Source organism: Enhydra lutris, unplaced genomic scaffold (genome assembly GCF_002288905.1).
Source record: "Enhydra lutris kenyoni isolate GAN:26980312 unplaced genomic scaffold, ASM228890v2 scaffoldscaffold43, whole genome shotgun sequence".
In the NCBI taxonomy this organism is placed as follows: Eukaryota; Metazoa; Chordata; class Mammalia; order Carnivora; family Mustelidae; genus Enhydra; species Enhydra lutris.
Genome location: NW_019154127.1, coordinates 10,219,793 through 10,291,881, shown reverse-complemented (window position 1 = coordinate 10,291,881; position 72,089 = coordinate 10,219,793). Strand labels below are relative to the sequence as shown.

The 72,089-nt window shown below is 44.9% G+C and overlaps 1 protein-coding gene across 1 annotated transcript; it reads right to left on the bottom strand.

The window, feature by feature from the left end:
* Positions 1-19,318: 19,318 nt before the first annotated feature.
* LOC111155830 (immunoglobulin superfamily member 5) lies at positions 19,319-57,970 on the bottom strand. Its single transcript, XM_022516246.1, has 9 exons — positions 57,740-57,970; positions 54,426-54,504; positions 48,164-48,481; positions 43,083-43,382; positions 33,002-33,145; positions 30,171-30,195; positions 26,644-26,744; positions 25,296-25,369; positions 19,319-20,137 (listed from the first exon to the last, which is right to left on the bottom strand). The coding sequence occupies exons 2-9, from the start codon at positions 54,481-54,483 to the stop codon at positions 20,042-20,044; spliced, it is 1,116 nt and encodes a 371-aa protein (XP_022371954.1). The 5' UTR covers positions 54,484-54,504; positions 57,740-57,970; the 3' UTR covers positions 19,319-20,041.
* Between the last annotated feature and the right edge of the window lie 14,119 nt (positions 57,971-72,089).

Below are 72,089 nucleotides of genomic sequence, written 5' to 3'. Positions count from 1 at the left end.
GAAATCAAACAAGGACAATGTTTCAGTGCAAACAATAGAGTGTGCTGGCTAATGGGAATGATCCAGGAGAAAAGGAAAAGCCAACGATACAGGGAAGCCAGCTAGTATGGCCAACGGAGACAGGATCTGGGACACACTGGAGAAGTCGACATAGCTACAGCAGGCCCTTTACCACAAGAGAGGAGGCAGAATATGAGAGTCAGACTGAGGCTGGTGTTGGACTCACGAGTTGGTGGAGGAAAAGTAAGATGGTTGTCTTTTGATTATTCAGTAAAATAAAACAAGATCATCGACTGGAGAGTAGAATTTTCCACCCCATTGAGGTGGGTCTTGGCCTTGTGACTCAATTTGGCCAATGGAATGTAAGTGAATATGAGGCAAACAGAGAAAGAAAATGACCTTGTCCACCTGGTCCTGACCCCTTTGCTTCAGCCACTGTCATGAGAAGAATGTGGCCCTGGCCACCAGCTGCTACCAGGATAATGAAGGACACATGGAACAAACAACCTGGGTGGTACATAGACCTACAGGTATGTTCACAAATGCCTACTGGGATTTCATACTTGTTTGTTACAGAGCAAAACTGACTGATTCAGAAGGGTATGAGCAATTTCAAGAAGAGAGGAGAAAGGATAAAATAATTATCTCTGTGTATGTGAGAAAGAATTGACCAGAGAAAGTAGCAGGATGGGTGGGCAGTGCTAAAGAACTATGTGAGATTGTGTGATGAATTCAAAACAGGAACAGCTGGCATCACGTGCTGCCATGAGAAGCAAGTACGAAATAGAAAATTTACTGTAGTGAAGGCTGGAGTTTTTCTAAGCAATGTCAAGAAGGGCAAAGGAGCTGAGCATATGCACAAGGGAGTGGTTGTATTTAGAGACCATGAGCTCTAAAATGGATGGAAAAAGGAGTGATGAAGAATGAAGAAGGATTGCTAATAAACTGGTGGCCCCAATTCAGAGTAAGTATGGGAGCATAAGGACAACAGTAAGTGAAGATAAGAGGGGCACCTGGGTGGCTCAGTCAATTAAGCATCCAACTCTTGGTTTCAGCTCAGGTCATGATTTCAGGGTCATGAGGTCAAGCCCCATGTCAGACTCCACACCCTACAGAGAGTCTGCTTGAGATATTCTCTCTCTCTCTCTTTCTCTCCCTCTGCCCCTCCCTCATTCTCCTAGGAAGGAAGGATGAAAGAAAGGAAGGAGAAAATGAAAAAGAAAAATAAGTGGGGAGTCTGAGTGGAATATATTTAGAGTTTAAGTTTTGGAGGTCTAAGAAGTTATCAAAGCAGTGGGTAGGGACTGGAGTAGAGAAAAAAACGTGCGTGCATGGTGAGGAAATGAAGGACCCAAGAAGCCTGAGTGTGGTGGTTTGACATGAGTGTTCAGTCACCAAGAACACTGGAGCAGTGCTGAGGGCAATGTTCTGTGTGCAGTATCCATAGCTGTTAGCATTCAGTTGAAGCTGCTGTGAGTTTCCAGAATAAGGACAGATTAATTATTACCTCTAATAACCACCCTCCTTCCTTGCACCCTGATTCTTGCCCCTGAGGTAATACAATGAGATGCAATTAGAGCTGCTTCAGATGTCCCCCTACACACACTGTGGCCCACAAAATACATACATATATATAAATCTGGGTGGTGATATAGGATGGCTTGTGTCATAGTCCTCCTCCTGTTCTGAAAAAGGAAAATAGAACTTATTTCTTGTCTAAGAAAAACCAGAGTTGGACAGTAGGTTAAGTGGTAAAAACAGATTTTATTCAGAACAATTAAAATAGGGGAAAATAGATTTGACTATAGGCCAGGCTCAACCCTGATACAGCATAAGCAAGTAGAAATTATGGCCAAAGAGCACGTGTGAGACAGTGGATAAAATATTTCTAAGAAGAGGCCCCAGGGCTAAGAGGGATTCTGGCAAAACTGACCTAATGGGATTCTTTCTGAAGGCAGGCCAGGTGATCAGACCCCACCTGGGGCAGGAGAGGAGGATGAGCAACCTGACCAGACGTCCAGGGTGGGGGCCTCTGGTTAAACTGTCTGGGCAGTGTCCTTGATCAAACTAGATTTTACAAGGAAGCATGCAGACAGGTCCAGGAGAAGGTTCAGGAGCCTGACTAAAGTTTGGTCAAACAAAGAATCTTTGTCACTCCCTAGTGTAAATAAATTCTCCTTGGAAAGGATCCTGGGTTCTCACCCTTTGGAATGTAAATAAATGACTCCAAGAGGAAGAGATTAGTGTCTCCGGCTTCAGAACCCAGGGATGGTCCTGCGTCTCATCCCCACCTTGAACTGTAAACATACGCTTCCAGGGAGGCAAATCTCTCTGGAAAGTTCTCCCTGTCTAATCACACTTCAAATTCCCAGGCTTGCTCTTTCAGCCCAGGCCTCAAGTTTAATAAAACGTGCTCAGAACACTCTAACTGTACAGAAACATAAAAATATTTTCTCTACGGTTCCCCAGAGAACAATGATAGGGATGAAGGGTCCAACTTTTCCACAAACACGTGGAAGTGACCAGGAGGACAGTGACACGACAGTATGGTATGATGCCTGACTGTACGTGTCATGGGGCACCCCAATATTCGTCTAACCCTTACTCTGGATGTGTCTGTGAGGAAGTCTTTGCAGGAGACTCGCGTCTGGATCAGTGGGCTGAGTAGAGTGGAGTGCCCTCTCCCATTAGGGTGAGCCTCTCCCAATCCACTGGGTGTTCAGATAGAATAAAAGGCGGAGTAAGAATCTTTTCTCTCTCCTCACTGTCTTTGAGCTGGGACATTGGTCTTCTCCTGCCTCCAGACTCAGATTCGGACAGGATCTTACACACAAATTCACTCTCCTGGTTCTCAAGCCTTTGAACTCAGACTAGAACTAGACCCTTAGCTCTCCTGGGTCTTCACTTGCCAATTACAGATCTTGGATTCCTCCATAATCATGGGATCCAGTTCCTTAACATCAATATACACACAGTACATCCTATATATATACATAATATTAAAATATAACATAATAATGTTTTCTATTAGAGGAGACTGCCCCTGTTTCTCTGGAGAACCCAGATGAATACATACGGTAATGGTAGCTATCCGACAAGGCCAGAATTTTTGAGGAAAGTAGGAAGGAAATGGTGGGGAAGAGGCCATGAGAAGCAGAAAGGATGTTCACTCCCTTCCCAGGCCTGTGCTCCATGGGAATGAGAGAAGAATACTCAAGAGGCTTACGGTGCCCTTGGGGGAGAGCAGACCCCATTCTGAGAAAGAAGGAAACTTTCTGAGAAAAACTTGAAGCTCCAGGGGATTTTGCTGGTGACAGACCAGATTGCAGAGGACACAGTAGAATGTTTTGAGTGGTAGGGAAGAGGCAGGAGACAGAGTCCTCTTAAGGAATACAAAGGATCTGGGCACCTGGTTGGCTCAGTTGGTTAAGCGACTGCTTTTGGTTCAGGTCATGATACTGGAGTCCTAGGATCAAGTCCCACATCAGGCTCCCCGCTCAGCGGGAAGTCTGCTTCTCCCTCTGACCCTCCCCCTTCTCAAGCTCTCTCTCTCGCTCTTTGTCTCTCAAATAAATAAATAAAATCTCTCTCTTTTTTTTTAAGGGAATATAAAGAACCTTAAGAGGCACAAATCAGGATGGGAAAAGATCACCTAAAAGACTTGGTTCTCTAGTGGAGACTGACCTAAAAAGAGATATGCATACAGAGCAATAGAATTATTCCTGATGGTCGTTTAGAGAAAGTAGGTAAATAGCTCTCATCTCATCCTCAGACAGGAAGGCTGGGGGAGGCGAGGTCTTGTCAGGATTGCCTCTCCTGTGTGGTCCTCCCCGCTTAAATGCTGCAATGAGATTCATGCCACAGACAGGTAGTGTCACTTGTAGAAATCGGTGGCTGAGCACTTGGCCACTGCTAAGGGGCTCCTACCAGGCAGCCCATTTCTGTACAGACTCACCTCAAGTCACCAGCAACCATCAAGAGAACGAGAGGTAAAATTCAGCACTTTGGTTATATAATGGAAAATGATTCATGGTTAAAGTCCTCCAAAGAGAATCTGGCCATTCAGAACATCTCCCTCAGAAGATCCTCAGGAACCCATCACACACAAATTATGGAAGACCCAGCCAAGGGTAGGTCCTGCCTTATGTTTCCCACCTTCCCCACTCTGGGTTTCACTCCTCACTGACACCTGTTCCTCACTAGACCAGTGAGGTCTGCTGCTTAGACTTCCCCTGGGCTGTCCTCTGACCCCTGGTAATGTTTCTTTCTCTTCTGGTGACTTCTCTCCCCTTGGTGCACTTCCTCCCTTGAACAGTAAATTGGCACAAAACCCACCACCTCACCATTGTCTTCCAGCCTTCCCTTGGGCTTATGCACATCACACACCATGTCTCTTTAGCCATTCCTCCAACATTACTAAGAGCCCACCTTACAACAAACTCTTTCAAGTTGCCAAAATGTGTGTTCTTCTCTAGAAATGCACTCATTGTAGTGTTTGCCATAGTTCCATCTCCAGGTCATCCCAGGAGTCCCACTCTAGCCATGGATGATCTCTCTTATCATCACCTCTTCCTAAATAGAAGCAGTCCTTGAAACCCATTTCTCCCAAAGAACTCTCCACTACAGGAAAACAACAGCAAAATCTCCCAAGCACCCTCCCCAAAACATGAACTCATAAGCACACTCACAACCTTGCCACTTCGTAATGAGGCCAATAGCTCACTTTTTTAAACATTCATTTAACTGTTTTCTTGACTAACTCTACATTATTTAGCCTCTCCCCTAGTGGTGTGTTCTATATCTTAAGCTTTTAAGAAGGCAGAAATTACATCTTTATACTATGTAGTACCACATTCAGACAGACGTTAGTATTTTTATCTTGATGATGAAATAAAAAGTCAAGGGTATATTGGTGCTACCCTAAAACATGGCCAACTGTAGCCATACAGTTGTGCTCCACCACAGTTAGCCATTGGTCTTGAAACCCAGAGTTTGCATTTTCCAGAGAACAGACCTAAATTTTGCATTTTGCAGATTGCAAGTAATTGTACTTGCCCTTGTTTGCCCTGAAAAGATATATAAGTTTAAAGCATGTTGTTCTGGTTAATTTTTAAGTCTATTTGGTCCTATAGGTCTTTAAGAGAACCACTTGCATATCTGTGACAATGGAAGAATGCTCGTCAGTACCCCAATGGTTCTCCGTTAATTTGTTTCCTTATAATTATCATGATCTAAGTGCAGCTGCAAGTATTTCACACTTTCTCAGCAGTTTGCTGAAAAAGCAAGACTTAGACTGTTCAAGTCTTAATATCAGAAGCTTGAATCCTCCCTCTATCCTCTCCTGATCTTCCTTTGTTTGGTTGCAGGGTCAGATAGGAAAAGGAAGGGGGAGACAAAGTCACTGAGGCCAATGCTGCTGGTACCCCAAGTCCCATCTCCCCAGCGCACTGTCACAGATGTGGTGAAGAGTTCCCAGTGTGCTCAGACTAATCCTGGACTCTTCAATATCCCACCTCAGGCAGCCCCTGAGCCTCCCCGATTTGTACTCCAGCATCTTCTCGGTAGTTGGGAGAAAGGGAGGAGGACAGTAATGTCCCCAGTCCGTGGGAATGAGCAGATGAATAAACCTGCTGTCCTTCAGGTTTGCCATGCTTCTTGCAGGAGCAGCCCCAGCCTGAGCCCTCACTGTCACAGCTGCAAGTCCTGTTGGCTTATGCGTATTAGAGATAACATCCATACCTGCTCTCTTCCTCCTCCCCACCTCACTTTCCTACTCCCTAACTCCTGCTTCCCGGAGTCACCTTCTTCAGAGTTGAACTAAAGCCTCCCCCACCCCCATCAATTTTGCTGTGTGTGTAAGTCAGGAAATTGAACGAGGGGGTAACTGGATGGATGAGCCCATTTTAACATTAAGTGACAATCTGGAATCATCTGAAAATTTCCCTCAAAAAGTCCTGATCTATACATTGGCTGCAATATAAACAGTCTTTAAGGAAATGTAAAGCAGACAGTCCTGAGAAGCAGAGATGACGTGTCTCTCTTTCAGATGATATAACTCATGTGAAAACCAGGGCAGGTCCCCAAGGTACCATTGTGAGCAGCAGTCAGCTTTAGAATAGCACTTTGACAAAACCAATGACTCAAAATGTCCATACAGGCAATATCTTATTCTTTGCCTCCTAAGAAACCTTGAAAAATCAATAAATGTTCATTGACTGACTCCTTAGCTTCAATTGAAGACAGCAAAACAAAGGCTATGAAACAAAATTTGACCCTCCATCCACGTGATACTCCCGTGGTCCCAGAGAACCCACATACCAGGGGGAACAAAATGTTTGGATGATCAGAGAATTCAGATCATCCAGCGATGGCCCACCTTTCCTTGACTACTCATTTTTAATTTTTACATGATCTCACTCCCAGTATTTGCTGACACACATGACAGAAGAGTGTTTCATCGAAGTTTTCCTGTGTCTTAAACTAACATAAATCATATTAAAGCAACATGTATTCAGATAATACTCTTGTGTATGAAGATACAAAAAATATATACTTTGGGAAAATGGCTATGATAAAATATCTATAAAGCTTATGCATGAATTTCTTTAACTCCAGGGGCTTTTCAATTTGGGGGGTTTGGGGCTTTATTGGGTTTGGTTTAGTTTTGGTCATTTGGCCATATGTATATTTCCCGGTACATGAAAGGGCTGATCTAAAAATAAATTAAAAAATGTTGGAATTAGTGTACTGCTTTGTTATTGATAAGCTTAAAGACACAAAATTCATGACTTTCAGTTGTGAGATATCAGTGCCTGGATCTGACATATATCTGCATAAATTATTTAAATGAGGAAATGCATTTGAATGTCTTAAGTTTATAGAAGTTTATAGAAGTCATTTAGAGGGGGTCACACAGAGAACTTTATGTAAATGGCCAGAAGAAAACGTAGATGACTTTACTGGGGGAAAGTAATGCACGTGTAACGTGTCAAAGAGGTTGTGGTAGTCTGCTCTGTGTGCTCACATGGCCTTTCTTCTGTAGGCACACACTAGGGGTGAGGTGTGGGGAAGGGGCACTGGTGCCTCCTCCTCCTCTTACAGGAACACCAGTCTCATCAGATTAGGGACCCAGCCTCATGATGTCATTTATCCTTTATTACCCCCCAAAGGCCCCACCTTTAAATACCATTATAATGGGAGCTGGGGCTCAATACATGAATTTGCAGGGGACACAATTCACCACATGAAGAGTCATCCCCTTCCACACACTAATTTCTCTTTTTAGAATCTACCCTAACACACTATTCCGAACTATGGAAAATAGGTGCATAAAAATTTTTCCTTGCAAAAAAAAAAAAAGGAACTAACCTAAAATGCACAACAGTAGGAAAGAACACAGGAACGACAAATCCACTGAAAGAAATATTATCTAGCCTTTAATCATGGCAACCATAGTGACTACAGCAATATGGAAACACTAATAATAGGATGACAAGTTATTTTTTTTAAGTGTTGAGGCTTGAGTAAATTAGTTAGGATGGAACTGGGTTTGTGTTGTTTTAGTTATTGGTATCATTATGGATTGAGCTGTTTCCCCCCAAAGCCATATATGTTGAAGCCCTACCCCCAGTACTTCAGAATGTGACTATCTTTGGCAATGGGGTCTTTACAGAAGTGATAAAGGCAATATAAGGTCATAAGGGGTGGACTCTAATCCAATCTGACTGGTGTCCTTATAAGAAGAGGAAGAGACCAAGAATGCATATGCATAGAGACACAACCACGTGAGGACACAGGGAGAAGGTGACTGACCGCAACCCAACAAGGCTCTCTCCAGCCTCCCACCCTGGTCTTTCTGGAGAGTTCCTGATGGAGGTGCAAGGAACAGAGTCTGTGAGTGAGTGTGAACCCTTTTGTGTCTGCTGCTCCCAGGAACTCTCTGCTGGCATGCTACTCCACCCCAGCCTAGGAGCAATCACTTAAAATTTTAGCTGATGTCTTTGAAACACTTGTATAGTACAGGGGACTTCCTCCAATGTTCTGTCCCACTGCTAATGTCCTGCCTTTCCTAGGGGAAGGGCTCTGTCTCTTTGGATTTCAGGCTATTCTATTGCCCTGTGATCTTAGATCTCTGACTTCTACAGCTTCAAGAAAAGCCACAATTTTTTACTTTCTCCAGCATTTTCTCATTGAAGTCTGACTGACTGTTTTTTCCAGCTGTCTCTACCCTGAGCAAAATTAGAGTCCCTATCCAATGTTAAGCAGCCAGATTGCTGCATGTAAATGCTGAATTCAGCACAAGAAGAAATGTATCCTGCAAACAGACAAATGGCAAGCATAGTGCTAGAAAGCTCTCCAACGGGGCTCTGATGTCACTGGTAATTCTCCATCACTCAAATATTTTCAAGGAATTACATGTAAACACATAGGTAAGGGGAACAATAGATTGAAAGAGAAGAAATCCATACCCAACCATGGTAACATGGAGGGTTCCCCTTCTTACCCTTTGCCAAAGCTCCTCAGGAAGTCAAATGTGATGCTGTGGGGATGGGAGAGATGCAGTGATGCCATGAAGCTAGAAGGACATTGACAGGTAGTCTGAAGGCTCTTATCCTTTTGAATGTAACACCATTTTGAATAACAATGATTTTGTAGGGCACCTGGGTGGTTCAGTCAGTTAAGCATCTGCTTTCAGCTCAAGTCATGATTCCAGGATCCTGGGATCGAGCCCTGCATCATGCTCCCTGCTCAGTGGGGAGTCTGCTTCTCTCTCTCCCACTCTCTCAGCTTGTGCTCACTCTCTCTGTGTCAAATAAATAAAATCTTTTAAAAGAAAACAATTATTTTGCAATGACTGTTCTACTATTCTGAAATTAAATTCATAGACAACATAACTTCCTTAGATGCCTAAGTTTCAAGATAAAAAAAAAAAAACCTCCAACATAATGCCCTGTATATGGTATAAAGGAGATTTAACAGGGAAGCTGTTTATAAGAGAGCAAAGGCAATGCTCCGTGGAACTCCATCCAGGACACAGGAAGCCGTCCAGTCCCAGCCTCCACACTGAGAATCACCAGGAACGCCGCAGCTCTGATTCTGGCTCCATCCCTGTGTCTCCTGAGAGCAACTCAGAGACCACAGGTGGTGGTGCTGTTGATGATGCCACTTGACAAAACGGCAAATCACCCTGGATGAAGCCCTTCCCAAAACCAACTGCAATCTTTCCAAGCCACTGAATTCATGGAAAATTTGGTGCCCTCCATGCACAATAGACACATTTTATGTTTTTATTTACTGTGAAATATTTACAGTAAAACATAAGCTCATATAAACAGGTCTCTCACTATCCATCATTTGAGAGTTTTGCAGTCTTCTTCCAAGGAAACCTGCCCTCAACTGAAAGCCACTGGCACCTGTCAGTCATTAAGAACTTCAAGCACCCACCCATACTCACACATTTTCCCAGTGCAATATGGCTCACATGAGTCAGGTGACATCCCCAAGGTCACCTGGACAGCAAGCCCCATTGCTTCTCTACAGCTCTTTCCCCTGTGTCATGCTGGTGGGGTCCTCCAGACCTCCAAGAGGGAAAATGCAACTCAACAAGGACCCCCTGACCAAAACACTCATGGTGATGACCTTAACGGTGTTGTCTTTTAACAGCAGGTGGGAGCTTGTGGCCCCTTCGTTTCTGGCACCAGGTGAGCCAATGAGTGGAAAGTGGCCACTAAAGGGCATTAGCCCATGGATCTTGACAGCCTAGAGGTGGCCGAAAACAATGTGAGCAATTGCCTGAAAACAAAATCAGTGTTCACATGCTCTCGGCATAAATCATTCATTGTACAAGTATGTACTGAGCACACCCCAGGCTACACAGGGAACAAGGCATCCATGGAGATGCCCACCTTCACAGAGTTGAAAGGGGAAGAAGGCATTCAGTAACTTGACATACAAATAATTGTGTCTCTAGGTAGCACAATGTAGAAGTCTAAGGCGATATGTTAACGTAGTCAAGGCATTAACCCAACAGGGAGTAGGTTTGTTACAGTTCCATCAGGGGAGCAGAACGCTCCCAGTGACATAAGGGGTGAGTAAGGGGTTCATTATAGCGACTCAGCCTCACACAATCATAGGAGATGCCGGGGAAATACAGGCCCAGAAGGGGGAGGTGAGAGGATCGGGGAGTCTCTCACCAGGGACTGTGAAGGGAAGCCCATGAGAAGTCCACGGCGAGTTCCTGCCTCTACGTCCAGGATGGGCCTGTTGTCACTGCCATTAGCTAGAAGAGCGGGACAGCAGGGATGCAAACTTGGACCTGGGAAGAAAAACTGGGACCCCTGGTTTTCTCCCAGCTCCCCTGACCCCCATGACATAGGCACCCTGCAGAAGGCAGCCCCCTGCCCCTTAGGGCCTGCATATACCCCTGCCCAGGACCCAGAAGAGCAGAAGGAGGTCAGGAGGTCCAGGGGGCTGGAGGGCCAACATGTGTTAGCTTCAAGGGCATCTGAGCATCATCCATAATCAGAAGAGCATGTAGTCACTGGGCCTTCATATTTACCTTCCACATCTTGGACACATTCCTCTGCTGCCAACTCCCACCCAGAAACATAGTGAGAAGAATAACAAGTGGACCCAGCACAAAACCATGCAGATGGCTTCACCAAGGACAGGTGGAGGTAGACAAATAAAGAGGGAGGAAGTGAATATTCCAGGCATGTGCAAAGGCCCTGAGGTGGGCAGCACCATGGACCCCTGTGGAATCTCTTGCTCTAGAGTGTGACTTGGAGAGAGTGGCAAATGGCCAAGGAGAGTTGGGGTAGAGCCAGCTGGGCCTCAGGGCATGATAGGATTTTAGATTTTATCCTTAGAGTGCTGGAGATCCAGGGGAAGATATCACCCAGCATGGAGAGAAGACAGAGAACCAGTTTTGGAATCAGAAAGACCTGGGATCAGAAGACAGGCATGTCACTCTGGGAACATATCATACGACTTCACTTTGCTCATTGGTACAATGGAGACAAAAGCACACCACAGGATTAAGTAAGGATTAAGTGAACTAACCCATGAAATTGCCCGTGTGCAGAAGACCACACTTTCTGCAAAGGGCCACACAGCCATTACTTCACGCTCTGTGGGCCACACAGCCTCTGCTCCATGCCTCTGCCCTGCAGCCTGCAAGGAGCCACAGACAATCCGTAAACACTGGCGGCATCTCAACAAAACTACTACAGACACTGAAATTTAGATTCCATATAATATTCACACATAATGAAATATTATCCTTCTTTTGATTCTTTTCAACCATTTAAAAATTAAAAACCATCCTTAGTGTGTGGGCCATACAAATATAAGCAGCAGAGGGAATTTGACTCATGGGCTTTAGTTTGCCAGCTCCTGTAGTTCACACTGAACAATTACCTCTCGCCTGTCCTTGCTCCTTACACACACACATGCTTGCACTCCACACATGCACATCACACACTGAACACCACACACAGGCATACACACACATACACAGAGACACAGGCACATGCATGTACACACATGCACATCATGCAATGAACACCACACACATGGGCACACACAGGCATACACACATGCACATGCGTGCAAACACATACTACACAGAGACACAGGCACATGCATGCACACACATGCACATCACACAATCAACACAACACACATGCAAACACGCACACAGATGCACACGTATGCACATCACATAATGAATACCTTAAACATGCACACACACAGCCACACACCACATAACTCTAAAGATGCAGAAGGAGCGGGCACTTTCTTCCATCCCCTGCTACTGCGAGGATACAACATTCAGGGTAACCACATTTCACCTAATCCCACACTATTTGCACTTTCTAAGGAAAAAACTAGACCAACTATAGTGTTTAAAATTAGTTTTTGATTTAGACAATAATTTGCTATTATTTGAACTACCTCAGACTTTATGAGCCATGAAATTGAGGCATAATATTACCAATTGTTCTCAAATTAAGTTATGCTGTAAAATAGCATAGATTCTTAAGGTTTCCGAACAGAACAATCATCAGTATATTCTCCACCGTATTTCCCCCACAGACTTTATTGGAATCCCTCATTATCTGCTCTGTCAGCCCAGTAGGATTACATGCTGGTCACGAATCTCTCAGTCCGAAGCCATTGGCAGGGCAGTAAGTCTCATAAATCTTCTCGTCAGTCTGTGGGTTCCAAATCGCTTTGTGTTGCAAGAAATAACATGCCTCTGCCAACAAAGGAGGGAAGGCAAATGGGTGGCTCGCAGCCCAAGACCCGGCCTGCCACTTCCAGCTCTGCATGTCACCCAGGTCCAGGGAGACATCAGAGCACCTGCTTCAGAAATGCTGGAGACTGTGTCTCACACGAGGCCATAGCCCATGGCGTGATTTACAGGCTGAACTAGGTGAGAGTTAAATATTTACCATCTGCAGACGAGCACAGCTCCCTCCCCATGCAGCAGGGACCAGGGACATCTGCACACACTCAACCTGGGAGCAGTTTTGGTCCCAGCAGCTGGGCCATGTCAGGTGAGGACGGGGCAGGGGTGTGTGTGTGTGTGTGTGTGTGTGTGTGTGAGAGAGAGAGAGAGAGAGAGAGAGAGAGAAAGAGAGAGCGCATCTCAACAAAGGCAAATGCCAGAAGAGACTTCAGGGGCTCGCCATCCACACTTTGGTCTGCTGATGTGTCACCAAAGCCATAACCTACTCAAGTTCAGCGTAGCCAAATTCCTGTTTCCCCAATGGTGTCCTCTTTTGGTCAATGGATTCATCCCTAAGGAAAGGAAAGAGTGGAATGCTACTCAACCACACATCTTTCCCCACAAGTTTACAAACACATTCTCCATTCCTTGATTTCCGTTTCCCAAATGTTTCCAGATCCTCCAGGCTGGACATCTTCTGCCTGCCTGCTGTCCACATCCATTTTCTGCCCTTCTCTGCCCTGTATGGACAACATCAGAGGGCCCCATGGATCTCTGGTTCTGGTAGTGCTTGGACAACAGGAGGCACGAGCAGGAGCATGAGGAGAAGGGTCTTGGTACCTTCCTCCCCACTGCCAGGCATCCAGGACTTGGCAGTGTCCCTTCACCTAAGGGCCTCTCCATACCAGTCTAGCCTCCTCTCCCTGTCCCGTCAGCTCTGAGAATGATAACAGCTCCTCAGGCCTGCTCCACCCCCTGTCCTATTCTGCTGCCCTCCTAGCCCTTCTTTACTGTCCTCCCACATCCTTCTCATCTCTGCTGCAAGATCTCAGGTGCTCCACGAGGAGGACTGTCCTCCCTCTTCACACGAGATGGAGCACTCTTCCCCAATGACATCAGGAGCACTCCCACGGCAAGGCTTGGTTGTTGACACAGTGTCTCCTGTATGTTTGGCAGCACAATTCATGCTTTTGGTCATCAAACTCCCAGGATCAGGCAAGACAACTTTAATGCCTCTAATGGTTTCCAAGGTCAGGGCCACATAGAACAAAGGAAACATTTCTATCTGAGGTCTCCAATTACCTTCCGTGTGTTGATGTTACTACTTACATCCTACTCCAAGTAAGCTGTGGAATGCCCCTGAGTTCAGGGGGCAGGCCTGGAATCTGACAGAGGAACCAAGCAAGGTCAAAGATGCCTGGAAGGATGGACAGGTGTGGTTCCCACAGTGAGGCTTTTATGACACACACATGTGAGAGATACTGGTTTAAGGACACTTGCACCTCACAGCCACTCCTTAGCAGTAGTCCCATCTGCCTTTCTGAGGAACACCCTTGGCCATGACATTTTGCTATGACTGATCCCTCTCATTGCACCCCCCTGAGCCCACTTCAGCTCTCTGCAATGCGGAAGGAAGAGATGAATTTACCAGACCAGCAAAATACCATTTTCAGTTGAGAGCTTCCTTGGGGGTTACAGGGTTCCTAAATAGAAACTGGCAAGTACACAGACATAAGACTGACAGAAAACACCGATTGGCTGTGTGTGTAAAAAAGCCCATCCTTGACACATCAAGGTCATTTCCAAGTAGCTAACTCTAGGTCAACACTGTCCTGTAGAATTTTCTGCAGCAGTGAAATCTTCCATCTGCACTGCCCAGCTGGTGGCTGCTAGCCATACGTGGCTACTGAGCACTTGACGTGTGGCTTGTGGGACCCAGAAAATGGATCTTACATTTTATTTCCTTTCAAATAATTTAAATGCAAACAACCTCATGTGCAAAGGTATTGGACAACACAGCTATGGATAGTTCTGTTCAAATAACTTGCCACATCTTGTGCGATAAAAACTGGCTGAGAAATCTTACTTCTGCAATAAACTACTGTAAGGAAGTCCTGAGTTGGAGACATTTCCATGAAATTCCTTTGGCCTTGTTCTGCAGAATTCAAAACTTAAAGTTCAATGACATTCTACATGCAACTCCTGCTGTCTCCTAGAATAACCACAGAAGTACGATTCTTACAGCAGGCAGATGGCAAATATTCGTTACACTTCGATATACGGTCTTTCTCAATATTGACCTGTTTGATCTCAGTATTTACTGAATGCCTACAGAATGCTAGCTTCTGCAAAGGTTACAAAAGGCATAACTGACATGACATTTGCCTTGTTTCTGGATCAGGGAGCTGTGGTGGTTTAAGGAGAGCAAATCATGAAGTGAAGAGTATGGAGTTTGCTCATTGACCAGCTCTGCCCAAAGGGTCTCATGACACCCTTATCTTTCTGCTTGACTTTACCCACTCAAGGATGGTGCTGGGAGACAGACCCATACTGGCACAGAGAAAAGAAGTTATGATAAGCGAGGGTCTTATGGTTAACCAGGTGAATTAGCAATGTTTTTGCCCATAAAAGTATCTTAGGAAAATAATACAGCAATAATCATGGGTTTTAAACATTCTGCATTTTAACAATGTTTATTCTTCCAATCCATGAGCATGGAATGGTCTTCCATCTTTTTGTGTCTTCTTCAATTTCTTTCATGAGTGTTCTGTAGTTCCTCGAGTACAGATCCTTTTTGGTTAGGTTTATTTCCAGGTATCTTATGGTTCTTGGTGCTATAGTAAATGGAATCTGTTCTCTAATTCCCCTTTCTGTATTTTCATTGTTAATGTATAAGAAAGCAACTGGTTTCTGTACATTGATTCTGTATCCTGCCACATTGCTGAATTGCTGAATGAGTTCTAGTAGTTTGGGGGTGAAGTCTTCTGGGTTTTCCATGTAAAGTATCATTTCATCTTTGAAGAGAGAGAGTTTGACTTCTTCATTGCCAATTTGAATACCTTTTATTTCTCTTTGTTGTCTGATTGCTGTTGCTAGGACTTTTAGTACCATGTTGAACAAGAGTGGTGAGAGTAGGCATCCTTGTCATGTTCCTGATCTCAAAGGGAAGGCTGTCAGCTTTTTCCCATTGAGGATATTTGCTGTGGGTTTTTCATAGATCAATTTAATGAAGTTTAGGAATGTTCCCTCTATCCCTAGACTTTGAAGTGTTTTAATCAGGAATGGATGCTGGATTTTGTCAAATGCTTTTTCTACATCAATTGAGAGGACCAAGTTGTTCTTCTCTCTTCCCTTATTGATTTGTTCTATCACATTGATTGATTTGCGAATGTTGAACCACGCTTGCAACCCAGGGATAAATCCCACCTGGTCATGGTGGCTACTCTTTTTAATATACTATTGGATCCTATTAGTTAGGATCTTGTTGAGAATCTTAGCATCCATATTTATCAGGGACATTGGTCTGAAATTCTCCTTTTTGATGGGATCTTTGCCTGGTTTGGGGATCAGGGTAATGCTGGCTTCATAAAGAGTCTGGAAGTTTTCCTTCTGCTTCAATTTTTTGAAACAGCTTCAGAAGAATAGGTATTATTTCTTCTTTGAAAGTTTGGTAGTATTCCTCAGGGAATCTGTCAGGCCCTGGGCTTTTGTTTTTTGGAAGGTTTTTGATAACTGCTTCAATCTCATTACTAGATATTGGTCCATTCAGGTTGTCAATTTCTTCCTGATTCAGTTTTGGATGTTTATAGTTTTCCAGGAAAGCATCCATTTCATCTAGGTTGCTTAACTTATTGGCATATAACTGTTCATAATAATTTCTGATGATTGTTTCTATTTCCTTGGTGTTAGTTGTGATCTCTCCCTTTTCATTCATAATGTTATTAATTTGGGTCTTCTCTCTTCTCTTTTGGGTTAGTGCCTAGAGCAATCTATACTTTCAATGCCATTCTGATCAAAATTCCACCAGCATTTTTCAAAGAGCTGGAACAAACAATCCTAAAATTTGTATGGAATCAGAAGAGACCCCAAATTGCTAAGGAAATGTTAAAAAAGAAAAAACTGAGGGCATCACGTTGCCTGATTTCAAGCTTTACTACAAAGCTGGATCACCAAGACAGCATGGTACTGGCATAAAAACAGATACATAGACCAGTGGAACAGAGTAGAGAGCCCAGATACGGACCCTCAACTCTATGGTCAAATAATCTTTGACAAAGCAGGAAAAAATATACAGTGGAAAAAAGTCTCTTCAATAAATGGTGCTGGGAAAATTGGACACCTATGTGTAGAAGAATGAAATTCAACCATTATCTTACACCATATACAAAGATAAACTCAAAATGGATGAAATACCTCAATGTGAGGCAGGAATCCATCAGAATCCTAGAGGAGAACATAGGCAGTAACCTCTTCGATATCAGCCACAGCAACATCTTTCAAGATATGTTTCCAAAGTCAAAGGAAACAAAAACAAAAATGAATTTTGGGGACTTCATCAAGATCAAAAACTTCGGGGCACCTGGGTGGCTCAGTGGGTTAAGGCCTCTGCCTTCGGCTCGGGTCATGATCCCAGGGTCCTGGGATCAAGCCCCGCATCGGGCTCTCTGCTCGCCAGGGAGCCTGCTTCTCTTCCTCCCTTTCTGCTTGCCTCTCTGCCTACTTGTGATCTCTCTGTCAAATAAATAAATAAAATATTTAAAAAAAAAAAAAGATCAAAAACTTCTGCACAGCAAAGGAAACAGTCAACAAAACAAAGAGGCAACCCACAGAATGAGAGAGGATATTCACAAATGACAATACAAAGGGCTGATATCCAGGATCTATAAAGAACTCCTCAAACTCGACACACACAAAACAGATAATTATGTCAAAAAAAAAAGGGCAGAAGACATGAACAGACACTTCTCCAATGAAGACATACAAATGGCTATCAGACACATGAAAAAATCTTCATCATCACTAGTAATCAGGAAGATTAAAATAAAACCACTTTACACCAGTTAGAATGACAAAAATTAACAAGACAGTAAACAACATGTATTGGAGAGAATGTGGAGAAAGGAGAACCTTCTTACACTGTTGGTGGGAATGCAAGTTGGTGCAGCCACTTTGGAAAACAGTGTGAAGATTCCTTAAGAAATTAAAAATAGAGGGGTGCCTGGGTGGCTCAGTGGGTTAGGCCTCTGCCTTCGGCTCGGGTCATGATCTCAGGGTCCAGGGATCGAGTCCTGCATGGGGCTCTCTGCTCAGCAGGGAGCCTTCTTCCCTCTCTCTCTCTGCCTGCCTCTCTGCCTGCTTGTGATCTCTGTCTGTCAAATAAATAAATAAAATAAAATAAAAAAACAATCTGAGTGTTTTGGAGGGGCAGGGGGTGGGGGGTTGGGTGAGCCTGGTGGTAGGTATTGTGGAGGGCATGTATTGCATTGAGCACTAGGTGTGGTGCATAAACAATGAATTCTGGAACACTGAAAAGAAATTTAAAAAAATAAATAAGAATTTAAAAAAAAAAAAATTTTGCATTTTACCTCTACTTCAAAGGAAATAGGCAGCCAATTCCCTTCCGGTAGTGACACGGTCCTGGAAGAGATGACATTTTTTTCAGGATCCTCTAAGCAGTGGTGATCCTCAAAATATTTGATAACCCGTACAGCAAGAGAACCAGCCCCTCAGAACAGATAACATATGAGTGCCAGTGAATCAGAACGGACACCTGACGCAGCCCAATGTGTGCCAGCAACCGGCCCTGGAATTAGTGGTTGAGTCACACGAGGGGGCTCAGGGTAGAGGCAGAATGTGATTCAAGATCATAAAAATATTTTATTAATCATGGTGGTATGTAGGTCTGCCGACCACTGAGTGGATTCGCAAGCAGAGTGTTAAATGAGGAGAAACATCACCATGAGGAATTGACATCTTTTACTCTGAAGAATCACTAAGATCGTAACACATTTTAAGGAAACTTTGAGAAAGGTGACCTTTGAGGAAGGGGCAGACAGTGGTTTGAGGGACATGGGGAGGTTGGGGTGCTAGGGCGCTCCCATTCTGCATGTCCCCACTCAAGCCCTATATGCGTTGTGAACAGTAACCAAGCTACACACCGACAGTTTGTGTACTTTTCTGGACTTACACTTCAAGAAGATATTTTTATTAAGCAAATGAAGTAAAATGTTGTAGGCAAGTATTTATTAACAGAAATAATCCTCAGGATCGTGTCAACTGAGAAGAGCGAGCTATGAAATGGTCCAAATTCCACAAAATATGTATGTGTGTGTAACCACGTGAACATATGTGTGTGTGAGCAGATATATACTTACCTGGTAATACCTGCTTCTGAACAATAGAATTAGGGGTGATTTTAAAATCATTTCTTAACCCTGTATTTTTACTTTTTTAATAATAAACGTGCATTGATTCTATAGGAAGAAATATGTCTATTATTTTACTGCAGAAGGAGCCTGGGAGCAGCTGGTGTTTGCACAATGGGGACAGTGCAGGGAAAGCTGGTGGGATATGGGGGTCCCAGTGAGTCACCCCATCTTTCCTCCCTGGGCTTAACATATGTTCGGCATTCAGCACACACTAGCGACTGTCATTGCTACTGCCTAATTCTAAGGCAGCACTAAAACCTTAACACATTTTAAAAGTCACATTCCATGTTAGCAGTACCAAGGTTGGGTATGTTGTTAATTACTGAGCAGTTGCTAATTACTAACCATCACAGAAATCTGTACCAACTGGCTCAGCTCTCTGCCAAATAACAGCCCTGCCTCTGGGGTGAACATGAAGAGACGAGTGGGCAGGAAATTCACTGACAACATTCACATGAAAAAAAAAATCTGGAAAAGGCAGCAATTTTATTCTTTATAGCAACATTCATATTAACTTCTGTGGGGCAAATGTACAATAATCAAAGACTAATATGAAAATGTGATTTTTTTTTTAATAGACATCTCCTAAATGTCATGATTCCTTAAGCCACCACCTGAATAGTTCAGAACTCAGAAAGGCAATAACATTCTTTGGTGTTTTCTCTTTTATTTATTAAAGAACATGTTACCCATTTCCAGCTTTTTCACGGCATTTGTGGCATGTAAGGCACGTCCCCCACAAATCATAATCCACATCTAACTCATCGGACGACATGAGAGCAGCCTGATAAGGAGCAGATAAAAGTGACTGCCTTCACGTAAATATCCAATACTGAGATATTTCATAGTATGCCCATTGGCTTTGAATTTAATCTTATTCTTAACCTATAAATTCTGATTTTCCAGGAAATCTTAGATTTCTGATTGCTCCTAATGCATATGCTCCTTTTTCACAGATAACATACATTAATGCCCCACGTGCTAAACACACATAAATATTGTCTTCATAGGACGTAAGAGAACAAAAATATTTTTTAAAAGTCATGGTAAGATGGAGGTTTATCCGCCATTGATGGGATTAGCAAGAAGGAGTGTCGAGTGACAAGTAAATTAAGATGATGAATTTGCAGCTTTACCAGAAACTTGGTGGAGTTCATGAAAATCTTGAAACATTTCAAAAGCCAAATTTTACCCTGGAAGGTGGGGAAATGGACTCTTTCTCCCCACATCAAGTGTCCATTCTGATCACTCCAGCCTCGCTCTGTCCCCGAAACGCTAGTGAAGTGGGAGCCCAGCCTCGGGACAGAGAGGAAGTCGAAACCGTGTCGGCGTGAGGCAGGTCATCATCCACGTGCAAAATGGAACTGGAGGGACATCTTGGCTAGACCAGAGTTGCATTCCTGACAGTCTTAGGACTGGCCATGATGAAGAAAACCTGCGGACAACCTGCAGGTCCCGGTGACCGGTGGTCAGGTCCCTGGGGACAAAGGGAGGAGAGTGGGTTTTATCAGTAGAGAGCAACATAAAAGGCAAACTTGAGCCGATAGCTCCACTCATCAGATAAGAAGACGCATGAGGGCCCAGAGAGGAACCAAAGATGTTAACATACATCCTTCCTTTCTTGCATTATTTCAATAACCACACACTCCAGAGGCGTCCAAGCTCAGGGCCTAACGAGTAATGCAGTTCAAAGAATCCAGAATTTGTTTGTATGAAGGAAAATGACAGGAAAGATGCACTCTTCCGGTTTGCTTTCCTTTTTTTTTTTCTTTTCTTTTTTTCAATCTTCCTAAGGACATTCTAATCGGTATGAAAATATAAAATATTTGTAACCTTCTTTAAAAACAGACTTTCATTCTAAAGGCGAGGAGCAGGTCAGCCTGCTCTCTCCTTGGGAGGCCATGCAGCCGCCTCCTCTCAGAAACGTGGTCTTTGCCATTTCCCTTGGGAAATGTGACTGCAGCCACTCCGCACACTCCTCCAGACGGGCCAGTGCTTGCCCAGCAGTACTGCCCTATAGCAAAGCATGCGCTATGTTTTCCTGCCAGTTCTGAGGCTGTCAGCTCAGATTCCAGGGCACTGCAGCTGCCTTGCACATCCTAAATAATGTAACTGGGCACCATGCATTATTTACGTCGCAATGGAATGTCATTAAGTCTTGAGGATAGAATCACTCTGGCTCTGGGGCTTAACTTAGTGACTCCCAGTCATGCAGGGAGAACAGGAAGCTGGGGGAGCCACCTCACCACCCTGCTCTAAGAACTGGCCTTCTGCTGCGAATAGGCTTGACATTTTTGCATTTGTGGTTTGCCTTTTGTTTTCCCTGTTGGGCTACGCTAACGCGTTGCTGTTTTCTAAATTTATCAAGAGTGTATTTCTGTTTATCTCAGAAGGGTGGTGATTAGCGGGGAAGACTTGATCTGCGTTTCAAGACGTTCATGCGCTCACCATTCAAAACTGACAGACTCCGGAAAGAAAGAAACAGAGTTGCCCAAAATAAACAGAAAAATTGACTGGCAGGGAGTTGAGCCCTGGAAACAGGAAAGGAAAAGGGGGACTCTTTGTGTTAACTATTCACCAAGATGCAAAACATTTGCAAAGCCCATGACTTCATATAAAACAAAGGGTGCTTGTCCTTCCCGTTAGCTGTAATTGTTAGTGAGACTTTCTAATTTTATTTATTAATTTTTTCCTCACGTGTTTCATGGGCAGTTACACCTGAGTTTACTGCACTTCACCAACAGAAACTCCTTTCTAGAAACAAAGTCGGTATTACATATCCTAAACGGTAAGTCCAGCCCGGATAGGAATCATCAGTGGAGAGAAGCATCACATTTTGGTATGCATCCGTTTGAAACATCACTCTCTTGTTTTCCTTTCTGACCCTTCCTACAGCTTAATACATGCTCCAGGGTCTCTGCAGCCCAAAAGCCCCTCATTTCCATCTACCCTTAGACCTAGTCACCTAGACAATCCCTCCGTGTTGTCTTAAAATTCAGACACACGCAGGCTGCACCCCAAGTCCACTGAGCCAGGGGTCCACAGGTGGGACCAAGAATCTGGGCATCCTAAAAGCTGTATCAATAATTCCCATATGTCTATGGACTCTGAAAAACAATCTGAGGGGTTTGAAGGGGCAGGGGGTGGGAGGTTGGGGGAACCAGGTGGTGGGTATTGAAGAGGGCACGGATTGCATGGAGCACTGGGTGTGGTGCAAAAACAATGAATACTGTTATGCTGAAAATAAATTAAAAAATTTTTTAAAAATAATAATTCCCATATGTCACCCCTGGCCCTTCAGGCTTTCCCTTTCTTGGATCATGTCTAAACAGGATACCCTTGGGAAAAAAAAAAAAAAAAAAAAAAGTGCCCAAGACTGCAAATGAGCAAAGTGACAATCTGACGTGGAATTATATACCTTTCCTCAATGACCCAAAACACAGCATTTTTATGTAGCATATTCATCTATATCAGTCTAATAATACTGCTTGTCATGACTAGATTGTGATTCTCTGCAAAGGAACTGTGTCTACTGCATGCACATCCCTTGTATCGCCTGGCCTGTGACAGCAGAAGTCTAGGCACTGAGGACATTCTCCACTTTAACAAACAACTTTTTAATGAGCACCCGGGAATGCTGCACTAGACTGCATGTGGTCCATGGCCACCCGTTGGTTAAGATCTGAAAGTGCTGAGCGAAAATAAGACCAGCAGGTTGAGCAGATGAGAAAGCCAGCATGAAGAGAGAACGGGAGCACAGACTCGACAGTGGCTGTGCTGTTGGCAAAGCCAAGATCGCCCCACTGTGAGACCTATTAATACAAAACGGGAGCCTTGGTCGTTGATGTACGCACCTCGCCTCCACGGATCGGACGTGCATCTGCCTCCACCAGCTCCGAGGTGCTGGGGCTGGAAGAGCTTTGGCTGCAGGCTGCCTGCCAGCTGGAAATCTCTCAGCTGGAGCTACAGGCTTTGCAGGACCCGAGGCTAGTGCAGATACTCTGCACAATCGTGTAGTCTGGGTCAACAGTCCTAAACTCGCGCAAGCCAGCTTCTTGGGCAGGAGTCCCACTGGAGCCCATGTGCATGGAAGGACCCCGCAGCAGCCCTGGCAGCTCTGTCACAGGCTGGAGGCACACTGAGGCCCAAGAGGAAGAGGCTGAGATGAAAAACAGATGAAGGAGCTCTAATAAGCTCTCAGCTGCCTGTCCTGGTCCATTAGGGGTCAAGGCTCCCTACAGAATGGAGAAAGGCTAAGAAAAAAGAAAACATTCTGAGGAAAGACATCTTCCACCTGCACAGAGACAGCATGGCAGCCTGGACCAGGCACGGCTACAGGCCTGGACCCAGGGTGCCGCAGCTCACCTTGACCTCTTCAGTAGGGGGTGGCTTGGCCACTTGGCAGCTCTCAAGTGGCCAGCTGCCCACATGCAGGACTATGTCTTCTCTGGGCCATGAGCTCCAAAGCCCAGCCACTTCCTCCACCATCTGTCTTGCTCCATCCCTTCCGTATGTGCTCACAAAAAGCATAGCCCACATCTCGGGTTTACATTCTCCAAATGGACAACCTACAGACAGGGCCTAGGCCCGTCCCTGAGAGGCACGATCAGAGAGGGGCCTCTTCAAAACTGTCCTTGCACTGAAGTGCCCCAACTCTACGCAGAAGAACGCAGCTATTTAAGCAGCCCCCACCGGGCTTTAGCCCAGGCAAAAACAGCTCATCTTCTTTGTCTTCTGTTGGTATCTTAAGGACTATGATGCTCTGGGCCAAGATACATGCTTCCCTAGAAGCCTGACAGACTCTTCAAGAAACACAGGTGTGCGTGACCATTCCCCAGAGCCCAGCAACTCTGGGCCACTGTTCTTTTTCCACCAATAGATTATTTAGCTGGTTACATGTTTAAGTAGCAGAAACTTCTTAAGTTTCTCTCGATGCGTATTCTCAGAACACTTCAAGCCTAAGAAGCATCTACTCCAAGCTCCAAAATGTCGTTCTCCATTCCTATATCCAAAAGCATCTGGAGTTCCCCTTTGTCCTCATTTCTACCTCGGGGGGAGATCATCTGACATGACCTTTATGACTCCCTCCCTGCTTACCCCCATGCCCCCAACCCCAGAAATAAGCACATCAGCTTCTCTGGTGGAAACACACATGACCGTAAAAGGTAACCATAGAAAAGCCACAGAAATAAAGGCTGGAGGAAATGTGTTCCTGGGTGACCATGCTTGGTACTAGGTGAAGAAAACCCTTCCATCAGCCACAGCTCCCACTCAGGTCCAGTTGTAGAGGTTTGACAGGAAACATCCTTCACAGCCTAGTGATAACTCCCTTTGGCCAGCCGCCCCTTACTCAAGAGATGGCACCTCAGAAGAGAATCGGTTGCATCTCTATAGACTTCCCTCCCAGGGCCAGACTGATGCATCAGAAGACATATGTGCCTGCTATGGTGAGTGCTGTGAAATGCGTAAGCCCAATGATTCACAGATCTGTACTCCTGGGGCAAATAATGCATTATATGTTTAAAAAAAGAAGAAGAAGAAGACATATGTGTCAAAGACAACAGCCTTAATGCGAGGGAATTTTCCTCTCCATTTTCCTGACACCAGCCTAAGGACATAGCCTGAACTTGTCCCCAACAATCTGTCACTTGGGCCAATGTTCTTTGGTGCCATAGATCCTCACATGTCTTCCCATCTGGCTACCACTGGTTTTCCAGTAGTGACATCACTTAGGTCCTCCCAATACACAGCTGAGCATCAATCAAAGCTCACCCCTGCCCCCACAAAGGCCTAGAAGGCACATGTCACTGGCAAGATATATGGATAAGATAAGATGACTCCCAACTGCAGGGAGGAGTATTACAGCCTGGAGTGGCCCAGAAACCCAAGTCAATATCTAGCCCAAGAGAGAATGATGGATCTGAGAAGGCACTCCCAGCAGCAGCACTTCAGACCGATGGCGATTTGTAGGCAGAACACAGCCAAGACCTCGGGAACTCACTTGCTTCGGGAGCCCAATCTGCAAATCTGCCTTTTCTAAAAGCTAAAGAGGAGAATACCCATGCCTATGAGGGGCAGCATTGCAGAGTCACATCAAAGTGCTTCTCATTTGAAGGTGACTTTGTGCAGGTCAGAAAATGCATATTTTGCCTAATATGACTGTGGATACGAAGAATCGTATTTTCTGTGTATGTACTCCAGTTCACTCATCTGTGGCAACCAACACTGACTCCGTGTCAGAAAAATAACGTACCATGTCCTCGCAGTTCATGGGTGACTGTGTTCTTCATGTTCTTTGGAAAGAAGGGGCCCATCAGAGTTCGTCTAACAACCAACAGTATCTACAACTAGCATTCCTCCCCTGGAGCTCCAGACCTGTACATCTAACTGCCCGCTCAGCATCTCTAGGTGGGCATGTAAGAGATACCCCAAGGTCTACAAGCCCCCACCTACACTTTTGTGCAAGAGATGTGTACGTCCTCCATGCTGACGGGTTAACCAGTGAGCACAGGCCAAGTTCCTCCATCATGCACATAAAACAAGCACCATTTTATAATCACCTACCACCAGGCAACGGTTTTTAAATGGCAAAAAAAAAAAAAAAATCTCAAAATGGGGAAAATGATCTGAGTCACCTTATCAGGTTGTCTATTTCCTTGTTGTTCCCAAACACTGGATTCAGAGAACTCTTGAGTAAGAGAAGCAAGTTCTGCAATGGAAGAGTGATTTTAGAGTGATAAGTAACAAAACCCAAATAATAGTCCAGCATTTCTGATTTACAAGGAAACACGTTTGCTTTTATACAGTAACCCAAGCATAAAGCAATCCTTAACCATAAACAGACTTGTTTTTAGAGTTTCCTTGAGGCTATATACTTTCAAATCTTATTCTTCTAATGAAATAAAAACATGGAAAACTCACAATCCAGTCCTTCCTTGACTCAGTCTCATCCAGAGACAAGGTGAATCTGTGGCTTTAATGCTGACCAAGGAAAATAAACACACGACACAAGAGGACAAAAAGACAGAGAGGTTTGGTTTGGGCCTAGATTTTGGCCAAACTACTTGATTAATTGCTCAAAACACTAATAAATAAATATTCGCCCCAAGGAAATTTTGTAAGCTGTGATCAGAATATGAAAGAACACAGTCATGCTTCGTGGACTTTTTAAGAATCTGAAGTGAGCCATTTGGAATGGACGTGGGAGGCCGCCATGGTGAAGGCGGGAAATGGGCTGGGAGGGCGGCCCCAGTCTTAGTGAAAACAATTTGCAGGAGGGGTGGAGGGGCTCTCAGCAAGAACTGATTAATGAAACATCTCTCCAAGGAATTTGTTCTGCCTGGCAGCTTGTTAGGGTCTCCCTCTCTGAACCATTCACACTCGTCCCCTCTCTCATCTACCTTCCAGGAGGATCTCAGATCAAACCAGATCCCTGCTGCCTCCCAGTGGCCAAGCCTTCCGAGATGTCCCTTCGAGGATTCTGTTCTCCAAAGGGAAGACATTCCTGTGCTACAAAGACTTTTCGAAATTGGGTTTTGTTCTTCAACATTGCACACAGTCCAAAGCTCAGTAGGAACAGATTTCTCGCTAAGTTTCGGTTTTATCTGACATTTTGGGAAAGAGACCCTCAATATATTAAAATCCCTCCTCAAACGCTTTTCTAAAGCTAGAAGGCTTTAATGAAAGAGAAAGCATTTAAAAAAAAAAACAAAACAGAAAATTTATTTTAAAGCCCTTAAATTTTCATCCCACTCTATTTTAAACTTTGGAGAAATAGGTAGATTTTTACTTTTTATAGAATATTTCTATATTCTAGAATACTTCCAGCCCTGAAATTTCTCCTTCTTCTGAAAATTACTCAAAAAATAATGACCAGCAAGGGCTGAGTCCCCTGCCTTGTGCAGCTGGAGCCTGGTCAGGGTCAGCAAGCCCCTCCCCCACACTCCCCTTCAGGTCTTCCGACAGCCCCACCCACCCACTCACTTGCCATCCTGGGCTCATCTGGGCTGTAGGCATTGTTTCCACTCCCACTTTTTACATTTGTCTCCAAACTTTCTTTCTTTGTCTTCATACTTGCGGATTTTCTGGAATTAGACCATTTTATTTTATTACTTAATTTTATTTTAATTAATTTAAATTTTAATTTAATTAATTAATTTTACTTAATTTATTACTTATTTTTAAAAAAACAAATGTTAACCAGCCATGGATGTTGGGTTCACTCTGGTCCACCCAGAGCACTCTTGCATGTTAAACCACAGCATCGGGATGGAAACTCATAGGCACCAACACGACCGTGTAGGTGGTCTGCCTGCTCATGCTCCCATTGAGGTGGACAGAAATACGCCCATGGACTCCATTCCCCCATCCACAACCAACCCCCAGAAGCCAGTGACCAAATTAAGCAGGGTTGGCAAACTGCAACCCATAGGGCCAATCCACCTCCTCCTGTAAGTAAAGTTTCACTGGAACACAGCCACACCTGTCTGCTTCCATATTATTTATGGCTGTCTGCATGGTACCACACCAAAACTGAGTAACTGTGATAGAGAGCATGTGGCCTGCAAAAGCAAAATATTTACAATCTGGCCCTTTATAGAGAACATATTCCAATCTCTGAAATAAAGTAAAAATTTGGGCAACTTCCCAGGGGAAAAAAACTTGGCAGTGGAAATCCAAAGAGTTAAAGATATTCATACTTGACCACTGAGGACTTCTTGGGAAATAACCAGGTATGAAAGAATATTCATTCATGAGCTATTGTAATAGCAAAAACTGCAAATGACACAGGTGCCCCACCATAGAGGACTAGTGAAATAAATGACAATACATCTCTAAAATGAAACTCCATGTCACCTGTAAAATTTATTACAGATGAGAGCTCTCATACACTGTGGTGAAAGTATACACTGGCACACCCACTTTAGAAAACTGTGGGGTATTGATTCCACCTACTCAGCTCTCACTGGTACACCTGCACCCACCTGGGTACAACACAGAAAGGAGTACTAATGAGCAAGTCACCAAAGATCCATAACTGTTTAGTGCCACAGAATTCATAATAACTCCAAAAACTATCCAAATGCCCACATAAAGGAAAAATAAATTGCATATATACCCACAGTCTGCTATTATATAATAGTAAACCATCTACCTCTTCACTGAACAATATGGACCAATCTCACAGTGTGATGCTTAAGAAAACCAAAATGAATGAGTATACACAATATGATTCCATTTACATAAAGTTCATATGAACCTAATCTTGGGGGATGTGGGCATAAAGGTCAGAAGACATAACCTTTGGGATGCCTGGATGTCTGACTCTTGATTTGGAATCAGGGTTGTGAGATCCAGCCCAGTGTTGGGCTCTGCACTGGGCGTGGAGTCTGCTTAAGGTTCTCTTTGTCCCTCCTTGGCCCCCTCTCTCTCACTCTCCCTCTCTTAAAAAAAAAAAAAAAAAAAAAAAAGACATGACTTCTTTGAGGAAGGGTCAGACAGTGATTTGAGGGGCATGGGGAGTTTGGAGTGTTGGGGGTACTCTAGTTCTGCATGTCCCCACTCAAGGCCCATATGCTTTGTGAAAAGTAATCGAGCTACACACCTACAATTTGTATCCCTGAACTCATATTTCAGTAAGATATTTTTATTAAGCAGAAATTTATTTTTACCATTTATTAACAGAAATGATTTATTACAGAAATTTATTAACAGAAATAATCTTCAGAATAGTGCCAAGTAAGACAAGCAAGTTAGGAAATTAGATTTATGCTGATCCAAATTTCACAAAATGCATACATGCATGTACCTATGTGAGCACATGTGTGTGAGAGCAGGTACATACTTACTTAACAATACCTGCTTCCGAACCGTAGAATTAGGGGTGACTTCAAAATCATTTCTATATTTTTAAAGATTTACTCATTTATTTTATGGGGGGAGTTGCAGAGGGAGAGGGAGAGAAGGTCTCAAACAGACTCCGCGTTGGGCACGGAGCGCCATAGAGGGCTCAGTCTCACATCCCTCAGATCACGACCCAGCAGAAATCAAGAGTCGGATGCTCAACTGACTGTACCCCCAGGGCCCCTCAAAATCACTTCCTAAAAGTAAATTTTTAATTTTTTCTATAATAAACATGCATTGGTTCTATAGGAAGGAATGTGTGCATTATTTTACTGCAGAAGGAGCCTGGGAGCAGCTGGAGTTTGCACAGTGCAGGGAAGCCAGGTGGGACATGGAGGTCCCAGTGAGTCGCCCTGTCTTTCCTCCCTGGACCTAACATACGTTCAGCACTCAGCATATACTAGAGATTGTCATCCCCACTGTCGTATCATTGCTGCTGTTGTCATTATTCTTCTTATCCTCTATCCGTGACCCCAAATAGCTGCTGACCACTGTTCTATGTCTTGAAATCATCTAAGATCCCAGAGAATAGAGATAAAAAATACTACAAAGTCAATAATGGTGAAAGGAAGAATCCAGGCTGCCACCCTGCTGGAGACAGCCATCAGGAGAAATGCTGAATAATTACTGGAGTCCATTTTCCGTCCTCTCCTCTTGCCCCAAGTCAAGCTCCAGAGGAGGTGGTTTCAGACTGCTGCTTTGTAGCGTCCTGAGAGAGACCCCAGCCAGCTTTCCCAGCACTACATCATCACCAGTAAGCGACTGGGGTCAAAGGGAGTATGGCTAGTGTCTGTTACACAATGACTATACACATCTTCATTCACCATGGATAACCAAAAGGTGTTTTAAAATCTCAGCATTTCAAAAACTAAAAGTATCTAATAAAATACTGAAAATTAGCCACGGTTTTATTATAACACCCCCAGCAAAATGAGCTCTGTCTAAAAATCCCTCCCCTTACTGCGTTTATACTTGTGTAAATATTGAGACATTTAAACTGGTTATTGTAGGTCCTTGACACAGCTTCCTTAAAAGTACTGGCAGCCATTTCAGGATGGCCATGGGAATACCAGGGGTTTTTCTGTCCCCTCCCACATTAGTTGCACAAGCAGCGAACGTGACCTAATTTGTCTGCCTGTTCAGTTTCATGCGCCTGAAGACATCCAGCTGGTCTCACTGCTCTCCACGGTTCCAGAAATTCCAGCAGGGCCTCTGCCTTGTTCTTTACCCTTGAAATGGTCCTCAAGTCCCCTGCGTTGACTCAGAACAGGAGGGACAACAGTCTCGGTGCATAGTGTCCTCTTGTGGAAAGAGTTGCAAATGTCAGACACCAAGCAGAAAATCTCTGTTTTCCTAAGTGAGCTAGAGCAAGTCAGATGTAGGCAGTAGCTCCATCCCTTATTTTATTCTACAGTTAATTTTGCCGTATGAGTTTGTGTTTGGCATACATGTTTTTCAGAATTGTCCATTTTTGGTATTTAATTTTGAGTAACATAATCCTGAAATCCCACAGTTGTATATGTTAGTGTTAGTAGGGTTGGTGTTGTTTGGTTATTTTTCAGTTGTTCATTTTCATTTTCAGAAAATTGATGTGATTTCAAACTTACCTTATTTCACTTTGATAACTAGAATCTGCAAAAAAGGGGAGGGGGACAGAAGTCACATTAGCAAAATCAGGATAGCTATTCTGAAAATAACTCCCTGACTTTAAATACATTGCTGAGTATTTGTGACCCATTAGAGTAAATTTGTGACCCATTAGAGTAAATAAAAGTAAATTCCCCAATGCCAAATTACCAAATGACTTTCAAACATAAGGAAAATAGAATTCACTATTAACTATCATATCATAACTACTGCACCTGAAGTATAGTGGGTACCTAATAAGTACTTAATGAATATTGAGTTGTTTAGGGAGATACAAAGACTCCATTCACTAGGAAGAGGCATTCTGCATTCCCAGTACCTACTGCCATTCGTTCAGTACTCACTGTGTGCCAGCACTCTGAAAGAGATTATTTCATTTTTATCTTTACAACACAAGAGGTAGGTGTTAGCAAGGTCATATTTTTAACAAACTAGACACTATTATATTTTATTACCATACTATAACAAATAAGGAATTACATTGTATAAGCACCATACTTCCTTAATTCTAAGATACATTTTCAATCAGTATGTAGTAATGGTATTACTGCACGGAGTTGCATCCACCCCTAGAAGCTGTCATTAAATTACTAATGTTTTTAATCAATGGATTCTTGGACTGGAGGGGACATAAAACCTGGAAATAGGGAGTAAGATAACCACACACCAGTCCCCAATCATCTGTCTCAAAAGCCAATGTTCTTTGCAACTCTGCTTTCCTGTCTAGACCTTCTATTCATCAAGATTTACTGAAATCTAAAAAAGAATTCATTTTCCTCATTTTTAGGTATGTTCTCACTTACTTCCAGTTGAAATAACGTTTGCCAATTCACACCCCAAAATGGACCTAAGAAGCAATCTTATTTGAAATGAAAGAGAATGACAGTCTGAAATGTCACTAACATTTCCATAAGGAACGCGCTCCAGGAGATGGCTCTCGGTTTCTCTGCTCTATTAGCAGAAGCAACCCCAAGGCCTTCAGACCACACTGAGTGGGGTCCTTACCCCTCCTCAGCCAGTCCCCAGTTAACCAGCCAGAGCACTGAGAATTCCCAGGCACTGGCAAAGCAATGTGCCAGAAAATACTTCTGAAGAAAACTGATGCTTGTTGTTTTCAAGCATAGAGATAATTATGGGGAAATCCAGACCTCCCTGATCCTTTACATTTATGTCAAGGGGAAGTGTAGTGTCCACTGTGAATTCTACCCAATGCAGTGGACTTTGTAAGTAGGCTGCCTTAGGCGCTGTCCATAGCCCTTACCTAGACTTGTTATGAACAAGGGCAATAAAAACAGCTCACTCTTATACGAGATTTTCATCTCAATGTTAAATAAAGGATAAAATCTAGGGTACAAACAGTTTCATATACCATTTTATTTTATCCTCACAACCAGTCTATAGGATGGTACTTATTCCCAGCTTGTAAATGAGGATGCAAAGAATCAGAGTCACCCTGGTGCACATCTTAACGTGGGCTACCAACCCTCACAACCGTCTTATGAGGCTGTTGTGGAACAGACAAAAAACAGCTGAAGAGAAGCAGAAGTCCAAACAACCAGAAAGTCCTCAACACCACAGCAGCTGATGTTGAAAATAATACTGTGAAGGTGCGGAACAATCCTAGTCACTTCCCAATTAAAATTTAAGTTATCCATAGTTTTCACTTAAAATCCAGTGTATTTTATTTGAGTAATCCATCTGTGGTGTATAGGGTAACTCCCAGGTAAAAGCAAATTCCATCAAATCTGGGCCAACAGAGGCTTACTACTTTTCATGTTCTGTTTCCTAGGGAATAAAGTCGTATGACAGAATTAATTCCCAATCCCAAACCAAATCCACGCATGGGTTCGGGCTAGACAATTAGCCTAGATACAGCGTAACTATGCACTTTACACAGAATATCTCAGTAACAGAGGCATTCCATGTAAGGTAATTAACACGGTGACTGACAGCCACAAAAAGTGCTCATCGAATGGCAATTAGCATTAATAAAATTTTAAATGCAATTGAACTGACACATAGTCTCATATCAGAAGTCTGATTTTAAGAAAAATACCTTAACTGTAGAAAATATTCAAATAGGCATATAGGTAAGCTTTTACAAGACAAAGAAAGGTAAGGCTGGACATACATTCAGCATTTGGAAAGTCCTAAGACATCCACATAAAAAGATCCTGTAGTTTCTGGAGTCACAGAGAGCTGAATTCTATGACAAGCCCACCCCAACCTCGAATTCAAGCCTGACCCCCAAACAAGGTCACTGCTTTTGAGTACCCCAAAAGACCTTATTCAGAAGAGATGCATAATTACCTTTATTAATTTTATCTGTATTATTTTAACTTGACAGAAGACCTTCTTTTTCTTCCTACCACTACAACTTTTGCCTACAAAAGGCAATTTGGAATTACACAAAATAGGAAATAATCTTTTAATGTGTTCAGATAGGGAAAAAAGCACAGCACCTGAATGGCAGATTATAATGCCCTTACATCCTTGAAAATAAGCACAAAATTCAAGTAGTCGGTGTCTTTGCTCAGAAAGGTGCTGTCTCTTCACCTTCCCAAAAGTGTGAAGATCTAGGTCTTCCCCGGAGGGGTTACACCAGGCCCCAAAGGAATGTAACCCTTTTCAGGAAGTCCTTTCATTCTCTGAAGCTCAAATGTCCACTTCCAAGTGAAGGACGCTCTCAAGGTCAATGCATCTTATGAAATTGCTGAGGAGCTAATGGATTTCAAGTGCTTGTACCAAAAGTTGAAAAATATACACAAATTTGTATGAACAAAAAAATTACCTTTTTTCTCTTGTCTTGAGGAGACACAGCAACAGCAGAATATTATAGTCAGAACAATTATCAGGATGAAAAGCAATGACAGGGATTCTGCAAGCACAGCTATGGCCCAGGTAGGCAAGGGTGTCCCTGCTTTATCAATGCTGCCTATAAGGTTGAAAGGAGAGAAAAAAAATTAATTTACTGGTGCTTGCCACTGTCTAGAGTACGTAACCACTCATTCTGCTACTCTGTAAGTCAGATTTTGTTTTCCAATAATATAACTATGTGGCCCACTACAGGTGGGTGTCATAGGCCAACTTCCCTTCAGCATGCTCAGATACTCAATTCTCTGCAGGATCTTCCATTACATACTTAGTGCTGCCAATAAATACCGCTGAGCACCACAGTCCCAGTGTCCGTTGGTTAGTGCCTCTACCAGTCCTTCAGGGAGGGTAGATGGCAAGGGGAGACAGCTCCCAGGTTGAAGCAGAAATTACCACACTCCAGTATCCTTTATTTAGCCATGGAATCCTTACTGAGCAGCTACTGCTGGACGAAGACTGCAAGACTGGTGTTTGGTTCTCCCTTCCGTGTCCCCACCCTTCAGGGATCCAGAGTCCAAAAGAAATGAGAATAAGCTGTAGAGGTGTCACATCTAAAGGAGTATCCTACAAGCCTTTCAGCCCCAGCCCACCTAGACCCCACATACAGAACGCTTCTCTCATCAGCTGATTGCTGTTTCCCATGGCTCTTCAGGAGCCACCTTCTTTAAGGTCCACTTTGCCCTCTTGCTGTGTGCAGTAGTGATGGAGTTGGGGAAAGAATGGACAGGCAGCTGCCAGCGGGGAGTGACAGAGAACGGGGCAGGAGGGAAGGGAGAAGAGAAAGCCATTTTGAGTAGGGCAGTCCTGTCTTAGCCAGAGCTGTCCAGCATGCTTCATGCAGTTATCTAAATTTGAATTAAATAATCAAAATGATAAGCAATTAAATACTCAACTCCTCAGTCGCACTTGTCACATTTCAAGTGCCCAATTCCAACAGGTATAGAGCATTGCTCTCATCACAGAAAGTCCCGCTGGACAGCACCGCCCAGCACCGGGTTGTGAGAACTGCAAGGAGGTCCTATCCAGCATTGCGTTTCCCCTCCTGAAACACGCTGTGGTCAAGTCGCATCTAAGTCGATCTGTTCAAATGTGAAGTGCTACTCAGTAAAGTCTGTCACTCAGCTGAGTGCTTGGTTGGACTCTCACTGTGGATGAATGCTATTTATTAAATGCAAATCATCAAGAAATACTGAAACCACAGACTTCTTGTGAAGGAAGATACAGTCTGTAAATCAATAGCCTTTCCAGCTCGTTGGAACTAGCAGTTATAGGGGAAACCCATTTTGGGTGTTCTCCCTTAGTTTTCCATGAAAATTGACCTTGAAATCATAATTTGCTAATCCTGTGTCAAAGTGAAAAGCTCAGAGTACCTTGTGGTAATGGTTAGACATGATCACGAATGCCCTGGTTTCTGTGACCATCAACCAGCTGGATTGTGACTCATGGACAAGCAAGGATTCCACTACAAAGTAATACAAGGACTAATCTCCAAGCAAGTGCTAAAACTCAGAGAACTCTGTGCTTTGAAGAATTACATAATATAAAAATATACGCATCTTCTGCTCTTGGTGCAAAGCTCCTCTGCATGACCTGTGATAGTTTTTTGTTTAATTTCCTTTTTTAAAAAAAATCTCCTATTCATCTTCACCTTAAATGTTTGTGAAATTACTTGCTATCACTTCCAGCTCTCCTTACACATCTGCTACTCTCTAAATGAAAGTTAGTCCCCTCAAAGTCAAGGACGGTCTTATTTTCCTTATATCCCAAGCACCTGACACATATTGGGCACATTGGATGAATGTGGGGAGGGGAGGATGGGTCTCCACATCACCCACCATTTTTCGGAGATGAGTTGGGACAGATAAAGATTGAAAAGAGTTCCTCAGGAAAGGTGGAGGTGCTGGGGACAATATTCTGCCCTTCCCATATCACCCCTCCTCAGCCCCAGAACTCGGGCTTTAAGATTTTATTTTTATCTATTTATTTGAGAGAGAGAGAGAAAGAGCCGGAGAAGGATCAGAGGGAGACGGACAGGCAACACTCTGCACTGAGCTCGGAGTCCAACACTGGGCCTTATCTCACGACCCTGAGATCATGACCTGAGCCAAAATCAAGAGTCAGACACTTAACGAATGGAACCATCCAGGCGCCCCACAACTGGAGCTTCCAAACAAGCCAGCCTCTTCACTCGCAGAGAGTAATACAAGTTATCCACTTGCTACACAGAGAGCAAAATTCCCAGGCATCACCAGGAATGGTTGTTACACAAGCAGATTCAGAGGCTGCCCGCTGTGGTGCCACGTCAGGGGGTCTGGAATGTATGTGTTCGGTGGACTCACACACTGAGAATGCCCGAAATGGAAACGCTTCCCAAGCAAACTGCCACATTACAGGATGTTCCCATAATCTCCCTCTTGTGGATGTGATAAAAAAAAGAAAGAAAAATTAAGTCCAAAACCACGTTTATGATAATCACAATCTGGAGTTAAAACTCAGATCACCGCACAGAAGCTTTGTGACTGACAAAAAGCTTTGGGCTCAGTGGATCCAGGGAAATTTCATGGCCACAGTTTCTGTGCTCCCTCTGGCCACTGGCTCACTCATCCACAACAGTTCCTGCCCCCAGCCACCCCCCAGGCTGTTCAGAGGCTCAGGCTGTGTGTGAAAGTGCTGAGAACACTGCAGGGTATGACACACACATTCAAGATGGCTGACATCATCCTAAATCAGTCTGATGAACTTGTTACAAGCTGAAGTTTGCAAATATTTGAACGCTTCATAATAAGGGAGATAGCTGGTGTTAAGCATTAAGGTCTGGCTCAAGATTCAAGAAATGGGATTGAGATTCCTACTGGAAAAAGTCAACACACATTGTTGACTTACTGAAACATTCCCTATAGGGGCATTTTCCTCCCTTACTGGAGAAAACGTTCAGTGTGCCAAGCTTCTGTCAATCAAGTCTTGACGTGACAACCTTTCCTCTGATCTAGCACAGAAACAGCTGCTTATCATCAGGGAGGAGTTGTTTAAAGAGAGGGAAGGGTCATCTCACTGGATTTGGTAATCAAACCAAGGAAGACAGCAGGTGATATTGTGACCTCATAACTCTCTTGTCTCTTAATTTAATTACCAAGTTTAGCAAAGTGATGCCTGCTCTCTTCTAAAAGCCCAAACTCTCACCAAAACAGCAGTTTATCTCAGAAGCCACATGGCTCTTTCTTTCGCTTCCAATATGCTGTGACCACAGTACACTGAGAATCAAATCTCCCCCAGAGTTTCATACCAAGAGAAGACTTACATTCTCTCTCTACTCCAGTGGAGCTCTCCCAAAGAAGCATGGCATATGAGCCATGAGGAGGTGCAATTTGGAACCAGACTGCACAGAAGAACCTTCCTTATTTTAATAATAATTTTTAATTTATCATATATGATATATACATGAATATACGCATGCATATATATTGTACATGATTCAGCGTGATGCTAATTTTTAAATGAGTACATTTACAGTGCATTGAAAGAAAAATAATTATCATATATTGATAAAAAGCAGGGCAGTGGACAGAAAGCACAGAATCTTGGAATGACCTTGTGTGCAATCCAACCCCTTTACTGTATGGATAAGATTCTTGGGACAAAGAGGCTCAGTAAACTGGACAAGGGCACTCAGAAGAAGGAAAAAACCCGGGGTTGTGACTCTTGTCTTTCTACTCATTTTGTGTGTCCAACTTGGAATATCTTCTGGAAAGATACAGCCCAGGTCTTATGGGAAATGGGGAGTCTGTGTGGGCACTGGTCCCTGACTTGTGTGCTAGAGAAGGGTGGGAACATAATGGCTCAAGGCAAATGCTTGAGTTGTTGGAAAGGATGTGCATGTGCACCTGACGACCAAGGAAGATGACCTCCACATTCAACACCACTTGCCTTCCTCCGTGTGTTCCCTTACACATCTGTGCACGTCAGGACCACACGACTGAATTTGCTGTGCAACTTTTATCTTAGCATCAGGACTGCCCTTTTTCCATCTGTGCAGAAAAGGAAGAAGTACTTCCCAGACGCTCTCATAGAAATGCTCAGAGTTTTAAAAGGCCACATGGAGGGGTGCCTGGGTGACTCAGTGGGTTAAAGCCTCTGCCTTCGGCTCAGGTCATGATCCCAGGGTCCTGGGATCGAGCCCCACATCGGGCTCTGCTCAGCAGGGAGCCTGCTTCCTCCTCTCTCTCTACCTGCCTCTCTGCCTACTTGTGATCTCTGTCTGTCAAATAAATAAATAAAATCTTTAAAAAAAAAAAAAAAGGCCACACGGAATTTCTCGAAACCAACTGGATCAGTAGAAAATGTCACCAACAGCGTGTGCAAAGTGTGCTCCTGTGCTCACTGTGGGGGGACACAGGAGGTCTCTGAATCAGTGAAACAAGGGACAGCAGCCATCCCCTCACCTGCCCTGTAGGCTCTGTGGCAGGGACTGTCCTGAGTGCCTCATACATGTTAACCGCTTACTTCTCACACCAACAAGCCCATAACGTAGATATTATTATTATTATTATTATTATTATCTCAGCTTTACAGATGAGAAAACTGAGGCACAGAGAGGTTAAGTAACTTGCCCAAAGCCACAAAGCAAGTAAGTAGGTGAGCTGGGATCAGAGCCCAGGCTGTCTGGTGTCCAAGCCTGTGAGGCAAGTAGCACCTGATGAGGCTGGGTCAGGAGGCTGGGTCAGGAGGCAAGGCCTTCTTCAGTATCTCCCTGCTCTGCAGCCCCCAGGCCTGACTGCCCAGTGATCAGGGAGTTTTCTTAAAAATGTCAATTTCCAGGGCTGCCTGGGTGGCTCAGTGGGTTAGGCCTCTGCCTTCAGCTCAGGTCATGGTCTCAGGGTCCTGGGATCGAGTCCAGCATTGGGCTCTCTGCTAGGCAGGGAGCCTGCTTCCTCCTCTCTCTCTCTTCCTCTCTCTCTCTCTCTGCTTGCCTCTCTGCCTACTTGTGATCTCTCTCTGTCAAGTAGATAAAATCTTTAGAGGATAAAAAAAAAAGTCAATTTCCAGGCTGCACACAAACCAATTCAGTCGGAACCTCCGGGGAGGAGCCTGAGCCCCATCCTGTGTGCTGAAGGTCCTGGAGACTAACGGGCAGCCAGGAGAGAGAGCTTCTGCCCTATTCTTCTCCCTCTCATTTTACAAGCAAGGAAACTGAGCCGCGGAGGTCAGCAACTTGCCCAGAGTCCCACAGCCAGAGCCAGGCCTGTGACCCAGGACTGTGATGTCTCCGCTCGGTCCGCCCTCAAAATTGCCACTCCTCACAAAACTAAGGTTATAACCAGGAATCTCTGTGCTCTACCAGGTGCTTCCCCGTCCCCAGAATGTTCTTTTGCTCTAACGACTCACAGCCTGTACACCTGAGCGAGAAAACAAAGCAAGGCAGCTGGGAGCACTGAGAGTAGACAGTGCTTGTCCCAATGGGGCAGGGGAGGGGGTCCCACCTTTCACTGGTACCTGTGTCTGCAGTGCTTGAAGTCTGTGTTGCTTCTGGAATCAAGAAAATCGGTCTTTTCAAAAACATTAGCAGTACCCTTTGCAGTATGCTTTTCTTTCAAGAATCAATGATTGTTTGGCTTGGACTAATTAGCCTTCCCAAACTGCTATTGTCCTCCCTGCAACGACTCACGGGGACTGTTCCAGAAATGAACACAACGGACACAGACTCATTGCACTTTCAGGAGGAGATGGGTGGCAAGATGGATGCTTATCGATTCCTGGAGAAGCCTGCACAGCACAGGTGGCCTCGTTCTGGGCTCTCTGCACCCCCAGCTGTGCTCCTGGAAGCCTCCCAGACACGAGCAGCCGGGGCTGTAATGAGGTCTTCAGCTACTACAACTTGCATAAAATACACAACACGCAGCCAGCCACCAGCTGCTCTGGATCTTGATGAATAATTTAGAAACAAATTACCCTTTTCCAAATGGGTCCAATAAAGTAAGATTCATTGCAAGGCACCCAATGAGCTTCCCTTTGAGGCTGTGGAGACTCCAGCTGCCATAATTAAGGCTGCTAACTTCCCTAGTCCTAGCCGACCAAGGAAGCACTCCGCTGAATGAAACCTGATCAGGGGAAATTAAGTGCCCCTTGCCCTTCCCTACAAAAGAAGAACTTTGCAGGCAAGTGAATCTCTAAAATCCATCTCTACAGGACATCATCAATCAGACCAGACCTCTTTGTTGCCCTGTAACCTTGTTAAGATATGTGGTTTAAACCATCGATTTCATTCCATTTGGTGCTAATGGAACTTTTTTTTAATCTTTCCTTTCAAAGCTTGGACCATACTTTAACATAATTTAATAGCTTCAAAGCCAGCTGGATTGGCTCCTTGGAGACATGGCTGATTCAGGGATAGAACAGGGAAAACGCAAAGGGAGTTCATAACATCATATTGGGCCAAGTGCTTGAAAATTAATAGGGCCAGGTCAAAAGGACACCAGAGCCAGCTGGAAGGGATTCCCGCTAGCCAAATCTGGAGCACTCTGAGCATCAAAATGAATAATGACAGGAGGAGTTCATAGTGTATTGAATAAAAAGAAAAAGGAAATGTGAGAGAAGTTTCTTCTTACAGAAGACTATCAACCAACGAATATGAAAATATCATGGAGCCAGAAAATCCTTCTTTCACAATCACCATAGAAACAACAGATTCAGACAATGACTTATTGATGAATGCAAAAACTATTAGGGGAAAGACTGCTGGGAAATAAACTACTCATACAATATTCAATGTATACATATTAATTATAATGGAGAAAAGGACCTTTACAATGGAGAAATCATTAACCAAATGATCAAACTTATTACCAATGATAGAGAAAATCGGCATCATGAGCCCACGTGACATTACCCATGACTTGCCTAGAATATTTACCCTCAAATCAAATTATGTTGGAAAACCTCAGACAAATCTGAATTGAAGGGCGTCTTGCAAAAATGGCCTGGACCCTTCAAAAATGTTTATGTCAGGAAAGACAGAAAAGGTAAGGGAAGCATTCAAGAGTAAAGGGAAGAGACTACACACCTGACAGCCAAGGGCAATGCATGGTCCTTGACTGGACATTGTTTTAGAGAAGAAAATTGCTGTAAAGGATACTTAGTGACACTTTAATAGGGACTGTGTATTATATAACAGTCTTGTATCAATGTCACATTTCCTGATTGTCAACTACACTGGGTGTGGTTAAATAGAATGCCTTTGATCTTATGATATACATGCTGAGGTATTTAGGGGTAAACTGTCATAAACTCTGAAATGGTTCAGAATTAAAAAAGCTGAGAGAAAGGCAAACATGACGAATATTAACATTAGTTGTATCTAGGTCAAGGTACATGGGTATTCATTGTACTAGTCTTGCAACTTTGCTAAATGTTTTTTTTTTAAGATTTTATTTTTATTTAATTGACAGACAGAGATTACAAGTAGGCAGAGAGGCAGGCAGAGAGAGAGAGAGGAAGCAGGCTCCCTGCTGAGCAGAGAGCCCGATGTGGGGCTCGATCCCAGGACCCTGAGATCATGACCTGAGCCGAAGGCAGAGGCTTTAACCCACTGAGCCACCCAGGCGCCCCTGCTAAATGTTTTTTATATTGTTGTTAAAAATAATAAACTGGAGGAACACCTGTGTGGCTCAGTCAGTTAAGCATCTGCCTTCAGCTCAGGACATGATCTCCAGGTCCTGGAATTGAGCCCTGCTTTGAGCTCGCTGCTCAGTGGGGAGTCTGCTTCTCCCTCTTCCCATGGCCATCGCCCTGCTTGTGTTCTCTCTCTCTTTCTCAAATAAAATCTTTTAAAAACATTTTTAAATATGCTAAAATAAGTTGATCTTGACTTAAAAGAAACACAGATTTCTGCATGCTTTAGTCTCAAAAGCATTGATGTTCACTAGATCCATGTCAAAGGTCTGGCAGTCCTGGATCCCTTTTCCTGTTAGCAACAACAAGCTGGTTCTGGTATGGCTGCTCCGTGTGGATGGAGCTTGATGGCTGTTTCCCAATGGGCCCCTGCACTCTGTCTTCTACCTAACACATGTATTCATTCATGCTTTCATTTCTGTTGACTGCCTGGTCTCTGGGGGCATCTGAGTCAGAGACAGGAGGCAAAGTCCTAACAACAGGGGAGCAAGCTTGTGCTCACTGCACTGAGGATCAATCCCTGCAGTGCAAAGCACAAAATCCCTGGTACCGACCACAGGGTAGACTCTGAATGGCTTTTTAGAGGTTCATGGAGACATTATCATGGGTTGACTTGTGTCTCCCTAAAATTCATATGTTTAAGTACTAACCCCCAGTGCTCCCAGAATGTGACCTTACTTGGAAATAGAGTATTGCAGACATAATTTAACTAAGATCAGTTTATACTGGATGGGATGGGTCCTCTAATCCAATATGACTAGAGTCCTTATTTAAAAAAAAAAAGAGAGAGAGAGAGAGAGAGAGAGAAATTTGGACACAGAGAAGCACACAGAGAAAACCGTATGAAAATGAAAACAGAGGTTAGGCTGATGCTTCTAGAAGCCAAGAAACACCAAAGACTGCCAGAAAATACCAGAAGCTAAGAAAGAGGACTAGAGATCGTTCCCTTATAGTCTTCTGAAAGAACCAACCCTACCAACACCTTGATTCAAACATCTAGCTAGATGAGGATCCACTCATAATCCTGTTGTGCAGTTAATTTTGTTAACATCAGATAAACACTTAAAATAGAGCCTTTACTTGGCAAATGCTGTGAAGCACTGTTTCATCTTCTTCTTCCTCATCCCCCTCTTCCTCACCTCCTTCCCCCCTCCTTCCCCCTCCCTTTCCTCTTCTATTTCTCCTTCTTCTTCTTCTCCTCCTCCTCCTCCTTCGCCTCCTCCTCCTCCTCCTTCTTCTTCCTCTTCATTATCAGTCTTTCTCTGGCTGTAGCTTTGTTCTGAACTTTGAATAAAGTTGCTTTTGTAGTGGGAAAATCTTTGCACCAAGAGGGAACCCTTTCCTGGCTTCTGGCCCCTGTTGCACCCCAACCCAATGCATGACCTGGAATAGAGCACAGCACATCTCTGGGCCTCCCTTTCTACCCTCTTGCAAAGTGAGGACTTCAAGTAAATCTCCAGCTCTGGGTCCCATGTTTTCTCATTAGCCTGGTCTGACCCCAAGCTCAAGCAGTCTCTGCAGCCCTTTAGGCTGTGTAATTAAAGGTTTTGGTATGCTGAGGACCCTACAGTGGGTTCTCTTGGAGATCTAAACTTTAAATTCTTTTTATTTAAAATCAATTAATTAACATACAGTGTATTGTTAGTTTCAGAGGTAGAGTCTAGTGATCCATCAGTTGCATACAACACCCAGTGCTCATCACATGAGTGATACCCATCACTCAGTTACCACATCCCCCCACCCAGCTCCTCTCCAGCAACCTTCAGTTTGTTTACCATAGTTGAGAGTCTCTTATGGTTTGTCTACCTCTCTGATTTCATCTCATTTATGTCACTTTGTTGGGTTTTAAGAAGTATAAGACTTGGTACTTTCAAATACACTGTGGATTTGCCAGTTTAAAAAAAGTGAAACCATAATCTACTAAGATTGGAAGGAATCCAAGAGCACCTGTACACCCCCCTCAAATATTAGAAGAACTTGTCTCATACTGACCCAGGGAATGAGATTAAACTGAAACAATGGTTAAAAGCTACAGAGAAACACTGACTTCAAGTATTTATCACTGAACTGATGCTGTTTTGTGATAAATAATTGTCAAAGTTCTTAATGGTTTTCATAGTGAGTAGAAAAGAAAGACACATCAAAGATGAAATTTAAAAGCAAGTGGAATCACAGGGTTATGAAGCCGATGCTGATTGTCTCCATTACCATCCCTACCAAAGTCAAGGTCACTCTACAGTTGTCCTAGGCATTGTTGATTAAGAGCACCACATATAAAGTATAAGCATGCAACAATAATTTTTTTTTATATAAAGCAAAATGTCTCCACTTACCCCAAGAAGGCTGAACCACAGTAAGATTCACAGTTACAGACTTGTAGGCATCCAGGCCCTTCATGTTAGCCAGGCATGTCAGAGTCCCGTTGCCCTGTGGCGTGAGAGTCAGGACGCTCACTGCACTTTGGAGGTCGTTGGGCTCCAGACCAGAATAATAGCTTGAGTGGCTCACCGGAACGCCGATCTCCCAGGAAATATCCGGGAGAGGGATCCAGCCCAATGCATGACAAGTCACATTACAGGGTTTATCCTCAGTGACTATAAGGTTGCCTCTGGGAATTAGCAACTCCCCCATAACTAGAGAAAAAAAGAGAAATGTTCTGAAGGAGTGACCATGACTCTCTTGGTTCCAAGTTTTCTTTAATTTTTCCTTCAAATCACATATCACTGGCGTTATCTTCCCCAGTCCAAACTGGCTGTGTCTGTATCGAGAAACTTAACTCAGGTTTTATCTGTGTTATTGATAATTGATACCCACCAAGTTCATGAAAGAAGGTGAGGCTGCTCATCAGAAAACAAATAATTCCAGAGAAAATGATTAAATAAAAATCAGGATCCAGGGGAGTATAAATTATATGGAAAAGAGGGCAAATGTGCCTGCCCTAAGAGGCTACAGAACCACAACAAAGTGGGGTTGCCAAGTTGTCCTGGGAGCCAAAGCAAAAAGGGAAAAACCTTTACATTCTTTTCCATTGAAAGGAGATCACATCTCAAAGTCTTATGGAAAAGCAAGTCTCTCCTGGCCTTTGGTCAGTCAGATTCATTTTATTTATTTTTTGGATCACACATTTTGAACATAGCTTCTTGTGACAGTTCCTTAAAGTATTTTTCCAATTACAAATTGAATCAAAATCAAATCTAACTGCAAAAACAGTTCCCCTAAATTACATATCAGAATAGAATACTACGATAAAGTATTTTCAGGATTTTATTAAAGACCCACCTGCCCATGCCAGTGGGAACACTGTAGGCAAGCCATCTGGACGTAGTGCTTGTGCGTGCTACTATTAACCAAGTGACCTGAGGATTGGCTCCGGTAAAGACACAGCCTTAGTGAAACACATAAATATTGGAACATCCAAATTAAAACAGCCTCCCTGTTGCATAATATAACGGGAAGAACACTGGACTGAGGATCCAAAACTCTGTTCTCATTCCTGGATATCCCACACAATCGCCATCACCTGGAACAAGTCACTGACATTTTCAGGCTCCGTTTTTCACTAGACAAGTGAAATAATTTGATTAAATCAGAGGTTTTCCAATGTTTAGATTTCAGTATCTTTTAAAACCTTAAAAATCATGAAGACTCCAAAGACTGTTTATGTGGATTCTTCCTACCAATATTTACCATACTTGAAATCGAAATTTTTAAATGTTTATCTTATAATAACAATGATAACCCACATATATTTATGAGAATATACCTCTATTTTTAAACCAAAATAAATTATTTTGAAAAATCATTGTTTTATATTTATGCAAGTCTCTTTAATTTATGGCTGGATTCTCATGTCAGCTTCTGCATTCAATCTTTTACAATATATTGCTTTAGTTGAAATATATTAAAAACATCTGACCCCCCGTGGATATATAGATGGAACAGTGAGAAGGTTTTTCAGATAATCAAGGATAGTCTTTGATACTGTACCAAAACTTCACAAGTAGTGGTTTCTTACAGGTTAGTCACACTGTGGAAACTGAACCTGTATAAAGGAATTTTCATTTCCTTTTAAGTTAAAATCCACTGTTCTGGCACTTCGATTGATCTTTCACTTTCACACTCCTTTGTGTCATTATCCCTTGATAACTTAGGAAATGAGGGTCCACAGAGTTATGCAGACCTTCCCAATGTGCAGTGAGAGCCACCCTGTGCACTAATACAATGACAGCAGGAAAGGCAACTCACATCTTAGTATTATTATGGGGCAGTCGTGACCTCACAGACCCTGAAAGGGTCTAGGGGATGCCCAAGGGTTCCCCACCTACATGGAACTGGTTCAGCTCTGAAAGCTCTTCTTACTCTGAGACGTTACATTTCCAATTATGACTTTCCTCAGTAGTCTCTTGGAATAAGTAGAGCACCTTTGCTAATGCGAGGATTACTACAAATGCAACAATGAGAGGGAATAGATTTGTCCTTCAAACTGGATTTTGTCCTTATTCCTTTTCCTCCATTCATTGTTTCATGTGATGGACAGGTTTAAGATGACAGAAACCGGAAGGAATGGTATTGCCTCAATTAATAATGGATGATCTTGAACTGAAGTCTAGTGGCCCTCAAAATACAAGAGATCTGGGGAGTTTGGGTGGCTCGGTCGCTGGACATCTACCTTCTGCTTGGTTCATAATCCCAGGGTCCTGGGATCAAGCCCCACATCGGGGTCCCTGCTTAGCAGGAAGTCTGCTTCTCCCTCTCCCACTCCCCCTGCTTCCCTCTCTCACTGTTTCTCTCTCTGTGTGTCAAATAAATATATAAAATTTTAAAAAACAAAAACAAAAAAAATACAAGAGGACTAGAATTTGGTGCATGGTTGATAGACTGGACGAGTGAAACAGTCTGAAGTATTTCCTTTTTCTATACATATTTGTGACTCAACTTTTCCCATGGGCTTTCACAGAACTTATCAAGCAGCACGACAAACACTTTATACAAAGGTGATGACTAGAACATTCACATAGATTTTGGATGACTCAACATGGAGTTATGTAAGCTGTCTTTATTTTTATTGCTGATACACGAGGAGGAAAAAATAAATCTTTGGATAATTCATTTTAAAAATAAAATGGATGCCTCCTCTTTTTTGGAAGATTCTTTTCCCTTGAAAGAGATCCTGCTGCGTGGAGAACATTTTGTTCCTCTAGGAACAAAGCGCCATTCCAGACACTGCAACCTGGGTAATGCAACCATGTTTGGTCCCTGCTGTAAGGTTTCTTCTGCATGACCTTGGGAAAGAATTTAATCTCCATAGAGCTTGTTCTTCCATCTGTATTAAAGCCAAAAGCTACAGTAATTACCAACAAATAAAAATGCTTGTTTGGGTATATTCAGACAACTTTATAGATGCATAGCTTTGAGAAAGCTGCCTTAAAACCACATGGATTGATGAATTTGATAGGCTATAAGCATATCAAGAAGTCATGCCTTTGACCCTGCTTCCTTGATCCAGGGCTGCTCTCCTCCTCTCTCACTTTTCCATTTTACCTATCATCCTCAGACCCCCAAGCACAAAAAGGCACCTCACTATGGAGTCATCCATGAAATCTTGGCTTATTCTCTCTTCCCCCTTCCCAATTCAAACCTAAGCTTGTCTCCCGCTCAGGGTCCTTGCCAGTCTCTCCAATGCACCAATGTTATTCAAGCATTTGCTTTATCTACTCTTCATGTAAGGTCCTTAAGTTCAGGACTCTGCCTTATCCTACTCATCTCTGAGGCCCCTTTCAGATGCCTCACACAAGGGCATGCTCTTATTGGGTAGGCAATAAGTAATAGCAGTTAGCTATATGGAGACTGCTAGAACCCAGGAGCTATTTTAAAGGCTTTACATGAACCTACTCATGTGATCCCACAATTACCCTATAATGAAGAAACTAGGGCATGAGGTCATCAAATAACATGGCCAAGGTCACACAGTTAGTAAGTGATGAAGCTGGAATCTTAACTTAGCATACGGGTCCCAGCCTGCATCATGAACCACCAGACCACTCTGGCTCCCAACTATGTGTGCAATGAGCTGAACTAGACAGGACTTTGGAGTCTTCAAACCATCCTCTGTCATTGTTTTATCAAATCCTCACAGTAAACCAGCAAGGTGGGCAGGGAAGCCTTATCCCCATTTTAGAGATGAAGAAGTGGAGCCTCCTCAGGGGTCACCAAACTGGTAATTGATGAAAGCCAAACCAGAACTCAAGTCTTTGATTCCCTTTCTCCTGTGTTCATTCCCTTATACCACAAATTATTATAGTAAGAATCTAGTCATGCAAACTAAGCCAATAATCTAGGTAGTCTCAGAAAAGCACAATTCACAAAACATCATCAAACCTCACAAAATTAAAGACACATAAACATAAAGAGACAAAAATTTGACTTACAATTGACAACAATCACTAAGAAAAAAAAAAGTAGAAATAGGTAGGCATGCATCTCTACCAAGTGTTATCAAACTGGATTTGATGCAACATTAACACAAATCCAACGTTTGGAAATTTCTCCTAGATAAGCAAATAAATAGACATAAGAAAACTTTCAAACATATGATGTGGTCAGCTGTAAGAAATGCTGCCACAGAAATCAGAAGCTCTACCAGCTCCAGTGCATCTAAAAATACCACCGAATTACAAAAAGAGTGCAAAGTGATTAAACTTTGATAAAGATGTTCTGAATTCTTGAAAAACATCCTTTTTTTCTTTTTTTCACTATATGGCATGTTTTGGAGCATCTCACAATTGAGTATCTCACAATTCCCTCTAAGAATGAAAAATAAGTCATCCATTACGGTAAGTTTCATTCACTCTTCTCTAAAACACTTGTATACTTAGTGAACACACATCTTCGACTATAAGAACTTCTGGGGGCAGGAGAGAACAGAAGATGGGCGGAGTTCAGCTGGAAAGAAGTAAAGGGAAAGCATGATTCAAAGTGCATACAGGACATAAGGCAAAGAGACAAAGTCGAGTGCATAAAAAACTAGAGAAAAGGCAAGGATTGGCAGTCCTCCCTAAATCAAAGAGCAGTGACCACAACTGGCCTGGAGAGAATCCGGGGTAAATGTCACAAAAGCTATCAGCACTGATACAGTTCAGATGGAAAGCGGTAAGATCTGTGTTTAAGAATCTTAGTGAGAGAAGCGGGAAAGGAGAAGAGAGACGAGAGAAACAGCAAGAAGGGAAGCAGAAGGAGAGTCAGTGAGGGAGGGGTGAGATCGGTGTTTGTTCGTTTGGAATTATTCCAAGTGTAAGTCCAGGCGACAGCAGACCCGTCATCACACGTGACATGAACTCCGAAGGGTCCCTCCATTCCCCTGGTGTCTGGCCCAGCAGATGCCACCTGCTCCACTCAGGGGCCCCTGTGTACGCACCTTGGACGGAAAGGAAGGCAGAGGCATCCCGGTCGCTGTTCTGGAGGCTGCATTTGATGCGCCCGGTGTCCCTGAGCTGCACGTCATGGATTATCATCTCAGAGATGGAGTTTCCATCCTCTTCATAACTGGCAGAGGTAAAGCGCTTGTTGGTGATGATGGGCTCTGAGGGTGTGATGCTCAGCACCACCGTGTCATTCAGAGCCCACATGATGAGCTTCCAGCCCAGCGAGATGGTGCAGTTGAAGCGAGCCTCTGAGCCCTCCAGCACCATTGCATTCTTGGGACCTTCTATGATTTGATAGCTGGATCCAGAAGCTGGAAGGCAGCCAGTTTTTCAAGGAGGTAAGTGAGCGGATCTATGTAAGTCAACCGTACGGCTTAACCCTTCTGTATTTACCAGCTGTGACCTCTGGATACCCAGTTGTCAGACTCCATGTCTTCCTGATCCCAACACCATGTCTCCCCAGTGGACAGGAAGCCACACATCCCGCCTTTCCAACCCCTCCCTTCACAGTTCTCAGCATTCCCACCAAACTGGAAGTAAAAAAATATGCTTTCCTCAACCTCCAGAGATATGTTACCTTGAATACCTGATCCCAGCCTAGTCCCACGAGCACCCTGTAGCCCAGCTCTGCCAAGAAAAGTTTTTTCACCTTTACTATGAAATGAGAGTTATCTTCCCAGTAAAAGGGGAAGGATCTTTGATTCCCACCTCTGAGGAAATCCCAAGGCTTCTCCTCACAAAGAGAATGGGGAACACAGCATGCAGTGATCACAGCCCCATGTGTACCCTGAGCTCTTAGAGTCCCCAAGTGGGATGCTCAGAACAGTGTCTGGGCCGGAGAATAAACAAGGTCAAGAGAGAAGGAATCCAGTTGGAAAAAGACAACAGCTGCGTCCTGAGTACGCTGTCATGGAGTGATAGATCCATCAGTCACCAAGTATCAAGAGAATCGTACTATCACTGAGTCACACCTCTCCTCTTAAGGTCCAGAAGAGACCTCAGTGGGGAGATACAAAGAGAGGGAAGAGGGTAGATAGAAGGATGTGGGGGATAGGCTTTCCTATTGTGAACCACCAAGCGATGCGTCCGGCAGCCTCGTCCAAGTCTCACTACCCTGAGCGCTAGGTTTAAAACGCCAGCAGACAGTCAGGTGCTCACAAGTATAAGACCGCGGTCTCTCAGGTGGGACTCCTGGCTCAATGGACAAGCGATCTCAACTTCTCCATGCCCCACTCCCCTCAGCCGCAAACACAGTCACTAATACTACGGCAACTTGTTTCAAAAGCCAAATATGGTAATCCACGTGACGTCCTTCACAGGACCCCCAAGCCCTCAGCAAAGGTTCATTCCTATGTGACATGCAACGAAGGATGTGTTGATTTGTAAGACAAGCCAAGGATGTCACAGATTGAAGTAAAATTTCTTCCTTCACCCTTTACACCACATTCAACCCTTAGCTCACCAGATGCACCGTGACTCCAGTGAAATCTGGAGTGACAACTCCTGACTGGTATTCCACATGGGGTACGCCAAGGGCTCTCTAGCTCATGTGACTTCAGCCATAACCACCTGAGATGGAATGCTCTACACCAGAAGAGCTCAGGGTATCTTCTGGGCATTTAGGACCAAAGTTCTAATCATCTTAGAGGAGCTAACCAGCAGTGAAAGTTTTCAAGACCTTCCCATGTTTGTAATAAAAATTCAAAGTAAAACTTGCACAGCAAAGGATAGTCTTCAAAATCTCTGAATGCTCATGTTTTTACCACCTATTGTTTAACGACGAAGAAGTAAAGAGCAGCAATACCCAGGACTTGGATCACAGTGGTGAGCTGAGACCCAAACTCGGACCTTCTCTCTTTCCTCCTTTCCCTTCTGATCCCACTCAGGGTTTACAGCAAAAAGAACCCCTGGCAGGCCATGCCCGGTGGTTTCTTCTCAGCCCTACCTGCTTCATCAGTAAGACAACAATGTGTTCCTCTGACTTTCTGGAGCTTTATGATTCTGGTGGGACCACCAGGCAGCCAGCCATATACACTGATTGCCCCCAAATCACTGCAGCCCCCCGTCCTTCCAACTTCATAAGGTCAACTTAAATTACAGGTTCTAAAAGAATCTCATTACAGCCCTACAGCTTCCTGGGGAGACACCACACCCCGGACAGGCATTAACATGTTAACACATCACCTGAGCGCCCAGGATGCAGTGTCTGCCGCACAGACATGTCCCAGAGGCAAGCAGGACCGGGGGACAGGCGGCCAGGGTCAAGGTCAAGGAAGGGATCCTGTGGAGTCCAAAGAGGCAGAACCAAGGGCAAATCAGAATTAACTAAAACGGTTGCTGTGTTTGGGTAAGCATGATGGCTATTCATTTTTTTTTTTTTTTCGTTTTTGCGGGGGAGGGGTCTCTGGGTGTGATAGGAAATGAGAGATGGTGAGATTCTAAAAGCAGCCTCTACTGGGTATCCTCCCTTCTCCCTGGACAAGTGCCTCTGATCCAAGGATCCCTTTGATCTGGGATTTTAGAACAAGAAAAAAGCTTGAGGAGGGATATCAGAATTGATTCCCCAGGGAAGCCACAGCCGCTGTGCCAACTCGGCTCTTTCCGCAAACCCTGAGCTGCACCTTAAGAAGAAGGACAAAAGAAAAGAAAGAGCCAAGTCTACACCCTGAGGAAAGACACGCGCTCTCTCCACCCCCACAGTGTGACAACAGTGCTCTTCCCCTGCTCCTGAGGCAGGTCACAAGAGCTACGTGGACAGAACCCAGGTTCGGATGTGGACAGAGCCCGGACGGCTGAGACCCAGGCTTCCCTGCCAGGAGCTCGGTCCAAGCAGTCCCACTGAATGCGCGGACCCGTTCAGAACCATGACTCCCTCACAGCCCGGTGGGGGCTGACAGCTTATCTCACTCCAAGCCCGCAGACTGCCGCGTGTGACCAAGACAACACGCAGGCCACCTACCTTACCTCACAGGTGGGAGGTGAGGCAGAGGAAGGCCAAATGGAAACGCCTTGAGTTTGAGCCTGCCCTCTATATTAAACAGGAGGCACCCAGTCTTAAGCACTCCATTCCCCTGACAGTGTCACCCACAGCCTTGGCTTCCCACCATGGGTAAACCCATGGTTAGGCCTGCCTCGTGACTCAGAAGCCGTATCCCGATAATGCGAGGTCCTGGAGCCGCCCCCCTCTCCCTGAGCCCTATCAGCTGTGGTGTGTGTGACCCTGCCCTGTGTAGAACAAATACGAGAAAATTGTAAATAAGACCTTCATCAAACACAAAACCACCCTTTCCTTCTCCTCCCCCTTTCATTCTGTAGAGCAAATAGGCAAATTGGGGCAGAGCCGCGGCAAAGATCAGGGTCCCCCTCCCAGACACTCCCCTGGCTGCCAACGTGGTGGTCGCCCAACTCAGGAGTCGATCCACTTCCAGGATCCTTACTCACACTCACACTCTAATTTCCATCTTAGCACCCCAACACCTTGCTTCCTCCCCTGCCGAGGATCCTACTCCACCAGGCATCTCCATGAACGACGGGCTGCAGCCCGGACTGAAGTGCATCTCTTTGAGTCACAGCATCTTCCCATCCGCAAAATGGGAATCACTCCAACAGTAGCTCCTCTGCCTGCTTCCGCGCCTCCCACCAGCCTCCATCACTTGATCCTAAACATGGATGATACAACCTTCTGCAAAGGCTGTCTCTCCGCTCCCTGTGGGAGCAGCTGGCCGTCTCCCTGGCAGGAGGTTAGATCCCCCTATCCTCCCACTCTCCTCCAGCAGGCTCCTCACTGTACCTGAGGACCCCTCACCTTCCCCCTTCTCTTACTCAGCACTGGGAAGGAACCAAAAAGCAGACAATTAAAAGCAGAAGGGTCAAAGGGAAATGAAATGGATTTAGCAGCAGAGAAATGGTCTGGTGTGACAGCTCCGAGAAAGAAAATGGGAGTCGGAGCACATCAGGGATTGGGACAGTCAGAAGGAAACTGCGAAGTGAGGGAGGGGTCCCGAAACACCTGCAGAGTCCCTGCAATCACTGCTGTGCCACCAGCACCCAGAACTGTTATCTACATGACAACCAACCAGTGGGATCTTCTCAGCAAACCAGTGTGATCACGGACCCCTCCTCCACCTTTAATATTTAAATATTTAAAATATTTTAAACACATCCACTTTAAATAAAGACCAGATAACCCTTACCATTATCATATCTTAAGACCTTACTTAGTCTCACATTAACTTCCTTCTGCCCCAAACTCCACACTCTGGCCACCAGACTATCCTAAATTTATCAAACTCACCAAGTCTCTCTGGCCCCAGGGCCTTTGCACAGGCAGTGATCAGCCTGGCATACCAGTCTTGCTTACGCCTCAACTCCCAGTCTAGTTGTCTCCTCCCCAGGGAAGGCTTCCCAGAATTTGAGGTTGAATTATCCTATAACAGGCTTTCAAATTATAGAAGCAATTATCACAATGGTGATTTTATATTGATTTTTCACCTAATGCCTGATTCCCCTGCTAGACTGTAAGGTCTTTGTTAGCAGGGACAATGCCTGGTTTTGCTCATCACCACATCCCAGTGCCTGCAACTAAATGGCACCTAACAGGCCCTCAGGGAATACTCACTGAGTAAATAAGTAAGGGTGTTGGATTCTAAATAACCCATTATACTGGGGCAAGGTAGAGAGGAGAGAGCTGGCAAGAACCCGCTGGATGCACAGGGAGGCCGCTCTCAGCTATTCAAAGCCAACTCCATAAATGAAAGTGTCTCTACTCCAAGACTTTCCAAGATGAAACATCCAAGGGGCTCAGGATTTTGTGATGGACCCCATCTCTCAGGGAGCGTAGGAATTAGCCCATAACCCTCTCCCCTCCTGGAACAACCATCTCCACGCCTCAACCAAAGCCATCCCTTTGTCCAAAATAGAGCGTCGGGGAAAAATACCTCAGAAAAACGGTAGACCCCATGGCATATCAGTTTCCTGCTGAGCTGCCAGAAGAGATCTTTGCTGCTGTGGCTGAAGTAGCCACAGTAGAGCCTTGTCCCTAAAATGTGTGCTGAGTGTGGTCTACTAGCCCCAAGACAAGTCCTTAAGCTCCACACGAGCGGGGACAGTGTTCCCTCTCCACTCTACAAACAAATGTTTATCCAGCAGCTACTAAACACCTCTCACTGTGCACTGTAAGCCAGGAGTTTCCAAACATCTTGGTGCCCAAAAACATGTTAACACCACAGCCTGGTCCCCTGGGCTTAATGTTTCCACACACCCCAACCAAAACTCACAAAACAGTCCCTACTGCCCATAACACACTCCAATAGTCCCTATACTGTTTTATGTCTTTTCCGTTTTTCAATAAATATTGAATATTGGGGGAGGGGATATCAGAGTGTCTGAAAGGGAGCATTCGTGGGAGGTGCTTGATGTCACTGTTGATACACGAAGGTGTTCAGTTTGTGAAAAGTCATCAGACGGCACCTCTATGACTTGTGCACTTTTCTCTATGTTTATTATGCTTAAGTGCAATGCCTTAAAGTCACCACATAAGGAATACAGCACGGATACCTTTGCAGTTTAAAACTTAGTTGAGAAGACAAGACAAATGCACCTGAAGCAAAGAAATCTAGACAAGACATAACGAGAGAAAGCTGAGGGAGCCAACTCCAGTCGCCCTAAGGACCCCTCTGTCTGCTCGCTCCTCCTGCAAAGTGAAGTCAGATCGGGAGGCCCTGGCCGGGGATACCCTGGAGTCCATTCCAGCTAACACCCTGAGGGAGATCCAGGATGAGGAGAAGCTGATGGGAGAAATGTCAGGCCTCACAGGCATCCACACGCCCCTCCCTCCGCCGCCCTGTCAATAAACAGGAGCTGGCATTATCACCCTGAACACTGCCAGTCAGGAGGGCTTCAGGGAGGAGGAATGGGGCCTTCCTTGAAGGCCAACTATAAATGGAAGAAGAGAAAACCAGGAAGAGGATGGGACATTTCAGTAAAAGCATGAGTATGGGAAGGTACAGAAGGCAAAGGCCCACACCAGCAACAACCCAATGAACAGGACTATTGGGCCAAATGCCCATGAAGGACTTCTCCCACAGCTCAGTCAGCAGAGCTGGGAAATGGGCCCAGCCGAAGGGACCCCGCTGTGGGAAGGGCCCAAAGCAGAAGCTTCTGGCAGTCACCTGTCCAGGCTGCCTCTTCTGGGTTCCCTTCTGCCCACTTCAGCAGATGCCCATGAAAGTTCCACCAAGCTCGCAAGAGCCCTACCTGCCAGCCCGGCCAGGACAACCAGTGTGGTCGGGATGCCTTTCCAGCTGCTCTCCATCCCCACACGTTTTCTTCACCCCTGGAGAAACAAAGCAGGCAGGTCACAGTCTACCACTGAAGCACATCTGCCATTCAGAGCACACAGAGCCCCTCCTAGCTCATGGGTCCGTGGATGGGTTAGAGCTTCTCAGCATGGTCACAGCACCAGCCTCCCCCTTCCACCTGCTGGATCAGAAACTCCAGCGGCAAGCCCAGAGATCTGTCTCAGCAATGCAACAAGGAGCCAGTTCTGGCATGTGCTCAAGTTTGAGAATCACTGTATTAATTGATCTTACTCCCAAGCCCATGTATAAATTACGGAATGCAGATGGTATACCATTACCACGGAAGCCCTCACCAAGATGCAGGGGTGCGGGCTTACTGCTCTTCATTTCAATCATGGTGTTTTAATCACTGGGAAAAAGAAATCCTGCCCATGACAAGTTCACATTCTCAAAAAGAGGCAACAAAATGGGGGGGGGACAGAACATAAGCTTATTAGAAGGCGCCAAAGCTATGAAGAAAAATAGAATAGGAGAGTGTGTACACGTGACTGTGTGCATGGGGTGGGCTGGCTATGACCACAACTAGGGAAATTGGAGAAAGGCTCCCGAGAAGCTGCCCTGTGAACAGTGAAGGAGGTGAGGTTGACAGTCCCGTGGGCATCTTCAGAGGAGCTTTCCAGGCAGCGGAGCAGCAAGTACAAAGGCCCTGGGGTGGGATAGTGCCTGGCATGTTTGAAAGGGCTCCAGGGCTGGGGCAGAGTGAGGAGCGAGGGAAAGGGGGAGAGGTCAGAGTTAGGGGAGGCCAGGGTAGACTGAGTAAGTCCTTACTGGCCCCTTGACAGCACAGGGAGATCCTGTCATGTACACCTCTTGGCCCTTCCTTTGAGTCCCTTATTCTTGGATAAACCTCTGCTCATCCTACACCCCCACATGTTATCTTGTGATTTTCCCCTTCTCCCCTGCGACCAGCCTATGTGACAAAGTCACCCGCTCCGTGAGGTCCCACTGGAGCATTTAAAGTAAATCACCCACTGAACAGGCCGGGAACTGTCCGCAAAAACGACAGACCCTTAGCCTCAGAAAAGGGTCTTTTTCTTTCAAACATTCTTCAACACCACCATGTGGTACACAGCACCCTAACCGGGGAATGGTTTTCTGTGGCTTTGGCATAGACAGGGATTTCACAGCCCCATCAGCCAGTGGGGGAGAACCCAGGGGAGCCCAACCAAACCCTCCAAAATGTGGGGCACTGGGTTCCGGGAGAAACACCTCCCCAACCGTGGGATTTTGTCATGAGCTGACACCTGTCCAGGGCTTCAGTCCCCTCTCTTCTGGTACAGACCAAAAGAGACAGCCCCCACAGCAACACACAAGCAGAAACACAAGCAGGGAGACAGGGCACAGACTAAAACCCGCCACACCTCAGTCTGCAGAGCACACAGCATACAGGTTGCAGAAGACAACTGAGAGGTGGTTTGAAGCATGGCAAAGACACCCAGCCCTGTAACCCGCTTTCCCTCCTAGCGAGATCCTGGGTATTCACAACTCACGAGGAGGAACATAGGCTTTCTACCCCCTTTGTTTCTCCGATGTGTTGGGAAAGCAAAACTGAGCATGTGTGCTCAGCTATAACCACTCGTGGGCGTAAGGTAAAATTCAAAGAATGTGTGCCGCGGCCCCAGCGGCGGTGGACCCCGCCCCCTGCCCGGCGGGCCCCACCCCGGCAGTAACCCAAAACAGGCTTAGAGACCCACACAAACACGCCTCAGCAGCAAGGTGCACAGACACCCTAAGTGAAATCACAGCCTTCCCAGACCGATTCCAGATCCTGAATCATGAAGTGCCAAAGAAATCATTTGCTAATTGTCAAAGTTCGATGAGCACAACGCAGCAGGCCAGGCACCGCACCAGTCCACTGCGGGGGTAGCCCAGAGTGCTGCACCCCAGCAGCAGCTGGAGGAGAAGCTGAACCATCACGTCATAGAGCTTACACATTTCACCGAAAGCAATAAATGCCAAGGGCGCAGCCTGCACTATTGAAACTGCGGTGGTAGCGGAAGGTCCACCGGGGACGCTGATAACCGAGAGGAGTCAGGCTCCGGACTGCGGCCAGAGGGCTGCGCTTGCGGCAGGCTCCGTTCTGCCGCCGTCCTCTCAGGCCCTGGCTTCTCCGTAGGACCCGCACTTGGTTTCGACAGAGCCCAGCGGAACCCACAGGGCGGGCGGGTCAGGAGCTCCCAAGAGCTGCAGGACCTGGAGCAGGACTACTGCAGACGCTGATGCGCGCCGGGCTCCCCGTGAAGGGTGCGTGCCGTCAGGAAGCCGATTTCAAGTTTTAACTGAACTCAGACATTTTGCTTTAATTAAATTAGGACCTACGGCAAGTAATTTGCAAGTTAATATCTCTAGGGAGAAGCGGGACAGATCCCTGAGTTGATCTCATTCCTTTTGTGATGGAGGATTGGAAGGGCCCCCTTCCAGGTGAGAAGCTGCAAAGCCTCCTTAAGATCTCACACCTTATTAAAGTGTATGGCACAGGCAGGGCTGAACCACCGACCAGTCCCTTACTGCCCAGAGAAGGCAAAAACAGAAGGCGTGGTCTCAGGGAGGGCAGTGCTGGACTTTACCATCTCACGACGCCCCACACACAAGCCCTGCTTTCTGGGGCCGGGGAAGTAGCTTGAGATGGTAAAATCCGAAGGCACCTGCCGACGTTCTGTTCCAGGCAGAGGCAGGAAGCCAAGACCCGACAGGAAGGACAAGGGCCCCTCAGGGTGAGTGAGAGTCAGCTGCCTCAAAAGGGCGCCCTGCAGCCGTCTGGCCGTTCTCGGGACTCGGCACCAGCACAGCGGGGCGTCCGCCGACCCGCAGGGACTTCAGAGCAGCTCTCCTTCCCTTCCCACAAACGGCATTTGCAGGTGCGTGCGATGAACAGCAGAGCCGCCGGGATTTTCCAGCGCTGGAATCCTGACCTCCCAGATTGCGGCGTCTCAGCTTTCCCCGCGCGCGGAGCGCAGCGCGCTGTGACAGGGGCTGCCGCTCCGTGAGAAAGCCTCCTGAATTCCGAAACCCCCAGGGCAGCCCCCTCTTTTAATGTTTAACTCTGTGTCCCTTGGGCAACAACGAGTGTGTGTTTGCAGGCGGGACACTTTTCCTGGGACAGCAGCTAGAGGCCGGCGGCCGGGCGACCCGCCCCTCAACCGAGACAGGTGCCTGGGGACCAGCCCGCTGGACAGACAGACGCCCGGCCGCTGGCTGGAGCTGCCTTACCTCGGGCAGGAAGGCCTTCTTCCTCTTCCCGGCTTCAGAAGAGGTTCTCCGATCCCCGGGGCATCTAGCCACGGTTCTGTCTCAGTCCACACAGACGCAGGAACACACCTGTGCGGCCTCCGGAGAATCCCGACCCATGTCACCTGTTAACAGGAAGTTCCCGGCGAAATGCTCTTCCACATCACAGGCCAGGCTATACACACAGAGGTGGCCTCTGCCTGCCACCCGCCTCTCGCTCCCGGAAGGTGAGCGCGCCCCAGAGTTGACGTTTTTCCTGCTAACCATTAGCCAGCCCCAAACAGCAGCCTGGGCAGTGCGGTGGGGCTGGACACGCCACGGCCACCTCGGGGTCACGGCCGCGGGCCCTGGGCCTCCGACCCGGCTCCTCCTCTGGGCCGCTCTCAGTCCTGGTCCCGCAGCCCTGCCTGCGCCCTGTGGGCCTGGCCGGTGGTCACTCTTGCCCGGGCTGGGGGTCCTTCCCACCCCAGGACACGGGCCTGGACAACCTTGCCGCCCTCTGGCGTCAGTGCAGGCCCGGGGCTGGCGGAGCGGGTTCCTTCTCTGGGCCTGTCACCTCCACCTCCACCTCGGCAAGAACTGGTTCTTGGCTGAAAGGAAAGAAGCCCTGAGGGGGGAGCCTTCTGGAATGTGGCCACCCCGCCCCCTGCGGGAACAAAGGAACTTGGCTTCTCCGAGCACTGTGGAAACTTCTGGAAAAGACTACGACCTGGAATCCGCTGTGTAGCCCGGTCCTGAACTGTTTGCTCTCTGCGGTTCTCTCTGAGCGTCTGGCTTGTCTCCCTCAATGCGTTTTCATCTTGTCAGGGGACTCAGGGTCAAGGGCCTCTGAACAGAATAGACACCAACATGTGGGTCATCTACTCAGCGGAAGGCACCGACACAAATAAGTCCGGGTGGGGAGGGGATGTTTCTCCCCAGTTGAACAGCATCAGAATACATTCCAAAAGATGCACGTTTGGCCTGAAGATTTTTTTAAGCTGAAAATATTTGACATTTAACCAACTTTTTTGAAAAGCCTTCTCAGAGCTTCCCTTTGCTGACTGAAAGCAGCCACTGCTGGGAAATAAGGCTGCCATAAATTCGTCTTCAGGGTGGATCTACTCCCAGAAGGGAGAACACAAATAAAGCCTATTCCAGGCCCCTTCTCCACAGGGAGCTTGTGACCCAGAATAAGATTGAAAGACCACTCTTACCTGTATAGATAAACATTATCACAAATTTTCCCATCTCCTGTCTCTTCTCCTGAAAATCTATTTGTCCTTCAAAAAAAAAACAATAAGTGTGTAGGAGAGGGGGAAAAAATGTTCTTATATTCTCCTTGGTTTTGTGGCATGGGTTCTGAAAATTAAACTGACAAAAGACAGATTAACAAGAGAAAAACAAAAGAATAGTGAGAGTTTATTGATATAGACAGCCTGCATACAGACAGGGGAAACTCAGTGCTGAGTAACCCAAAGGAGTCTTCACAAGGCAATACATCTGAAGAGAACTGACAGGACAAAGGAGAAGAAATGTAGACTTCTACACGTGGCAAACCATGGAAAGGTGAATGCTTGGGAGAGACTAAAAAGGAAGAGGAGGTTGTGTAAGGTTTGTTTTGTAGATCCTGGTAAGAGTGTCCCATGGTTATGATCACAGCTTTGCCCTTCTCCATACAGGAGAGGGGAGGGCACACTTTGTTTGGAGTCTCCTGTTCCTCAGTTATTTTCAGCTTACAATAATTCCAGTATATTCCGGCCCCCTGCAAGTGCCACATTACATGCATACACAACGACAGTAACCCCCACTGAGAAGCATCACAACAGGCCGTCTTCCCCCCATCACCCCTCACCCCCCGACCCCCTGCGCTGCTAACCCTGGGTACAGCCACCCAGAGTGGAAACCCAGTTTATAGGTCACTGGAAACACAGCTCTGAGGCGGTACAGCTCCAAGGGACTTGTTTTGGGGGGGGGGTACTTTGGGAGGTTTGCATTATTTCTAAGTTTAAGCATACAGATTTACTAATATTTTTAGCCTATGCTATTCGAAAATCAAAAAGTTCAAATTTACATAAAACATATTCACACTCAAACTCAAATTGGGGTAAAGGCTCTAAAGAAAGCTTTGACAGGGGTTCCTGGGTGGCTCAGTCGGTTTAGCATCTGCCTTATGCTTGGGTCATGATCCCAGGATCCTGGGATCGAGCCCGCATTGGGCTCCTTGCTCGGAGAGAGCCTGCTTCTCCCTCTATCACTCCCCCTGCTCCTGTTCCTTCGCTCACTGTGTCTCTCTCTGTCAAATAAGTAAATAAAATCTCAAAAAAAAAAAAAGAAGAAGAAGAAGAAGAAGAAAAGCTTTAATAAAGGTGCTGGGGCTGGGAGGGGGTTTCCCTGGAGAAACAGAGTTTGAGCTCAGGAGGCGGTGGGCACATTAGATCACTGGGTAGGAAGGCAGAGTTGGGGAGGACTGCCTCCTGGAGCAGAGGGAAGGGTGGCTTCCCTGCGACGGGTGGCCAGAGGCCCACAAGCCAAGCCAGAAGAAGTTGGAGAGCCTAAAGGGGCCTGAATGCAAAAAGGTGAGAGAGAGTTGGTGGGGGGAGAGGTCCTTCCTTGAGCCCAGAGGAGAAGCAGGGTCCAAACCAAAAGCTACAGTCAAGAATTGGGTTTTTATCTTCACATATAAAAAGGAATGTCGTAAAAAGTGGTTAAAAAAAAAAACCAAAAACTTTGAAATAAGCAAAGATAGTGGTGTGAGTGTACTATGAAGGTGCACACGAGGGGTGTCTTTTCCAACACCAGCTTTATTTATTCCTCCAGGTTAACGTGCTGATGAGGCAGGGTCGGGATTCCACACTCAGTGACATCTCCCCACGTGCTGACCTCGGCTTCTTACAGGTCACACAGAGCACAGCGCGAGACGGGCCACACAACACATTGGGTAGAACAGGACGTAGAAGCCAACAATCCCCACACAACATCAGTCTGTGGGCGCGTGGTTGAGATAAGGTCTCGGTCCTGTTCAGGTCAGCTCCGGCGCTTACTGCTGCTTCTGTCCCAGCAGGGAAGGGTCTCGGTTCCTCTGGGAGATCAGTGGGGCAGAGCCCCGAGCAGCAGCTGCCGCTTGAAGTGGTCACACACGCAGGGGTCGGGGTCTGAGGAGTCTGACAGTTTGCTGCAGAAGTCGTCCCTTTGTAAAGGGCTGTCAGTCCTGGGCTCTGCAGACCTCCCCTGCTTCTACTGGTTGTCGGTTCCGGGGCGTGGCCGGCCAGTGCTGCCCTAGGTGATATCTGGTCTTCCCTGCATGCCCTTGGTTCCTTATGTCATGTCTGACATGAGTGACTGCTTAACATAAGTGACTCCATCTTGCTGTCCACATGTGGTGACCTGGTGTAACAGGACCTGAGCTGTCTTTGAGCTAAGGAAAACTTTAAATGTGAGACAGTTTGTGCAAAGTGGGCCACGAGGTGCCCAGAGAGCTGGTTAGACATTACGGCTGGGTGTGTCTGTGGCGGTGTCTCTGTAAGACGTTAGCACTTGAATCAGGACGCTGAATAAAGCAGATATCCCTCCCCAGTGTGAGTGGGCTTCATCTCATCCACGAGGGCCTGAATAGGACAAAAGGGTGAAGAAGGGTAAAATTTCTCTCCCTGCTTATTAGCTGGGACATCCATCTTCTCCTGCCCTTGGACCTTGGAGTGAGGGCTTCAGACTTGGACGGGAGCCACAGCACCAGGTCTCCTGGGTCTGCACTTCCTTAGCCTCCAAAACTGCATGAGTTAGTTTCTCATAATCCATACATACCGTGCAGCCGCTCCCCAGCAGACTCTAAGTCCAGGGCAGGTGAAGTCCCACAAGACCAGAGAATTGACTTGGAGACAGGAATCAAGATACAGGTTTCTTGGAGGAGCTTACAATAAGGAGTCCAGGAGCAGCTGAAGGGACAAAGCTTCTGCTGCTTTCATAAGGTACCAAGTAGCCTAGCAACTTCCTGTCATCTCTCCCTTCCTTGTATAGCCACTGTTCCAAAGACATCAAGGCCTGCCATCCAGACACCCTTATTACAAAGGTGGTCATTCCATGTTGGTTGCCCCCAAAGTGCCTGACCTCGAACACTGAACAACACATCTTTCTTTCTTTCTTTCTTTCTTTCTTTCTTTCTTTCTTTCTTTCTTTCTTTCTTCTTTCTTTCTTCTTTCTTTCTTTCTTTCTTTTTAAGATTTTATTTATTTGAGAGAGAGCAAGAGAGCACAAGCCAGGGGAGGGTAGGGGGAGAGGGAGAAGCAGGCTCCCACTGAGCAGAGATCCCCATCAGGGGTTCAATCCCAGGACCCTGGGATCATGACCTGAGCTGAAGGCAGAGACTTAACCGAGTGAGCCACCCAGGCGCCCCTTGAACAACATATTTTTCTACATTTCCTGCTTGATGGGAATCCAGTGGGAGGACAGGATCTGTATACTCTCAAGACAGTGATTAACAGGGATGTTCGGGGTGTGTTTGCACAAAGCAGGCACCAGCACATACCACACAACACACCTACTGGGTCTATTTCTAAAGAACCTGACTGATACAAAGCGGTAAGAAACTGATAGTAATACCGATCTAGTACGCAGATACGCTAGTGAATTTGGTGAAGATGCAGCTGACCCTTGCTCTTTGGACATGGACCAGTTTTGCATCTATTCATAAATTTTCAACATTACAACAGCACGTGTGTGTGTGTTCTTTAAATTTCCTTTGAACCTGTTTCAATATCTTGCTGGTTGGTTCCCTCGTCAATTAGAGAGTTAAATAAAATCTCGGACACGTCTTCCTTTTAGATTTGTATGAGAGCCACGGTCTTAAATCCCATTAATAGGAGACCTTCGAGGAACTTAAGTGAACAAGTGGCATAATCCCTACAGAACTTTCTTAAAATACTAAAAGTAGTAGCTTGAATGATAGAAAAGTGCCTACATGTAGCCATTATTTTTCTTACAGAAAACAGTTTCATATGAGGCTCAAGCTAATATAAAGAATAAAATAAAGACCATCTATACTCCCAATATCACCGACGGGTGAGTATTATCCATTTTTAATGAATGGCTCCTGTTAGTTCCCCTACTTAAAAAGTGAGACATATTCACTCTCAAAAAGAGTTAGAAAATGCAGGTAAACCAAAAGGAGAAAAATTAAAAACACCTTGCTTTTGTGTGTGTGTGTGTGTGTGTGTGTGTGTGTGTGTTGTTAGTCACCATGCAGTACACCATTAGTTTTTGACACAGTGTCCCAAGATTCATTGTTTATGCACCACACCCGGGGCTCCATGCAATCGTGCCTCCTTCATACCCACCACCAGGCCGGCACGTCCCCCCACCCCCTCCCCTCTTGCTTTTAAGTGCACCACGCAGATAAGCACTGTCCACAACACAGCGAGTATCCGCTAAAAAATGTTCATATGGATCCGCTGTTTAATAGCCAGTTTTTATTTACGTAATATATAATAAAGCTCTGTTCCCAGTCAGAAAATACAGGGTTTTGAGTGACTAAGCATAATGGCATCAGCGGAAGGCAGCATCGCTTACCAAAGCCGATCCTATCCGGCTTTGCACGGTATGTGGGTGGTGAACCCCATGGCAGCTGGACCGGGGGTCTACCCCTAAAGATTTCCCTATGATCCGTTCTGGACGATGCAACTGCTGTTATGGAAACAGTAAAAAGGTCTATGATTGCTGGGGAGGTGGGTAAATAAATAAGCAGAGAAAAGAGGATTTTTAGGACAGTGGAAGTACTCTGCCTGGTGCCGTACTGGTGGGTGGGTGTCACTACACATTTGGCAAAACCTGTATCATGTACAACACCGAGAGTGAACGCTAAGGCCCACTGTGGACTTCGTGTGATTATGACGTGTTGCTACAGATGCATCAGTTGCAAAGAACGTACCACTCTGGCCTGGGACGCATCGGTGGAACAGACTATACATGTGTGGAGAGGACTCTTGGTACTGTCTGTTCAATTTTGCTGTGACCCCAAAACAGCCCTAAAAAAGAAAAGTCTATTTTTTAATGCATCTCTGCAAAAAAAGACATGCACATTGCAAGAAGTCTGAGATACTCTGGATCAGCAAAATCTCCCAAGATAGTTACAGTGGCCCCCAGCAGCTAATGTCCAATGCGATCAACACGGTCAGTTATTTTAATTTTTGACAACTTGGCAAATTTTGTTTAATTTGGTATTGTCTTCATTACAAAAGGACTGTGTTGTCAATGTAAAAAATGTGGAAAATTCAGGAAAAATAATAACAGTTCATTAAAGCAGAACCCAAAACCTTGCCGTCCAGAGAGACCCACTATGGAGTACTTGTTATAAAGCCTTCCAATCTTGAATGTGTGTGTACGCGCGTCTGTATGTCTATGACTGTGTCTACGTGTGTACGACAAGTATAACTTATAACTTTTTATTGAAGTATTATCTATCATCTTATATACAAAATCTGTTGTTTGTTTTTTACCTAACCCGCTAAACTGGATTGAATAGTGTCTCCCCAAAATTCCTATCTGCCTAGAACTTCAGAGTGTGTTCTTATTTGAAAATAGGGTCTGAGCAGATATAACTGGTTACATTAGGTGAGATCATATTGCATTACAGAGAGCCCTAATCCAGTATGACTGGTGTCCTTATGAGAGGAGAGAAAGGTGGACCCAGACACACATACAGAAGAACGTTTACGTGAAGACACACACAGGAGTGTACCACGTGACAACAGAGGTGGAGATGGGTGTGTTGTACCTACCAGAAATACCAAGGACTGCTGGTGACCCCCAGAAGCTATGAGACACAAGGAAGCCATCTCCCCTAGAGCCATCAGAGAGAGTATGGCCAAGCCAGCACCTCGTTGTCAGACCTCCAGCCTCCAGAACAGAGAGAATAAATGTGTCTTATTTTGCGGTACTTTGTGACAGTAGCCCTAGGCAACTCATAAAAGCACTTAACCAAATGGCCTAAGTGTCTTTCCATAAATGTGTGCCCTTACAAAACAATTTTAGGTGCCTAAAAAGTCTTGTCTGTGGATGTACCATCAGTTATTTAAAGAATTCTTTATTATTAAACATTAAGTTGCATCTACATTTCAGCTACTAGAAATCTTTTACCTGAAGAATCACATTTTACTTTCATGTATTATATAGTAGAACATGATTTTATAGCTTCTTAATTTAACGCTACATCATAAGCATTGTTCCCTATCATTAAAAACCATTCATGAGCACCGTCTTAATGGTTTCATAATAACATGCTCTATTATGATACAGAATACAGCATCATTATAAGTGTATCGTAATGACAATAAGAATACCCTTGTGGTTAGACCTCATGTGGCTTCCATCTTTTTAGTGTTGCAGATAACACCAGCATGCATGTATTTATATACCGAGTGGGGTTGGGGGAATACATTTGGTACCCTATCAACATTAGACTCTTTTCATTTAGGATCATGTGAAAACATCAGTCACTTTAAAATGACTGATAAAGTTATGAGAGTTTCCAGAACCATGCAACTGAGGATCCCACATGCGGTTTCGAAGATGACTTGTTTCACCACACCCTCCACGTCATGGGCTGTGGTCATATTTGTGAGTGTGGTTAACTGGAATAATAATAAACCCCTCTTGGTTCATTGGAATGCAAAGTTAATAAACCCCTCCTGTGACTAGGAATTTGCAAAATGCTGTCTGTCCCTTGCTGTCCTTGATTCATAAAATCCAGGAGGAAAGTCGGTAGAATAATGGGCCCTTCGAGTTGCAGGGCTGTTTCCTCTCCCTCGAGGTAGAAATGTGCTAGTGTCTTTACCTTCTTTTTAATGTCATTCATACCATGGGAAAAACAATTAGCAATCCTGGCCCAGGGCCAAGAGCAGAAAATTCACCCTGTATTTATAACACCCCAAAAGTTGGTGGCTGGAAACGAGGAGAGTCGTTGATGTTGCGATCTGGGCAGGACTCAGGGGAGGTGGCTTGTCTGCTTGCAGCTGGGACGGGTCAGATGCGGCTGCGGGACTCCCACCCCCGCCGCTCCCCTGACGAAGCGGCTGGTTCCCAGGCTGGGGAGCGGTGGGAGCAGGGCTGTGGTTACACAGAGGGTCTTCGTTCTTCATTCTTCTCCAGGTGGGCATCTCCTCCTCCCCTCGGAGCTTGCTCACAGCACAGCTGCTGGGGTCCAAGAGCCTTTGGTCCATTATACAAAAAAAACGGAAGCGGCTGGTCTTTTAAAGCCTGGACCAGGAAATTCGCACACTGTTGCTGGATTAGTTTTCTGTGACACGCTACCACAAACTTGGTGGCTTAAAAGAGCACCTATTTCCTATTTATTTCCTTTCCTTTCTTTTCTTTTCTTTTTTTTTTTTTCTTTCTTTTTTTTTTTTTTCCGAGTACCTATTTATTTCTGTAGGTCAGAAGTCTGGCCAGGCTCCCTGCTCAGGGGGAAGGCTGCTTCTCCCTCTCACTCTGCCCCCTGCCGCCCCGCTCATGCTTTCTCTCTTTCTTGCTCTCTCTCTATCAAATAAATAAATGAAATCTTTAAAAAAAAAAAAAAAGAAAGAAAGAAAGAAAAGAAAAGAAGAAGATGATGTCCATAGGTGAGTAATCCTGAACCAGTTCCAAGAGTCCTTCTTTCTTCTCTCTGTCCTCAGCAGGAAGCTCTCATTCCCAACATCCTCTCACTGCCCAGCTGGTGCCTGGAACGGCAAGGAAGAAAGCTGAAGAGGACATGCAGGCGGGCTGAGCCACCCGGCTGCAAGGCACCACCTGGGAGCCCCACATAACACCGGGGCCAGACTTCAGTCAGATGTCCACGCCGCCCACAGAGGATGAGAAATGCACTCTTTCGCATCTTTCAGCTGGACACATTGTTGGCCCAAATAAAAAGACAAAAAGGGGTGAACAGAAATAGGTCCACTGGCTTCTGTGACCCGTGTAGAGATACAAACTTATTACATTTCCTGAAGACACAAAGTACTTTTAAGTTTAAAAGAAATTTGTTTCATCATTTCAGACCATTAAAAGCTGATTTTTTTCTTAAAGTAAGTCTAAATTTTCTATTTCATGTTTTAAAAAAAGAAAAAAGAGGATGCGTATTAGTCAGAGTCCTGATTCTGACCCTCGTGGGAACAACGTGAATATTTGTATCATGCTTCAGGGCATACAGTCTTTTTGATCCATAATCACCAATAGTTCTTTTTTTTTTTTTTTTTAAGACAGAGCATACAGGAGCAGGAGGTAAGGGGCCAAAGAGAGAGGGCGAGAGAATCTCAAGCAGGCTCCATTCTCAGCACAGAACCCAACCCCAGGCTCAATCCCACAACCCTGAGATCATGACCTGAGCCAAAATGAAGAGTCAGACTCTTAACCGACTGAGGTACCCAGGTGCCCCTCACCTTTAGTTCTGCTACCATCTCAGTAAGGTAAGTTCTGGGGAGCAAGGTCTTTACCAATGTACCAGCCACATGGCCTTGGGCAGGTGACTTCTCCTCTCTGATCTCCCAGATGGCTCCAATGGCCCTGCATCCTGGTATTCATGCCTTTGTGTATGTTCCTCCCGTTGGGCATGAGTGGGATTTCTGAGTAGCTTCCAACCCACAAACCACAGCAAAAGTGATGGGATGTCCCCTCCATAATCACGTAAGATTGTAACGTCCATCTTGCCAGCAGAAGCTCACTGCTGCCTTCTCTGCCAGCACCCTTGATGGAGCACACAGTCAGGTTGGGGAGGTCCAAGGGCAAAGGACTGTGACTGAGGCCAGACTCCAATAGTCAGCAACCAGCTAGGACCGAGGTCCTCGGTTCAACAGCTTACAAGGAACCGCATCCTGCCAGTGGCCATGTGAGCTGGGAAGAGGACCCTTCCCCAGGCATGCCTTCAGATGAGATGTCAGTCCTAACTGACTTCTTGACTGCATCGTGCAAGGACCCTGAACAGAGACCCAGCAAGCTGCGTCTGGATTCCTGACCCACAGCAACTAAGAAAATAATAAATGTGTGCTGTTTAAAGCTGCTGTGGTGGTCATTTGTTACACAGAAATAGCTAACAAATACATTACCTGTACATAAAATGAGAAAAATTCACCTATAAGGGAAAAGAAGCATAACAATACTCAACCTCACCCAGCTTTGTGAGGACTGACTGAGATACTGACTATAAACTCCTTATGCAACACCCGGTACTTGTGCTTCTTTATATTGTTGATGATCTTGATGACGTTGGTTAATTCACATAATGCATACGTACTATGCTTTGACAGTGATGAATAGAAATCTCCCCTTTGGAGAAGCTCATATGCTTGAGGGGGAAACCACCAATAAATGAACAGATAAGTGTATGTTGAATTGTGGTATATGTCATGAAGACAAGGGAGGGTACAAAAGACAGACAGTAATGGGATACTCTTTCAGCTAAGGGTGTGGTTGATGTTAGGTGTAGCAGTCAGGGTGGGCTAGGCTCTGTATACATGAATGAATGACCCTGAATCTTGGTGGCCTCACATTGCCCAAGTCTACATCTCGCCCACATAACATAGTTTGGCCGCAGCATCTGCCCTTCACCTGTGAATCTGATGCTATCCAGGCAGATAAGTCAGAATTGAATCAAATCAGAAGACACCCAACTGGTGTCACAGAATTGTTGGCGTCAGGGAGAAACACCTCGCAGTAGTGTTCAAGGTGAATATTGAGTAGAGGAGAAACAAGGAGAGTTTGTCATAGATAGATACGAGAGAGAGAAAGGAAGCAAACTAGCAAAGCAGAAATTGCTTAAATGTAGTATAGTGATCATTTAACTAAATAAATAAAGAATGGGAAATTCTTTAATGGAACTTTATGAAGTTGATAAGAACCAAGTTGCAGAACCATGTCATGAGACGAGATAGACTCTAAACTAAGGAATCATTGAACACTACATCAAAAAACTAATGATGTACTATATGCTGGCTAACTGAATATAATGAAAAAAATTTTTTAAAGAAAAGGAAAAAATAGAGAAAATTGTGTAACATAATTGCAATTTTTAAAAATGTATGTATATGGATGTTTATGGGGGTGGGGAGTGAGAAAGAGAGACTGTCAGAGAGAGAGAGGGAAGGAGAGGGAGAGGGAGACTGTCTTAGTCTGCTCAAGCTGCCATTACAAAATTCTAAATACTGGGTGGCTTAAACAAATGACAACTATTTCTCACAGTTCTGGAGGCTGAGTTTCCAAGACCAAGGTGCTGACAGGGATGGTGTCCAATGAAAGCTCCCCCTTTCTCTCCCAGATTTACAGTTGGCCATCTTCTGGCTCTGTCCTCATATGGCAGAAAGCGAAAGGAAGTTGTCTCTTCCACTTCTAAGGACATGGACACCATCCTGGGACTCCACCTCATCTTATCCTGATCACCTCCCAACGTCCCCACCTCCTAAGAGCATCACAGGGATGTTATGGCCTCAACATGTGACTTCTATGCAGGATACAAACATTCAGTCCATAACAGAAACTAAAAACATATACACCAAAACACTGACAATGGTGATCTCTGGACAGTAAAATTAGATTTTTCGAAAACGTTGGTTCCTTGTCCTTATTTGCATATTCCAAGGTTGCAACAATGAACACACTACCTTTGCAATCTGAGAACTCAAGGCTGAAAACCTTGTATTCGGAAACTATCCTGAAAGCCCTGTATACATATATATGGCTCTACCCAGCTCCTTTCAGGTCTTCCTCACAGCAGATCTACTCAGCCCCCATAGACATCTTCAGCAAGCTTCTGAATATCAAAAGCATCATCTCACCCCAAACCCAAACAATGGAAGCTCTTTTTTAATTTGAATTTAATTAATTAATATATACTGTATTACTAGTTTCAGCAGCAGAATTTAATGAATCATCAGTTGCATAGAACACCCAGTGCTCATGACATCATGTGCCCTCCTTAATGCCCATCCCCCAGTTACCCCATCCTCCCACCCGCCTCCCTTGCAGCCACCCTCAGTTTGTTTCCTAGAGTTCAGAGTCTCTTATGGTTTGCCCCCTTCTCTGATATCCTCTGATTTTATTCATGGAAGCTCTTTTTAAACCGCTGTGGCTGGCTGGCTAGCTGGCTGTTTGTTTGTTTTACCACATCATTCTGATTCCCTTTTTGTCCTTAGAACACTTTCTGTGATGTTCCTAAAGTAAATGTCCCTGCTCCCCACTGGTGAGTATGTCATCTGGTTTGGCAGTAGGGGAGAAGCACATTATTTATATTTAATGCTGCCTCATTAGATCCAGGATCTGACACCATCAAGAGAGGGATGTGATCCATATGGGGAAGGACACTACAGGTTTTAAGCACCGGGTTATTTTAACTTTAAATTAAAACCCCATAGATTTAGATTTCTTTAATTCAGAATTCAGGATAATATCAAATTTTAATTATTTGAAACTATTCTGAATCAAATGAACATTGCAAATAAGATCCTGGTGTTTAATTTTCAGAGGATTTAGTTTAACCAATTATATCTCCATGCAAATCTCAATTACCTACAATAGGCAAGAAAATTTCAGATTCGGTGTTCCTGCTTTAGATAGTATATGCACTTGAATTAAAACTAACCTCCTGAGGGTGCCTGTGTGGCTCAGTTGGTTAAGCGGCTGCTTTCAGCTCAGGCCATGATCCCAGGGTCCTGGGATCAAGCCCCACATTGAACTCCCTGCTCAGTGGAGAGCCTGCTTTCCCTCTCCCTCTGCCTGCCGCTCCGCCTGCTTGTGCTCTCTCTCTGTCAAATAAATAAATAAAATCCAAAAATTTTTAAAAATAAAACTAACTTCCTGGAACCACAGACCTGTACCCCTGAAACAAATAATACATTATATGTTAATCAAAAATAACCTAACTTCCTGAACTAAATACATTCTATAAACAGTTTCCACTTTCAAATAAGGCTTCACTGTGACTTGTGTCCATTTGCAGACATGGTGGAAGGTGAAGGGATTTCTTCCCCTGTGCCAGGCACTGTGAAGGGCTTGTTTCTACAGTCTCATTAATCAACTCAACAGTCATGAGAGGTGAGCATTATTATACGCATTTTACAGAGACTAAAACAGAGGCTCTCAACATTGCATTATGTTCTCAAGAGCCATGCTGTCCGGAAGCCAATTTGCATCTGAATTTGACCCCAAAGATACCCCATAGTCTTCCCATGCTATTGCACTGTTTTTCCATTAGGATCATGAAAAATTTGTAAGATGCCTCCCTAACCTAACCTCCCATTTGGAAAACTGTCCTAACAATGAAAGATGTGATTTCAAACATCCAATCCTGCAGATTAAATTACTGCCTCCTGCAGTTCAACTCATCGGCCCCTTTATATCACTTTTCTGTTAAAGGTGATGGTAGCTTGTTTTGTACTGTCTGGATTTTTTAAATGAAGATATAATTGACATAAAATTTTATATAGGTTTCAAGTGTACAACATATTTGTTTGTATTGCTGGATGACTGACCAGATAAGTCTGTTAACCTCCCTCACCTCCTATAGTTACAGAACTTTGTTTCTTCCGGTGAGAACCTTTAAGATCTACTCTTCTTAACAATTTCCAAATATTTCAAATATACAGAACAACACTGTTAACTATAGTCACCATACTGTGCATCACATCCCTGGGACTTACTTATTTTATAACCAAAAGTTTGTACCTTTTGATCACCTTCAGCTGCCTCCTGCCTCTACCAACCACCAATCTCTTTCTTATCTATGATCTCAGGGGGGTTTTTGTCTTTGTATTTTTTAGATTTCACATAGGTATTTTTGTTAAGTAAACTTCCTATTTTAGAGTAGTTTTAGATTTAAGAAAAATGCAGTGATAGACACAGAGTTTCCAGGTTCCCCTATTATTAATCTTCCATGAGTATGGTACACCTGTCACAGTTCATGGTTCATATTGATACCTTCTTAAGAATCAAAGTCCGTAATTTACTTAGATTTCCTGTTTTCCCCTAATATCCTTTTTCCTTTCCTGGATTCTGTCCAGAAAATCATATGTGTGATATTTAGTCACCTTGTCTCCTTAGACTTCTGAGATTTTCTTTGGCTTTGATGACCTTGACAGTTTTGAGGACCAGGTAGATATTTTGTAGAATCCCTCAATTGGGATTTGCTTCACGTTTTTCATGTACAATACAGGTGTAAGATGTTAATTATAGGAGACTATAGAAGCTCACTGTACTATATTCACAATTTTGCTATAGAGATAAACCATTCCAAGATAAAAAGTTTGTTTAAAAAAGCCTAAGATGGGGCACATGCGTGACTCAGTTGGCTAAGCATCTGCCTTCAGCTCAGGTTGTGATCTCAGGGTCCTGGGAT

What these genes read in the sequence shown, in the direction of transcription:
- LOC111155830 (XM_022516246.1), bottom strand. Translation starts at nt 54,483, where the DNA reads ATGGAGAGCAGCTGGAAAGGCATCCCGACCACACTGGTTGTCCTGGCC. An exon ending in TGTGGTTCAGCCTTCTTGGG is followed by an intron (nt 33,146 to 43,082) that starts GTAAGTGGAGAC and finishes TCAACCTTATAG; the next exon opens with GCAGCATTGATAAAGCAGGG. An exon ending in AGATGAGCCCAGGATGGCAA is followed by an intron (nt 25,370 to 26,643) that starts GTGAGTGGGTGG and finishes CTTCCATTGCAG; the next exon opens with AACTTGCTTCTCTTACTCAA.